General features: G+C 41.1%; 3 protein-coding genes across 14 annotated transcripts; 1 reads left to right on the top strand and 2 right to left on the bottom strand.

Moving 5' to 3' along the window:
- Positions 1-743: 743 nt before the first annotated feature.
- Positions 744-30,036, bottom strand: mical2a (microtubule associated monooxygenase, calponin and LIM domain containing 2a). Of its 8 annotated transcripts, none has more exons than XM_069529072.1 (24): positions 29,677-30,036; positions 22,273-22,642; positions 18,082-18,289; positions 17,578-17,694; positions 16,024-16,125; positions 14,432-14,587; positions 14,249-14,349; positions 13,753-14,010; positions 13,533-13,648; positions 13,282-13,408; positions 13,072-13,162; positions 12,127-12,274; positions 10,849-11,048; positions 10,474-10,577; positions 10,263-10,331; positions 10,040-10,174; positions 9,830-9,916; positions 8,577-8,855; positions 7,429-7,536; positions 5,803-5,983; positions 5,640-5,716; positions 5,453-5,549; positions 3,218-3,267; positions 744-854 (listed from the first exon to the last, which is right to left on the bottom strand). In XM_069529072.1, exons 2-23 carry the CDS (start codon positions 22,531-22,533, stop codon positions 3,236-3,238), a joined length of 3,054 nt encoding a protein of 1,017 aa, XP_069385173.1. In that variant the 5' UTR covers positions 22,534-22,642; positions 29,677-30,036; the 3' UTR covers positions 744-854; positions 3,218-3,235. The 8 variants fall into 8 exon arrangements, with proteins under 8 accessions (XP_069385173.1, XP_069385200.1, XP_069385178.1 ...); XM_069529077.1 differs by lacking the exon at positions 744-854 and adding an exon at positions 1,144-1,237; XM_020098848.2 differs by lacking the exons at positions 744-854; positions 3,218-3,267 and having other exon boundaries at positions 3,324-5,549.
- Positions 30,037-31,888: 1,852 nt separating this feature from the next.
- dkk3a (dickkopf WNT signaling pathway inhibitor 3a) lies at positions 31,889-37,030 on the top strand. The gene is made up of 7 exons (XM_020098717.2): positions 31,889-32,148; positions 32,821-32,943; positions 33,025-33,087; positions 34,041-34,133; positions 35,638-35,782; positions 36,143-36,299; positions 36,437-37,030. The coding sequence occupies exons 1-7, from the start codon at positions 31,975-31,977 to the stop codon at positions 36,522-36,524; spliced, it is 843 nt and encodes a 280-aa protein (XP_019954276.1). The 5' UTR covers positions 31,889-31,974; the 3' UTR covers positions 36,525-37,030.
- Positions 37,031-37,787: 757 nt separating this feature from the next.
- usp47 (ubiquitin specific peptidase 47) lies at positions 37,788-55,285 on the bottom strand. Of its 5 annotated transcripts, none has more exons than XM_069529027.1 (29): positions 54,943-55,189; positions 52,469-52,528; positions 51,204-51,398; positions 49,455-49,571; positions 49,207-49,360; positions 49,015-49,111; positions 48,782-48,927; positions 48,578-48,657; positions 47,773-47,922; positions 47,063-47,158; positions 46,821-46,973; positions 46,225-46,383; positions 45,065-45,196; positions 44,780-44,856; positions 44,450-44,505; positions 43,828-43,940; positions 43,613-43,714; positions 43,161-43,368; positions 42,893-43,008; positions 42,623-42,742; positions 41,644-42,457; positions 41,198-41,373; positions 41,026-41,106; positions 40,801-40,916; positions 40,485-40,603; positions 40,063-40,193; positions 39,875-39,922; positions 39,666-39,796; positions 37,788-39,291 (listed from the first exon to the last, which is right to left on the bottom strand). In XM_069529027.1, exons 1-29 carry the CDS (start codon positions 54,985-54,987, stop codon positions 39,117-39,119), a joined length of 4,167 nt encoding a protein of 1,388 aa, XP_069385128.1. In that variant the 5' UTR covers positions 54,988-55,189; the 3' UTR covers positions 37,788-39,116. The 5 variants fall into 5 exon arrangements, with proteins under 5 accessions (XP_069385128.1, XP_069385120.1, XP_069385134.1 ...); XM_069529019.1 differs by having other exon boundaries at positions 46,791-46,973; positions 54,943-55,127; XM_069529033.1 differs by lacking the exon at positions 52,469-52,528 and having other exon boundaries at positions 54,943-55,285.
- Positions 55,286-56,034: the final 749 nt, after the last annotated feature.

Here is a 56,034-nt window from a genome sequence, read left to right as displayed (position 1 = left end):
GCATCAGTTAATCTTATTTATAAAGCACATTTAAAACAACCAGACTTCATCTAAGTGCTGTACAACAGATACAAACAAAATGAAACACAAGAATGAAATACAATAAAATAACATGTAATAAAACAAACAAGATAATATAAAGATAAAACACCTGAGAGAACATGTGGGTCTTCCATAACCCCAACTCTGTTTGACCCCATCTCTTCTTTCATTCTTTCTTATAAACTGAAGCAGAGAATTCAACCATGAGTCTCGCGCTGTATTTCAGTTAGAGACGTCCAATCACAGAGCTTCAAAGTCTGTTGTGGGACAAGTTCAAATAAAGGATAAGGACATTTCTTGTCTAATATTTGTCCATTTGAATGAAGTTTCAGACATTCATTTAAAATACCACAGATTTCAGTCAGGACTGTGAATGCAGGGAACTGCTGCAGACAAAATAACACACAAATTCATGCATAAAGTAGCTGAGACACACTCCTGCTTTCCTCATGACGAAACTGGGACATTTACACAGCGCCATCTGCTGGAATAGATTGGTTTTCCCTCTCACTTTCACCACGAGCATCACTTTCATCTGTGTCTGCTCAGTGAAACTAACAGTTTATGCAACATTCCTGTCGCTTTGTAGAACAACAATTTGGGATGAGCCCTCATTGAGAGATACTTCATCCATGTCTGTGTATTTGTGATACAGGCCCCTCATCAGCTCAGCTTGAGGACCTGTCCTCATCTGTCTGACGTCCTGCTTCTCTGCACCAAAACATATTTACTGGCGTTGTTTCCAGGAACATAAACTGCTCATGCTCAGCAGCTGCTCCGACAACCGTCCGCTGGGTGATGATCCTCCAGCTCTGCAGACGACACAGGTTCAGATGAGACTTGCGATTTTAGATGCTTTAGCATATATATATATATATATATATATATATAAATCTATCTATCTAAAAGCTAGATTGCTAAATCATTTTTCAAATGAAGTAAAATTTGTATTCAATTGCTTGTGTTAACAAAAAACAATTTTGCTTTATCTTTTCTCATTTGTAGCCTTTGAAACTCAGTGTAACTCAATCAGATGATTCAAAGTCAAAGACAGTAACAACATACATTCATTGATTTAAACAACAACATGCATCTTAATTATAAACGTCCTGTGTGATCACATCATTAACATGACTCAGTATTAAAAGTTCTTTTCAGTCCAGAGTGGATGAAGTGATTCCTCTTGTGGCAGCTTCTGAGTGAAAAACAGACATCATTAAAGAAACCTGAGTGTTTCTGTAGACATATACTCTCTCTCCACTGCTCTCCATAGTTTATACATACAAACCTAGCATCGTCATTAATATTTAAATATCACTTATTCTTTGAGTTGTGAACGATCTTTGTGTTACGGACAATTATTTCAAATAAAATAACCTTTTGATGCAGAACAACATGAAGTATTGTTTATAGAGGTAGATTTAATTTCACAATAAAACAAATTCTGAAAATGAGAGGTCAAAATTAATCAAAATATCCATCATGTGTCCTTGTCCCCTGTTGGACAATATGAGGTTGGAGTGAATTCCTTGGTATACATGACTCTGTTCTAGATACAGTTGTTTGTAAAAAGTATAGACTGTATCCAGAACTGAAGCCAAAATATCCAGAACACCAACTCTGCCAACATGCGCCAAGGACGCCATGGGAGTGAGATCCTGCCGATACACAAGCTCGACCAATCAAGTGTCAGTCACAGCTGTCAATCATATTTCATCTAGTTTTTACAGCATTATTTTCCCACTAACGTAGAGGAGGCCGAGTTTATGAGCCACACTGCAGCCAGGCACCAGAAGGTCATCACAACATTTTGCCTTTATGTTGTCCATCTTTATACAGAGTCAGTGGTAAACATTATTTATTTATTTATAAGAAATACAGTAATACAATACTTTATATAAGAAGTATTATTGCATCAGTTGTAGAAGTCGATGTAAAAGTTATTCTGCAGAAATATTTGGTTTAGTTGAGTGAAAGTTCAGCACAGTCGGAATGTGAATTTTTGAAGTGTAATTAACCATCGGTATGTTCAGTCAGTACAGAATCGTCTGGTGATGTGGAATCAAGGACATTTTTGAAGTGAACCATGTAACATGATTTTTTTTTTTTTTAGGTAAGTGGAGGTTGAGGTGAAGTCTAAGTGCATTCCTGAACAATGTAGATGTACTTTTTCATTTTAACTTGGTGAAGAGGCGGCAGAGAAATGCCACTAATGTGTTTTATTAAGCAAGTCCTGTCATGAACTGAAAACATGAACTTGCAGAGGTCAGTGAGCACACAGGGGACGTGTCCCTTCTCAGTGCCGTACTGAACTTCTGCATATAAATGTTAAGTGATTCTTTCCATCTATTGTCAGAGGATCAGGGGAGTGGGACTGGATCCTGCACAGCTCCACTGGACGAGCGGAGGTTTTAAAGGCCTTAAAGAGCTCCTCAGTGTTGCGCTTTCATTTGAAAGTTTAGGTAAACGTATCATTGACAAACTTTTGACTTGTCCTGCAATAAATGTGTTGTCCGTTGTTTTCTTTTTCTCGATCGACTGAGAGAATTCGGAGACAGAGTCAAGATGTCTCATTTGTGGGAACCGGACGGAAGTAGTTGCTGTTGAAATTTAAGACTTTCATACAAGTTCATACAGGAAGTGCTGAGTAAAATTGTAATTTCAACATCCAAATATCTGAGATATCATCTACTGAGAGAGGTTTTGAATAAACCTTGAGAAGATTGTTTTGATAAATAAAATACTTGGAAGTTACAGAAACTGGCAAACACATATTTTTCTGGCCGATTTGGATTAAAGCTGAAGTTTTGAGAGAAATACTTTCACTTCAAGTAAAAAGCAGCTAAAATAAAACCTTATGTGAAGTCTTAACCAGTTTGTACTTTACTTTAAAAGTTCGACTGAACTTGTATTTATTTCCGTTTCATTATTATTATCGATTGTTCAAACTCTGAGATCTGGGCAACAATCAAGAGGATTCAATGAAGCTACACTAGTACTGGTTCATAAAAATGACTGAAGCTGTTAAATTTGTTTAGTTCAGCCAAACCTCAATGTCACAAAAAACAAATTATTGCGGGGGCTAGATGTTACGTCAGATACTTGGGGTCAGTTATTTATCGTCAGCCACATCACAATTATGACACACAACTCATGTGACCATGCAGGTGATCACCTTCAAACTGTCATTTGTCTAATCCTCCAGTTGTGTCACGGATACATAATCTAAAACACAGAGAGCACACAGAGAGCACACAGAGACGTAAATAAAAACAACAGAGTGCACAAAGTAAAAAAAAGTTTATAAAACAAAACTCTGACATTCACAATGAAGACATTTGTACGTTGGCACCATTGTACATGTTAATGTCTCGTGTTAAACAGAAGTGGAACTTTTATAAATCCAGGCCAGTCAGTGACGATGTTTACACGGACACCAATAATCTGACTATTGACCTTATTCTGAATAAGACATCAATGATTTTCAATTACAATGAGTTGTTGATTGAATATTCCTTTTGTATTCCTGTTTACAAGTTACACAGCAGAGAACCTGATTATGACTCATGTCATTACGTCCTACAATGCTGATGTCGCAAAAATACTGTGAAAACTCCAATAAGACAGAACATGTTTACGTAAGGTTGGAATACTACACGTCATAATTAAATCATTGCTCATTCCTGTTTAATGTTGTTTACATGGCAGAGCCTTATTCAGACTAATGTCTTAATCTGGTTACTAACAGAACACTGGTGTCCAGGTAAACATGTCTAGTGTGTATAAACACAGTTCTTTGGTATTTCAAACTGTGAAGTTTTCCACCTGTGCTGCACAAATCATGTAGGTATCTAATTTTTCCTGCAGTTTCAGTCAAATCTCCACGGAACACTAGGTAGCTGAGAACAAACCACAAGCAACATATTGCATATCCAACACGTCAGGGAGTAAACACAACAAATGCCTGAAGTTTCTGCAAACATCGAATGATTTTTTAAGTTAAACACACACTCTGCAACTCTATAGTGCTTCACAAGCATCATCACACACAAGAGAGTGTATATGAATAGGAAGCTACTGTGTGGCTTCCAGTCAGAGGTTTGCAGTTGATCTTCCAACAACTTGCTTTAAAAATGATGGCAAGAGTTGCAAGCACATTCAAACACATCACAGCAGGCTCGCCAGATTCTACTGTCTACAGTGAATCTGAGAGTAACTCATGAATCTGTTATTTAAAACATTGTCTCGTTACACAGGGGGGGGAGAGGAGGGGGTTCGTTTTGCCTTCATCCCTCATTTTCTCAGTCAACAGTAGATGGCAGCAAAGTAGAACCAAATACTCAGTCCCCAGTTTCAAATGTGCTTGTGAGGTTTTTTAGAGTCATCCATTAAAAAAAATCGACAAAAACAGTTAAAGTAAACAAAGTGGTAAAAGAAAAATCGTGTTCAAATATATCGTATTAAAAGAAAACATATGGCAGCAGCACATATGTGTAGTCAAAGGAAAACCTGACTGCGTTAACATGAGACCAGGCTTTTATCCACTGTGAGCGTTTCCTGCTCCGTCCACAAGGCAGTTCTCCAACATAAAGTGCATCGAGTCAGTCAGTCAGGCTTTAACTGAGTAAAGAAACTTTCACTGCAGGAGCCATTTTTTAAGGCAGTCTGTTAAAGGTTAAATTCTACAGCAATGACAATCAGACATTTCAGCAGTCTCAAGTCTTTAAGGCACGGACTGGGCCTGGTTCATTTGTATCATCTGCATTTTGATTACTAAGATAACTTATATAAAACCAGTGCACATCTAAACACTGCAAACATGTCTCTGCTCCCAGCTATGTGACGCACTGCACCAGCCTCCGGTAGTAAACTGCAAAAGGTTTTCTCTTCTTCGGCTGATGCCAAAGTACATCCAACACACTGGGAGTAAATTAAATAGTATCATCAGAACAGCCAAGTAAACATTAAAAAGGTGCTGGTGTCCGGCTATAAATGACGGTATGACGAGAACACTTCAGCTAATGTGCAGCTCAGCCTCAGATGTAATGGCGTTTGGTGCGATGTTCGGGGTTATGGATTAACAGCTGGGATCCGCTGGATGTCTAGATGAGCCTGGTGCCTACATGCTCTTGCAGCCACAGCAGTAGAGGCTGTAAAGAGCTTGGCCCGTAAGGCACAGCCTCTGTGTGCATCTGCAGCAGTACCTCTTGTAAAACAAACAGCAGGGGCAAGCTCATGCTCAGTAGCTCATAGAGGAATGTATAGTCCTGGGCGTTGTCCCTCAGATGGCCGGCGAGGTCCTGTGCTGTGCTATGCACACAGCGGGACAGATACCAGGGGGCGTTACACACCGTGCAAGTCACACTCAGGGGCCAGCTCAGCCGTTTCCTAATGAACGAGCTGAAGGTACCTGCTGCAGGTTGACTCCGCAGGTCTGTTGTGCTGCTGGACTGAGAGCTCTCTCCATCAGCCACACATCGCTCCTGAGCTCCAACTCCATTAGGATTCTAAGACAGAGAATGATGGGAAGGCAAGTTAGATTTTTATAATAAACGATAATATGATACATTTAAATCAGCAGAATAAATGTTACTCACAGAACGTAGAGAGGAACTCCTGCGTAGATTTGCTCTGGTGTTACGTTGATCAAAATGGAGTTTGCAGTACAGTCTCCCTGTAAGATCACAGCAAAGGTCAGGACTTCCTGCTGATCTTCATATTTTTAATCTATACGTGGCTCCATCACGTGCAGATACAAACCCTGCTCAGAGTCGAAGGCGTGCGCTCCCTGTCGCAGAGCTGAGCTGCAGGTCGAACAGCGAAAACACTCCCTGTGGAAGTACAGCCCCTCGGCACAGACCCGCTCCACCATGTAAACACGCCTCTCGCATGAGTGACACTTGTCACCCGACTGGGGGAACGTCCGTCGAACATTGCAACTCTGCAAACAGATAATGTTATATTTATAAAGTACACATCAGATCACTGAAACAACTGTTTCTGGCCTATTCTTGCCGCTTGTTTCACTTAAAGCCTTTGTTTGGAAGAAAGAGGATTGATCAGGTCCTTCTGTCTATTTTGCTTTTCTATCTTCTATTCATTGTTTTAATTGTATTTGCTTTTTTCTCAGATTTTCTCCTCAGAAAGCACTTTGAATTTATGTTAACATCATATCATTCTTCTATTATTGCAGTCTTGAACCTGAGAATGAAAGTGGTCTGGGGACATTACTGTTTGTTGGTGACTCTTGGAGGTGCCGTCATGCTCAGAGACACAGGTGGGTATGTGCATGCAGGGACAGCGGCAGTGTGAGAAGGAGCATATACAGATCATGATGTTCTTTGAGGTGAGGGTGAGCTGTATGACATTCTGTATCTGCCAGAATCTTCTGAAACAGTAACCATCATCCTTACTTTAAAGCCTCGGACTCATTTCTAACTCATCACCTGCATTCATCTGAGAGCAAAACCCGGTTAAAGAAAGTAAGTTAGGTAATTATAGAAAGGGGATAATCACCAGGTTCCTTGTTCTGAATAGATTCTCAGTTACTCTTCAGGAATGAAATTTGATCCAAACATGGATCATAATCATGTACCAGGATAATTATGCACTGGGAATTGTTCCTTTATATGAAACTGGTGTAAGTCCTGCTGTAACATCTGGCTGCTGAGTTGGAGCGGGCTGTTTTGATGGGTGGAACAGTGAAACCCATCAAGTGCCACCACAAGAACACACTCTTCAGCTCTGACGACTGCTGGTAATTAAAAACATGAGGGGCAGAAACATCAGTCAAGAGAATAGCTCTCATGTGAAGCACGATTTTTGTGCATAAATTACAATTAAGAGGATTTAAGACAACTGTGTGAATTTTGAGCTAAAATGCCCAAACCCCCATGCAGACATCAGGAGTACATGCAAACCACTTAGAAAGAACCCGGCAGCACCGCGATTCAAACTAAGAAGCCCTCTTGCTGTTAGGCGACCACTACATCTAGTATAATAAAATGATCGCATTTAGTCCTGGCTAATGACTACAAGTTGGCTCAAACATGAAAAACCATTTAGCTGATTGAAACAATCCTATAGCCGGAGAGTAATGTTGTAAAAATGTCGAACAATTTGACAAAACCCTGGATTATAATGACTGATGATTTTTGACGTTCATTGCCAACATCTTTTAAATTCTTTATTACAACAGCATGTTTGAAAGTTAAAAAGGCTACAAATTGAAAAATGGTTTAACAAAGGACAAACTAAATAGGAAAAAAAAATGGTTGCATGCGACACTTGTGACACACAGTGCTGTGAGGGCTGTGAGTGGCAGGTATAAAACACAAGGCGAGGCGGGGTGGGGGGGGGGTCACAGGTCAAGCTCGAGATAGTCACCTTGAGATCAGCAGAACTGTCTCCTGAGAACATCCCCCTAAGATGCACGGCTTTCTCCTTTATGCTCTTTGTGTGAAACTCTCTAGTCTGTTGTGTCTGAGCTTTTTTCTGCAGGACGACACGGAGCAGGGAGGAACAAAAGAAGAACCATCAGCCTCGCCCCCGCACCACAGTGAGACACATTCTCCCACCAGCTAATGTGGAGCTCTCTAATATCCACTTAATAAGCTCTCTGCAGTTAAATGATGAAAGGCCTTTCTGTTCTGCTTCCCCAATAAGAAGCAGGATTTGACAGGTAAGTGTGCATAGCTGGGAGCGGAACAATAATGTCAGTGTGTGGAGTGAAGGCTGCCTTATTACATTAATTTCACACCCCACTTGATGTGGTCACTCATACTAAAGGAGAAAAGAAAACTTAGACAGCCACAGAGTCGCGGCACAGAAACATCAACAACATCACGTCAGCCAGAAAATATCTGCGTGATTAAATCACATGGTGAAGTCTTGACTCTGATTCTCTACACATTGATAATACAGCAACTGAAAGGAATAGTTCACCTATTTAAGTCAAAGCATCACTATTGTCAGTACAGTATCTCGTGTGTAAAAGCAAAACTATGGAACGTTTATTGAGCAATAGCGCCCTCTGTACTCGAAAATACTGAGAAAGTGCATTTGAAAGGACACACACGACCATTTCTCAACAACAAACCTCAGTTCTACACTACATGACTTGATAAGGTGAGTGGTTTTGGCGTGCTGATCTGAGCCAGTGCAAACATGCAGGCTTTTGGCAAATCTGAACAATCAAAAGATCTTCTATGCAGATGTAATCTTGCGACTGCAGCCCTGGCCGACCGGCTCCACACGGACTCAGACTGGCCAATAATCCGACTGTGTGTGTGCCTCAGCTTGTGCCAGCTCTGTAGGCCTGCTCTTTCCATTTCTGTCCGGCTGGATAATTAGGGGCTGACTTCACCATCTGACTGCACATTACACAAGCCTAAATGTATAATCAGGCCATAATATATAATCAACATTCACTCAGGGGACTTTTTGGAGATCAGAACGTGCAATCATGACATTTTAGCAAGACGACAGAGAAAAAAACAAGAGAAAGCAGATATGACGGAGGACAAAGTGTTCACCTCAGAGACGTGTTCATCCACCTCCCTGAGGCGCTGGAGGACTCTTGACATGAAATGGATGGCTGAGTGGCAGGAGGAAGAAGAAGAAGAAGAAGAAGCAGGGGGGTCTGCGCTGTCTGGCTGAGGCTCGGGCTTTGTCTCAGCGTGTGTTTGATCAACGTGTCTGAGCTTCACTGTGGAAAATGGATGCTGAGGCTGGAGCTGGAGCTGAGGTTTGGGTAGAGTCTTTGGTGGCAGGCGGACTAACTGCTTTGCTGCTTTTCTGATACTAAATTCAAACTGAAAGGGATCATACACAGCAGTGCACACGTGAGCAGTGGTGGGTTTGATTCCTCATCAAGCCAACAAACCATGAAGAGCTAGAATTTGTTTGTAGTTGCTGAAGATCATTTAAAAGAACAATACAGGTGGTTTTATACGTTTTCGTCCATTAAAAGTAAATTACAAGTACTTTAATATGCTGCCAGCTATTTTCAAACAATAGGGCAAGTTTTTAGATTGATTTGTTAGCCTCCTGGCAGGCGTTAAGTCATGCCAGTGCAGCATGAATATCAACTTGAATAGGTGATCCATTACAGTGGATTCTCCGGCTGCTTTATGATTTGCCAAAGTTACGTAACCATCACATGGTAATGCAGTTGCGAGCAGGAACCATTTTTTGATATATTTTCTTCTTGGGGCAGTCAAGAACTGAACGGTCAGTGTGAAATCTGAGACCTGAACAGCCGACAGCCACATTTGAATGTAATTCATATCATCTTTATGCTTCCTGACACTTGTGTTCGCCTTTTGTTTGACTTGTGGGAATGACCTCACAAAATGCTTCGCTCATGAATACAATGCTTTGACTTCAGCAGTATGAGGAAGGGTTCTTGTCTGGTTTGTCAAGATTATTGAGGAAAGATTACGTAAGCGTATATTGTGTTAGTTTCCATTTGCCGGTCCTGGTTCATGCTATATAAAATAACCTCTGTGGGATTTAAGATGTGAGCTTTGCAATTAAAAAACTCACATTTGTGTCTGGTGATAACTGCAGCAGCACATAAAGAATGTAAAGCCACCAGTATGGTCTGTTAAATATCCAAACCTAGGTCAATTATATGTGAGCATGTATTTGAGGTATGTGAAGAAAACGTGTATTTTTTCAGTGGGAGTGTTTTCAAGTACTATCTTTATGATTGTTTGGACAGAATTAGCCTATAAAAACTCAGGTTTGTACAGTTTGGGTGTCTCAGATGTCGTCTCCTGTCTACCTGTATCTCAGGAGAAGGTTTGTCTGGGACCACAGGCCTGAGTTTTAGGCGCAGACTCTCAGTCGGGTCAAGAGTCTCACAATCAAACTATTGCAGAAAATGTTGGAAGAGAGTTAATAAAAGACACAGACAGAAAAAGCTGAAAAGATCGAAAACAGATGACAGAAGGGTTTTGTAGCAAAGGAAAGATTTCAAGATGTTGGTCTTTACCTGTGTTCTGCGGACAGCGTGGCTGGGTTTGTTTTCAAATTTGGCAAGCAACTGAGTAGAAATTGAGCGCACTTTATTTTCCTTAGGATCTCGCCCTTCTTGCACTGAAGAGCTGTTGCTGGACAGATTGGTTGCCTAAAGACGGACAGAAACAGATTTGAGTAAATATATCAAATCCAACATATCGGAAACTTTTCAAATTAAAAGTGTTTTATCAACAAACCTCCTCAAAATAACAGAACTTTCGCCTCCTTTTGTAAATAGGGTCTGTACCGTCTGACCTCTTTTCATCCTGAAAATAAAATGCAAGGAAAATAACGTAAGATGGAGTGTCCAAGGTCCAAGAGGAGGAGTTTCAAACCAATAAAACACTGAATTTATATAAAATAAATCACACTTGAACTGGAAACGGAAGGCAGGAAGTGTGGAGTTACCTTTGGAACCCGTTTCCTAGGAACTGCCATATTGAGGACATTATTTTTACTTCTGACTTCCTTAGATGGATATTCCTCATTGTTTTCATCTACTGCTCTGGACCCTGCAGTGTAACACATGATTCTGTTATAGAGTTTCCACATTTCCCACCACGCACAGCCATAAATGTCAGATAATATCAATGCATTATGCTCCTATGGACTAGGAGAGACATATGAATGGTGGGGAAAAAGGTGCTGCTACATATGTGAAGAGGACGGTGCCAATAAAAATATAGCCTTAAAATTTACAGCTGAATGTCAGAGGACGGTACCTTGTTGTCTGAGGTTAAAAACTGGGACATAAGATAATTTTAAAGTAGTCAAATCAAGTACCTGATGCAGGTAGAGGTGTTCCACGGAAGAGCTCGTAGAACTTGGACAGGTATGTGATCATCCGGGTTTTATCCAGCTCCTCACCAGCACTCAAGTCCTTCACAGACGTGAACGATTGGATCCCGAACTCCCGCTCACTTATGTCGAGAGCCAGCTGGAGGTTTGCAGTATGATCTTCTTCATTTAATGAATCAAAATCTCTGACGGAAGAAAAGGGAATGAAAAAAGACTGTTAGTGGGCCAGTCTATATAAGGTTTCATTGTGTATGATGATTTATCCTTATAGGCAGACATATACAGGGAACGTTAGCACAAAGGAATGACAAATAACTTTCTCCCTTAAATTGCAGGAGAAAATGGCAGCAAATTACCTCTAATGGGAGAAAAGAGCTTTTACGTATTTGCCTACACTGACAGTGTGCAGTCACATTCTGTAATAATGTAAAGAGGAGAGCAGTAACCTAGCAGCAGCACACACAACTTTGCTGCTACTCTACAGCTACAGAGGCTCACTCTTTTTCTTTTTTCTTTCATTTGTACGAACCTGCTCCCCTCTCCGCAGTCTGACAGGCATGCACATGGAGGAGGGAAAGCGGAAAATGCCAGTGGTTCTTGGAAACTCGGGACCACAAGAAATTGTAGTGGCATGTGGCGAGGTACGAAGGCAATAATTAAAGAGTGAGAGGATATAATTAGATTTGTAAATGCACTAATCTACAGATGCACTGAATAATTCCATGCTGTTCAGGGTAGTCTGACTCTAAACTGTGGAAACTGAGGTAAACTTTTTGCTCTTTAAGGAGGATTTTGTCCTGAAAGTGCATCATGAGTTGTTTTCATTCACAGATCCACATCAACACAATTTAGAATTTAATTCTATGCAAAACTAATACATTTTGGAGGCTAATGCTAATACTTAACATGTAGTATTTTATTCTGTTGTTTAAACTTATGGACAAAACTGATAAATACGTGTGAAGTGTCAATGTTTTAACTCTGAAAACATCTATCAAAACTCTAAAAAGGGTCAAGTGCTGTGTAAGTGTGAGAAGGAGGAGGTAGAGAAAGCAGAAAAAAAATAAAATACACATCAAAGTCTTGCTCTCATGCCTAGCATTTTTTACACACCCATAAGAAATGAATCTCCTCAGAGCCGGTCATTACAAAGAGGCTACAGAGCTCAATGAAAAACTGGTATCTCCATGTGAATGTATATATGTAGAGATCCAGAGATGTTGATCAGATACTGTTATCATCTAATGGGAGAAAGCTACGTACATCAGCTGAGGTTTGAACCTGTGGATGAGGGCGCAGAGGGCGAGGCCACTTTGCCAAGAAGACGTCAGGTCTGTGATCGTCACATTCCTGTAGCCCTCTGTTTGTTTTTGGCACCAGGTAAGAAGTCTTGCTGGTCTGATCTCCGACTCTACAAAAGAAACATTCACAGACATGTTTTTCCATAAAACAATCCTCAAATAACATATTGTGTCATGACAGAGACGGCAGGAGCCAGTGTTGAGGTATGTTGTACGTGTGTATTATATGTCTGTGCTGACTTTGGCGAATGAGTCAAGTTACTTCACTAAAACATACAGCTCAGTTCAACATTCCCACCAACCATCAAATCAGACTCACTGAGAAGAGCAAGATCTGTGTATCTGACGTTTCCTGCCAAAACCCCGTGTTTCCTCCTCTCAGTGAATACACATGTAAAAACAAACCTCAGATTGTAACTTATTCTCTAAATTAGTTTAATTCTGGTTACTACTTCTGTTCAAAGGTAAACTAAAGGTGAGATGTAGGCCACAGTGTTAATGTTAGGGAGAGGCAACCCTATCAACCAGTCAGATCTTTTCTGTGAATAATCTAGAAATGAGTCAGACACAGGAAATGTGGTCAAAGTCTATCACTGTGTTCCTGAGTTCAAAGATGGCCAGAGAAGTGTGTTGGTGAGACACCTTTATATGAAATCTTTGTGTTTTGCGAGGTCACAGTGAGAACCCTTGATCACCAAATTCTAACCAGTTCAATCTTAAATTAAAGTGGATGTTTGAGCAGAAATGTAAGGAATTTCCTCCAGGTGCTCCTGACATATCTTGTACAAGAGATTGAGATGGACGGAAAAACCCAAACCAAAATGTCTCTGGACACGTCACCAGGGCAGAGGCAAAACAACATGCACCCACACAAACACAGGCGTCTCTCAGTTCCTGTCAAACGTACCTCGCCTGGAGAGATTGACAGGCCGTCGTATGGTGGCAGCACGCTCCAGAGAGCAGGTATTCAGCTCTGTACTGATGTACAAGTGACGCACCTGAAGAAGGAATGAAAAGATAACAATCAAGAAGTTGCGTATATTATGTATTTGTTAAACATTAAGCTGAGGCCCATCAACAGATATCTGCTCCTGGCAGAGTGGGAACTCCCTCTCACCTGGTGAGGTCTGACACAGGAGGAGTTGAGGTTGGGGTATCGAGTTCCAGGGTCGATGGTGTATTGTTCAAAGTTTTTGGCAATGTTTTCTGGTGTCGTCTGAGGAAGTAGTCTGTAAATACTCTCTCTACAGAAAAGCAGAAAACCAGGCGTTATTTAAATAACGACATTTTTACATTGCATATGATATGAGCACTGCACATAGACACTGTGAGCATCTTAACACACAATACTAAGATGTGTTTGTGTACCTCTCTGCCAGCACCTCTAGGGCTGTCTGACCCTGAGCCCAGCTCTTTACCATCCACGCTGAGTCAAAGGCAGCCAGGAAGCCTCTGGCACAACCTGTCCCCATCGGCCAGAAGGGCTGCACAAGAACACATAACAAATACATGAATGTAATTATGTTACTTCAAAGTATTTAAAAGAAATTGTTGCCTAAAAATCCTGCCACCTCCCAAACGCTCTTACCTCTACGAGACTGTCGCCAACCAGCGCTACCAGCAGCTGGTGTCCGAATCGCTCCCTGACCAGAGCAGCGTTCTCTGAGGCATACATGCTTGTAAAGTCAAACATCGCCACGTCTGGCTGCCCGCAGTGGTTAATGGCAAAATCCAGCGTAGGAAGTTGGTAGTTGGTGCCAAAATCAGCAGCCTCTCGGGCGTAGCACAGAAGAGCTTCCTGGTTGACATTCTCACTGCTCAGCAGCATTTGGGTGTCTATGTAATCCTGTGGAACACAGACGTGATAGTTAGAGAGGGAAAGTTCTCACAGAGTAAGTCTGAGTTTAGCATTTCTGACAGATTAGTTTCTTAGAGTTTTTAGTGATGACGCACACATGTCACACAGAAGCCCTACTTGATATTAAAATGTGTGAAATCACACACATGATGAACACAGAAATGTTCACAATAATTTTGATTATTTCAGATATGGAAAATTGAATAATATATTATCTTGAGCTTACGTTAATGACAACTCCCTTGTCCAGCAGACTCTGTTTCTTGGCAGTCATGACAAAGTAATGTGTGTTGTCCCTGTAGTACACAATGTTCTCCAGATCGATACCTGCAAGAAAAGATGTGTTTTCAATATGGTTATAAACAAGGAGACATCCCATTGGTCTCAGATGCTTCTGATTGTTTCTTACCTGTCTCTTCTTTGAGGTCAAGAAAGAACTTCTGGTTGAAGATGAAGGCCACGCCGCTGATCTCCTCGACTTTGGCCTCTGCTGTGGTATTCCTGTTGATGAAGTTAGCTGTGATGGCGATTGCCAGTTTACCCCTGAACTCCTTCCTTTTGAAACCTGGGACAAAAAAAGACATGTGAAGAGAGAGAATGAAACAGACAAACACTAAAGAAGAAGGGATGTCTCTTTTCCCAAGCAAAACAGTCCTGTCGACTTGTCAAAGGAAATCTGGGCTTAAACCAAAATTACAAGGAAGTTATTAGTTAGGGTTAGAGGAGGCTCTCTAAGGTGAGCCTTCATACAGCCAAGAAAACAAAAGCCCTAGATTGTAAGACGGACCAGAATTAAATGCTGACATCAAAGTTAAATACAATTAGCTTAATTAACCACCAGAACTGCAAGTGTAGCAGTAAAAGACGGCTTGTAAAACTTTAATACCATTAAATCTGAAGCTTAATCCAAACAGAAAAAAATAAGAGGCTGAATAGCGCTTCTGATGTTCAGCTATTTTGAAACAGAAAAAAGAGACGCAGGAAATTAATTCAAAGATTCTCTAAATATTCCCTTTATGTCCTCAACAAAACTAATACTCTAAGATGACACCAAGTGAACAAAGCACTGAAGAGACTCACTAAAAAGTCAATCATGGGAAGACATTTCCCCCTTTTTTCATTTCATAGCTTTTTTACCAAAGGCTGCAACAGTCAACAAAGTGCAAATGTGATTGTATTTAACTCTGTGTTACTGCAGCTATGTCATAAAATTACACCGACTGCAGGGGGAAATCATTTCCCCTAGGCATCTTCATAATTCGAGAATGAGCTAGACGTCTTGTCCAGCCCCAAAAATGCCCTTTTTAGGAAAAAGCATCTGAAGTGAATTGGTTGTTAGATGACAGCATTTTTAGGGGAGTGACCGAAACAGTGAGACACAGAGATGGAGAGAGTCCAACATGCATGTTTCAGCTGCTGCACTGAGCTCCCAGCTCTGCTCTATTTATGTACACCACTCTTATTGGTTTCATGTGTTACCTTTCCCACTGGGAGAGATCAATGGCCTCAAACCAGTGTACATTTACAGAAAGTGAGTTGAATTTATAGCTGCACAACAGAGACAACGCAGCACAGGTTGAGGATCCAGTGACAGTCAAAGGATCTGACTTGCCTGACCACTTCAAAATGACTATGTTCCACATGATGCCTCAGATTTTAACAATAAAGCAAACAGATGAACTGGTTGTTTGAAATTTGGTGCAGATCCAAATACAAATCAGGATGTAGTAAATTTAAATGTGGTTTCATAAGTGGACTGTTGGGCCTTGGCGGAGAATTATGCAGCCTTTGAGTTAGACAATGTACTAGAAAATAAAACGATGGATGGATGGATGGTTACAAGCTTCTGTTATTCAAAAGCATGTCAAACATACTGACAACATGTCTTAACCCTGTGCAGTGTGAGGGTAACATTAGCCTCAGCCTTCTTCCTTTATTCTTTGGACAGTATATCCTTGAGGCCTCTCTACTGTTCATATCTTTTGTTTGCCGTCTTCTCACCTTCCAGAGTATTCCTGCGTCCGTCAGCCCCCACAATGACATCAAAGTCAAAGTTAGCCACAGGGTGATCAGCAGGTCGTATTGCAGCCCTCCATCCAATCCCTGAGAGAGAGGGGGACAGAGAGAGAGAGAGTGAGAGTCGAAATCCCTCACCCACCTACCCAACGTGGAATGTGTGGAATGTGGAATGTCAGCAGATAAAGGGTTGGTGTTTTGCTCAAGGACACTTCAACAGTCTCCATCATAACATCTCTCCATCCAGGACCACTCAGCCACCTGCCAGGTTCATGCAGGGCTAAATTTGTCCACGTAGAGATAATAAATGGGAAGAATGACTAAACACACTGTAGCACTGTTGCTGTTTTGGGTTGCTACGTTGCCATTTTTCAGTAAGACTGCTCTTACTGTGACGCAAGTGCAACCAGGACAAATATGGCTATTCAAGACATATTTTAAAAAAAACACCAGATAATACGTGTCTGTGATGCATGAAAACAAAATAGAGAAGCTGCTATTAACTTGACGGCTGCTTCATATCTGTATAAACCACTGTGACTGCCTGCAGAGCATCAATGTGTATTGTTGTCCAAATAAAACTGTATGATTTATTTAACATGAAACAACATTAGCCATTTTAAGTGTCTGGTGCTGAGGAGATGTGAGACCAGCACTGCAACACTGCCTGGCAGCTTGTTGTGTAATATCACCATGTGGAAAATGCATTCCATGATGTCAAGGGCTCGGGGGCTAAGTCCGTCACAGCAGAAAAGTGGTGCTAAGCCTACGTCTAAATTTAGATTAAGCACTCGTTGTTATCAGTGTATTGATATAACATAAGGAGAGAAGGCGCATGACAACGGCGTTCAAATCATTCTCTATCTTGAGGGTTTATAGCTCAATGTGGGTCTTGTGATCAGAGGGTCATCATGCAAGTTACAGAACCTTTTCAAACTAAATGGGAACATGATATTTAAAATAAAGTTTTCAAATGTCATCTAAGTTGATTTACTGCACCAGAAAAAAAGTCATCATGACTTTATACAAGAGAAAGAATGTTCATTCACTGATTATGTGAATGTAAATTATGATAAATGTAAATATCGACTGATAGGAATGGTTTATCTTGACATCATTTTTAGCCATACCACCCACACTGGTTATCTAACCTCCAGACCTCCTCTGATCTAAATTTGATAAAGACCAGCTCAGTGCCAATATTTATGTTGTGTTTATTTGTTGATGTCAAGGAAATGAAATGCTGCAGGGTGAGAAGTCTTTTGCTGCCTGACCGGCCTGGAGGCACAGCCAAGGCTGTCGGAGTAAGAAAGTAAATATAGCTCCTCAGCCACACACCCTCTTTTTAACAAACTGACAGATGCAGCCTGATGGTTATATCAAGCTTTAAACATTATTAAACTTCTCAGCTTTGTCCTACTAAACGTTCCAGTTGTACAGTTACCAAAGTCATAAAACAACTGTCAGTGTAGGTGAATATAAAAGAGCTGTTAATCTGTTGTTTGGACATGTAACTGAAGTGAACGTGTGGATGAAGACCTTCATTTTCCTGATCCTCTGGAGGCTCCAGCAGCTTGACGAACTCCACGTTGATGTGAAACTTCACTGCGACGAGGAGCGCAACTTTCAGGAGGATCAGCTGCAGCTGCTGAATGCCTGTTAGACACACACAGACACTAATGTTTAGATACATGTGTAAAACAGCTGCCAAACTTTGTGTTTAGTGTTATGTTGTCTTGACACCATCGAGAACAAACCCCAAGCTCAAAGGCTGTCTTCTGTCTTTGCTCTTTCTCATGCTATGTTCCCCAGATTAAAAAGAATCAATGATCAGATAAAATTAAAATTAACACCTGGGTGAATACAGTTTGCCTAATAACTGAATATATCATTATTTGTCATTATGTACTCTCACTTCTGGTGTGGATCCAGATTAGGGGGCGAATCCAGGAACATTTCTCATGGAAAAAACAATTGAAATTTATGGGGACTTGGCCGAGGTACGCACCCTTCTGTTTTGTGTCTGTAAAATCACATACTTACTGATGTGGTCAATGGCCCCGGCACAGAATTTGCCATAGAACTTTTTGGCTCCAAGGCCGCGCAGGTCTTGGATGGTGTAGGGCCAAAGGTGCAGCACGTTGTTCCTGGAGAATGAGTCTCTCTTCTCAATCACCACCACTTTAGCGCCCATCAAAGCGAGCTCGATGGCTGTCCGCAGGCCGCAGGGACCTCCCCCGATGATAAGGCACTACATAAAAGGGGATGACATGGTGACCTCAGAGAAAATGAGCTACACTGTGGTGACATCTTTGACGAAATAATAACAGAAGGCTGATTAGCTTGCAGAGGAATCTGAGATGATAGATGATTCACATACCACTTGTTTATTAACATAACAGGGAGAAATATATAATGAGCATAGATCATGAGGGGGAAGCAGCACTTTACTGCACCACTGGAGCATTTAGAGCCCGAGTGTCTCACTCAAGGACACTTCAGCGGCAGAGACTCTGACAATCAAGATCCCTTCGGTTTTGAGAAGACTTCTCCAGAGCACCTTTGCGTGAGTGAGGCTTGTTAGTAAAAGACGAGGAAGAGAGTTTACATGTACGAACAACTTCCACCAACCTGGACTGTTATTACAACCATATCAAAGGTGTGATTCATGCAGCGGCCAAAATGCATCACACAAAAATGCATGAAGTCATTGAGGTTACACTGCCTGTCTGAGAATGTGTGGCTCAAACATGAAGTCATCCTGGTGAATGATAGATGAAAGAAAAGAACTAATGTGTGTGTGCTGGCAAACTTTTCTCTTTTTTTCTCATCTAAGCAGATAAGAGACATTTTGGTGTGTGTGTGTTTGTGTGATCCAGGTATCACATTCCTAAATTTCCATCGAGATCAATAGTATCTATTTATTTATCTACTCATGTTGACCTAAATCTGTTTACACTGTCACATTTGGGGGACTTGGGTTCCATCTGGGGACAAAAATCCAGTTCAAGGTTTTAAGTTTAGGGTTAGGTCAAAGTTAAGGGTTAGGTTAAGGGTAAGTGTTAGGCAAGTACTAAGACTGGTCAAGGTTCGTCTCATGGAACTTAATGGAGGTCAATATAATGTCCTCTGAAGTCATAGAGACAGGACTGTGTGTGTGTGTGTGTGTGTGTGTGTGTGTGTGTGTGTGTGTGTGTGTGTGTGTGTGTGTGTGTGCGTGTGAACGTGCGTGTGCATGTTGATTCTTTTGACATCTACTCCCGGACCAAACCACTTCTGAAGGTCGCCCCCGCTGTGCTCAACAAGCTGGACAGTCTCTTGTCTCGATAGCTTCAGCAAATTAGTGCTGAAAACACTTTTCTTCCACTTTCCACAGTAGAACATTAACTTCTTCCCCTACCGTTTATTCAAAACGTTGTCGGAATCCCTACAGTATGCAGACAAGGGTTTCTGCCACATATTTGCACAGGAGGACACACTTCCTGCCATCCTTTGTATCCACCAATTGGAAAAACACCAAAGGGTGAAGTGGTTTCCCTCATGCCGGTTCTGTGAGACACAGACTGGCTGCTGTTTACAGAGCGCCCAGTGTCAGCAAAACAAAATCCCAAATCATACCCTAAAAAAGACGACTGTGCTCTAGTCATTCTATATTCTCGCTCTCTGAGACTGTGGTTAAGCTCCCCAGGGGCATCGGTGTCGTCATCGTATGTTGCCTGAGGTTGTCAGGATGTATCTAAAACTTCATGTGACTCTTTTCATCCGTCTATCAGCCGTTAGCACATTTGGCTTATTTGTTTTAGTACTGTCCATTTACTGGTGTATTTTTCCAGATATGAGGCTTTTCCTGAGGTCCCGTTCCACATTTGCTGAATCAGGACAGGCGCACTTCCTCTCAGCTTCCCAACTCTGACCTTGCTCTCATCCAAGCTCCACCTCACCCTTCTCACGTCTGCCCCCTGCTTTATTAATGAACCTTTTCAACTCAGTGGAGGAGCTCTTACTGTCCCTGCATTTTGAATTAAATGTTAGAAAACATAGACTGCACTACTCTATGAACTCTCAGGATATAGTAAATGGCCCAATCACCTATATTCATAAAGCACTTTTCTAGTTATGATGACCACTCAAATTGCTAAAAGCCACATTCACCTATTCACACACACATTCATTGCATCTATGTGCAGCACTGTCTCTATCACATATCATTCACACACAGCCTGCACAGCCATCAGGGGCAATTTAGGGGTTCATTGTCTTGCTCAAGGACACTTTGGCACACAGAATGGAGGAGTCTGGAATCAAGTCACCGACCCTCTGGTTAGTGGACAACCCGCTCTATCTCCCGCCCATGTGATGTCAACGTGTTGCTTGTTTTGAACAACTAAGATTCAAATACTGTATATTTACTTTTCTATCATATTTAACATAAAACAGCATCAAATTTGAGATGCACCAAAAAACCACAATAAATAAATGGTAATTATCGATTCTGAAACTTGTTGGTCTAATCAGAGTGTTTGTATACAACATACTAAATCTGGAGGTCTCATACAGGTGAGGTTTTCTTCCCTTGAAATGAGAGTCTAAATCTTAAATTATATTAATGCACTTCTTTTATTGAATTGAAATGTGTGTTAAAATCTCAGAATTGAGAGACAGAGCTCTGATGACGTGCTGCTGAGGATGATTCACAACATCATATCACAGATTTAAATAAAAATCCATTTGCAAATTTCAAGCTCAGTAAAAGTTTATGAGAAAAAAAAAAACACACTGTACTTCCGTGTCAGTGTCGCTGCAGCCAGATGTGCCAGACCATAAAACGTGGATGACATCACATCCTTTAAAGGCGGTTGCTACATCGGGAATATAAAGACAAGGTGCAGAGTGATATCACATCTGTCACTGTTAAAGAGAGTCGTCCGTCCTGGTTCTCCAGAGGATCGGATAAATTAGTCATCAAGTAGAAACAGATTGTCTGTGCTGCGAGTGACTAAAACAGGCTTCATACTGAATTCATACTGTGCATGTGTGAGCAAGTAAAAGAAACAGACAGTCCCATACATTCACTTGAATTTAGTGTTTCAATACTAAATGCAAACCACTGTTTATGAGTTCGGTGCACAGTGCCAGTTTTTTTTTTTTTTTTTTTACAAGGCAAACCATGCAGACTGTCAGAATTATGATATCTGACCTAAAATACTCGGCTCAGAAGTTTTGGAGTCACACCTCATTTAGAGTATTTACCTTACTTCTCATTTCTTATTTTGGTGTTGGCTTAAATCAGACGGAACGTGTAAAAGTGTGCTCCAGACTGAAGCATTTTAAACACACTTTAATAACAATCTGGGCCTGTCTCCAAGCTGCTAGGACGAGCCTATAAAGAGCCGAGCACACCCTCCATATAACTGGGGCCAAATAATCACAGTTGCTGAGGGATGCTGTTTCTCTGTGCAGTGAAACACTCGAGATGGGGGCGGCTGACTGCCCATTGTCTTTAATTCATATCAATCAATTTTCTGTCCCGTCTGTTTGGAGCTGCTGCAGTGACAGATTGAGTGTTAATGTAGTTGACAGGCAGGACGAGGTTAAAGTGATGACCCTGATATAGTCGGAACAAAACTGCTTTGTATTGTTCAGGAGGAACAAAGTTCAGATGACTTAAAAATGAAATAGGAACCACGTGAGGTAAAGTCACAACAGATACTTCCTTAATCATGACATCAGCCTTTCTGATGTATGAACAAAGCCTTAAGATATTTTGCATATTTATACATGTATATGTTAACAGACATGTTTAAGCAGTGAACACACAATTTGGAGAACATAGTTCTCATGTTTATCTTTTATTTTGTGAGTTGGTTATTGTGATTTTACTGTGGTTACAACAAAAACTCAAGTAAGAGAGTTGACATTTTAAGATAAAGTATGATGTAAAACTAATCAGGAGGTAGTGAAAAGGCTGATGTGTGTTGTTTGTTCAATTAGAAGAACTGCTGTTAACTGCTTTGAATGAGAACAAGCAGATGTTAAAACAGCTGCATGACCACACAAAAATAACAAGTCTTTGAAAAGGCTTTGTAAACGGAGTTGAATTACCTATTTATCATAATTTATCAAAACAATGTCTTCATACCAAAAGTGAATCATTTCCATGAGCTCTGGCCTTCGTACGACTGGATAACTCTTTGTTCTATACAGTAAAGCTGTAAAAAATAAGATTGAACTCACCTTGGTGCCCACACAGGCTTGGCCTCTCTGGTACTCTTTGTGTGACATCCTCTTGTCCAGCTTACTCCACAGTGCCTTGGCCTTCCAGGTGGTGACCTTTGCCTTCAGGCTGCTGTAGAAGGTGAGGTTGTCTGCAGGGTCGAGGTCCACCTGTCTGCAGAGGACGTTGAAGGCTTGAAGGGTTCCTTTACAGGTCGAGGCCTGAACAAAGTTCTCAAACTGCTTCCCCACATTGTCCCTCTCCTCCTCCGTCTCTCCCATCTTCCCTGCTGCAATGGATGCTTCGGTGTGCTGAGGGCTCCTGCTTACTTCAGCGCTCGCTGCCAGATGTGGCTACACCCTCAGCTTGGCCCGCGCCGTCATGCCCAGTCTGAGGAGGCAAGACACAAGAAATGTGATGTCATTTCATGGCAAAGAATTTTCCACATTCTATCATTAGAAAGATCAAATAGGTTCTGCTTCATTACATCACACAAACCAAAATAGTGCATCGCTTAGAACGTTAAAGTAATTTAATAAAGCTGACAACGCAGCAGTGTTTTATGTGCTCTTTGACTCCACTTTACATTACTGAATCCTCCAGAGGGCTTACAGCGCCACTCCTCACTAAGATTCACTGTCTGAGTAACGTGCACGCAGCACAGTAAGATTAGCCGCACACTGATGAGATAACGTTTCAAGGACAAACAAGGCTGTGAGAATAAAATGTGCATTTCTGTCACTGTCAGCATATTTACTACTTGTGCTTTATAGGAGCTGATTGTGGTTCTTAATAGAACTTTAGAACGGCTTCAGGATTCAGTGATGGCTTTATAAGAGTTTGTTACAAGACTTTCTGTTTTTTCTAAAGCTGTAGAATTCTTTGTTTGGAATTCAGTTGTATATTTTTGCACAGTCATGAACTCTAAGCAATATATTTTTATTAGGAAGCCAAAGTGTAAACCATAACGACTCCAGGGAATCATATGGACTGTATTTATACAAAACGTTTCTTTTATTTAAAAGCACTTCACAGGATCAGTCAAACTCACACACACATTTTTCTATCACACACCATTCATACACTGCCGGCACTTTGTGGGTTCTGGACACTTCAGCATGCAGACTGGAGGAGCCGAGGATTGAACCACCGACTTTCTGGTAAGTGGACAACCCGCTCTTCCTCCTGAGCCACAGCTTCCCACACATGCACTACACAGTATATTTGCAGCAGTCTGTCTATGGCAAACAAGCATGTATACACAGAAATATAAGTAACTATCTATATATATATATAAAGTTATAGTTTATACTTTGAGTCTTCAGGAACAAACAGTTAAACTTACTTGCTGACAATCCCACATGTTGCAGTTCTATAAACAGAAAGTCACAGTTTTACTACATATACCAACTTCATCATGGGAAAAAGTGGTTTCCCTTTTACTGCAAACCAATAAAACCACCATTTATTTCTCTTTCTCACCTTCAAACATGGAGCGGAAATCTCAACACGCATGAGTGGACAGGAAAGGTTTTTGTCTATAGTGGAATATTTACTCCAGCTAAGAACCAGACGATGTTTTCAGCAGTCAAACGAGAGGCCTTGAAACTGCTCTGCTCGCCCAGACAAACACAGATTGATTGGATGTGATTGGGTATGCATGTTAAATAGTCCAGCATTCTACTTAGGTATGCACATTCAGTATGCTTACATACATGCCTGCGTGTGAAGAAACTGAAATTAAAACTCAAGCTCGTGTCGGAGTAGAGCTGAACCAAAAGAAAACAACATAGTTCTGTCTTTCAAACATCAAACATTTTGAAAATCATGCCAGCAAAATCTGAGCCAGAACTCGACATCAAAGCAAAACGTGGATATTTTCTGCATTAAGCATGTGTGTGTGCTTATTTGGGTGGAGACCGTGGCTTCCGTGAGTTTTGGGAGAAGTCGGCCTTTGATATTTTAATGTCCCATGGAGCGGGATAGGCAGGGTGAGAGCAGAGGTCAGGCAGGACTCAAACAGTCCCCCACACTAATCCACTATTACTGTCACACCCCCGCACCAGGGCCTCAGGTGGCAACGTGACTCTGCTATGAAACCATTCATACAGAGCTTTGGCCAGGGACACTCACTACGTGCAGTGGACAACAAGTCGACGGGTCACAACATATTTGATTGTGATTTGAATGTGGTGAGATTTTGAATGTTGTTCCCACAGCAGCAGGCTAAAATTAGCATTTTAATTTACACAAAATCCTGTTTGGCTGCTCGTGTGCATCCTGTTTTGATGCTGACTCAGACAGGGAATATAACACCAGGCAGTCGATGATAACACAGTACACTCAGGTGACCCTCAGTCTGCTTCATACACCTTGTGAGCTCCAAAAACCCGACAAAAAATCTAAATGATACTAGGGACCTCTCAGGCCTTTCACAGCAAACATTCAGGATCAGACTCAGCTGACATTCCTTTGCCACGTGGCTCGAGCGGCTCTGAACTGCTCCATCAGCATGAGTCCAACACTGAGTTGGCCCTCTGGCTGGCTCCATCAGCCACCTAGTCACAGGACCACCTTCATGTTTTTGGGAGGAATGTGCTCTATGCTAAACACGCCTAAATGTCCATTTGTTAACTCCTTATTTTCAAAAAGGACCACCTGGAATCCTTTTTGAATAATTATGAATAATTGTCAATATCATTTTATTCTAAGCAATGGCCACTGTTAAACTCTCTAACCTCTAATGCTTTTGGTGGAAAGTTCAAGTTAAGACACAATTTTTCACATTTCAGTCCAAATGGTAAAAAAGACACAATCATTGGGACCATCTGTTGTGTGACTCTGCGAGGACTAAGGAATAGGTACCACGTACTGTCTTCCTTGCCAAGTCAACGCTCAACACTCCAGAGTCCCATGACTTCACCATCTCAGTCTGACAGAGTGGAAAGTCACTTGTGGGCAGACAGATTGAACCCACAGAGCGGCTGTAAAAATACAGCTAATGACAGACAAAGCGGAAAGAATACACACACGCACACGCACACACACACACACAAACTATCACAACCAAACCATATAATACTTGTGAGGATCAGAGTTTAACAGCGTGAAAGTCACCCGTCCGTTCAGAAAATGATCTGATAGAGTGAAAACCAGCTGCAGCTGATGGAGAAGACAAAAGCAGGGATTTGTTTCTTTATAAACAGAATCATTTATAGAGATATGCACGGTTAATTGGTTTCAACAATTCACTTTAATGTACCGAGACACACATATATGCCCAAAGAGAAAAGTGCCTGTCCTTACAAGCAAGAGATAGAGCAAGATATCAGTTTCCAGTATGAGAGGGGGAATGTGCGGAATGTGAAAAATCTACCTGTAACACCTGGACAGAAGAAAAAGGAAAAGAAAAAGAACAGAGCCCCCCCCCCCGCATACACAAACACACACACACACACACAGACAGACATGCTGAAACTAATAATTATCTTTAATCATCAATGAATCTGATGATTATTTTTGGTCTATAAAACATTGAAGACCTTCCTGATGTTTTAAAATTGGACCAACAGTCCAAAATCCACATGCCTATATTTTTTACATTCAGCTCAACTCTGACACTGACAAAACTGAAGTCAAACCTGTGACGTAACACACTTCATTTGTTTCTGCAGAGCACAAAGCTGCAGGCTATCAGAACACAATGGGAAGCTGACAACACAAGGGAAACATTGGGAGTGCTGGGAAATGCACATACTGCAGCGTAGCCAGCCAGCGACAGTAATTACAGACTGGACCCAAGAAAACCAGGAAGGAACCCTCTGTGGGCCTGATAAGGAGGGAGCAGGTCTCAGAAAACATTGCATTCATGTGGACTTCAGCCTACGGTCTCTGCCCTCCTCCAGGCCCCAGAAAGGTATTATCTCAACTCTCTGACATCTGGCTGTGTGTTTGGGCAGCGGCACCAAGATAAAAGAAGGTCTGCCAGGATCCAGGCAGAAAACATTAGACGTCCGTCAACATCAGAGGGGAAAACGGTACATTCACACAAACAGGAGCTGCTGTCTGCAGGCGCATCTGGCCCATGAGGTGTGTTCACCACATGACTCCTTTAGAAAAGGTATTTAGACACTCAGACACATCACTGAACAATGTCTGAAGAGCTACTGACACAAACATTTCACAATTATTCTGAGCCTATTGTGTTACAATAAAATAAGTAACTGAATTTGTGATCTTTGTCGTAAGTAAACAAACACAATGACTTACAGAGGCATCAGATAATGACAAACTAGTAAACATTTAACATATTAAATCAATTTATATGTAAACATCTATATGAAAACTAGGCACTCAGAGAGTACATACCTCCGCCAAGGTCTAGCCATCCCTTTAAATTCAATCAGGCCACACTGAATATACCGGATTTATTTCCAAAACATGTTTTGTGAGCCCATTGAGACCTTGTTGTGTTCACATGGCAAAAAATGTGTTTCACAGCAACCTTCACCTTAAGTCACCAAAATGTAATCACCTCATCCATGAGTCCAACTGAACATTTGAACCAAATTTTAAGAAATTCCCTTAAGGCGCTCCTGAGATATCGTGTTCACAAGAATCGGACGGACGGACGGACAACCTGATAACACAAAGCTTTCAGCTACACGCTGTAACAAAGCCAAACTAAGGTCAAAGATCAGAGGGCATCTTCAATTCATCCACATCACAGAGGCACAGTGAAGGTTTAGATGACAGTGTTACTGAGCAGCAGGAATAGCAGATTCTGTAAGCCAACAATCAGTAAAGCCAGACTCAGAATAGACAAGGGTCATATTGCAGAAGAAAAACAGCACATGATCTGAGAAGATTTCAACACAGCTACAGAACGTAAACAATCTTTGTAAACAAGACTGCCTCAGACAAACAAAAAGAAACGTACAAAGTTCAACTCAATAACAAACAGACGTTCTAGGTTCACCTACAACAAACTGCCTGGTAGCAACAAAGACTAACACTTCCCGCAAAACTAAATAAAAAAAATTACTTGATTTGTGTTTTGATGCACTGAGAAAGAGAGAGATGACTGATTTCAAAAGTGTTGCAGCAGAGTGCGTGAGCTCCGAGACGCCTCCCATCCCAACTCTTCCTGTCAAGTGCGTCTGGTTTCCTGTCCAGATCAAAGCTGCCTCTGTAAAAATCCACCTCTGTGATTTTAAAGCTCAACTAAGTTTAGAAACTATATCAGTGTGGCCTCGCCGCTGCCAGAGGGAACCTGTTAGTGATATCCTGGGGTTCATTCACTAAAGCCTCCCAGTGCCTCCATCAGTGGCCCTATCTTTAGCTGCTGTGTGTTTACATGTGATATGGTCCAATACTGTGATGTAGCAGGAGCTTTAAACAAAGCAGAAATGTTTTTGCAGTTCCTAAAAATATTGCGCCCTATTTTTAGCTGAGCCGAGCTGGCAGGGAATGATTCTTACTAATGACCCTGGTGGTAAATTGTGTGTGTGCGGTAAACTTTTTTTTTTTTTTAACGACATGCCCCACCCATCTCGAAAAGTTCGTATCTGTGCAGCCGCTGCCTGGGCACATGTGTCCGTTTTTATGCTGTGGAACCAGGAAGGAAACATACGGTAAAGAGGAAGGAGAAAGTTCACAACAACCCTTCCCTTCCCCTTCACTGCACAGCACCCACACACGTCTTTATTACCCTGATTTATTAACTGATCAGTGGATTCATTGATTTATCCATTAGAATTATGACTCTTTTTCAAGAGCTGTATTTCTGAAACTTACAAGTTCAGTATTGTTTCACATTATTTTTGTATTAATGGAAAAGTGATTTCTAACATCCCTGCTAGATTTGATCATACATATCTGATGCACATACAGCCGGATGTTTGTGTTCTCTCAACTCTACAGTAACTTCACTCGTTGAAAGGAGGCAAGCATGAATCAGAGTTAAACCTGTAATTATTGAGCATGTTCAGAACATAAGCCCTGCAGCTATTTGGCAAAAAACACAAGATTCTGTCTGATGAAATGTTTGCCAAATGACTACTTATCTTATTAAGCAATGCAATGTTTACTGTGCATTTCCATACACTTTATATCACGGCACACAAATGACTCAAAAAAGGGGAGGAATTGCCAGCAAAGGGAGAATAGTGTTGATTCGCGTTCAATGTTTGCGTACGGAGATTTTGTTTGTTTATATGTTAGCACGTCTTGCCAGTGGATAGAGAAGGGTATGCTGCATGTTCAACAGTTGTAAAATACACAGGAAATGATTACTCACACAGAAAGAGGAAAGAGACTGTTACTGTTTGTATGAATCTTTTGACCCTCCTTTAAAATGTTGCCGAATGTCTATGCATCATCTCCCAAGACACATACCAGACTGAGTGCTCATGTTGAAACAAGGAAAAGAAAGAAACAGATAAGCTAAACTGTAAAGACTCACATATCAGATCATAAAATATTTTCTTTATGACTACCTAAATTGCCCAAAATGTTTTGAGCCTGACGTGTTCCTGCTTCGCAAAGAATCCAGTGTTTGTCCAAGGTTCTGAGTATTTGATCATTAGAGGCACCATGCATTAACCTGTCGTCACACCAGAGCACATTACCGGCGGTTTCTGTCAGTCACAGAGCTTCAGACAGTGCAGCCTTTCAGCACCACACCTTTCTTTATCATGCAGTTGGGGTCTCTACAACCCAAAACACAGGTCAAGGTATTTGCCGTCGAGATGCTGCTGAGCAGGTGGGGTCAGTCTGGGAAAAAATCCTAGAAAGGCTAAAAGACCCGGTAGACTAAGGGTGAGATTTAAAGCAAAAAAACTAGGTAAGGGGTTACTGTAACATGGGTTTACCTGTTTCCACTCTTCTACACCTTTGAATGAAAAGCTGTCATTCAAGTTGTATCTGCTTTAAGGCATGTGTTGACAAGCAGCCACACAGGTTTATGATTTATGCTCTGCAGGAGTGATTTATGGTGCATACCTCAGCTTCACAAAAATGTAGGTTGTGCAAGTGGAGATAACTCTTTGTGTTTTCAGAGAAGAAAGATGAGCCAAGATGTCTGACCCCACTCTGACTCCAATCAAGGCTTTCTTCCACAGTAAACTAATGAGCACGTGTTAGAAAACTAGAAAACAACCTTTGCTTGTAAAGTCAAATCAGATCTGATTTTCTTCACTGGCAACTTCCAAAAAGTGAGACTTTATGTTGAATTCTTTCAGTAACTTCTGCTGCTTCATTGGTGCGTGTCTTCCTTCACTGAGCCTCATCGTTCAATATAGTGAAATCTGTTGATATTACAAACAGGTCAAAACGTCTGTCAGGTGCCTCAGCCTCACACAAGCCGCTGGATCAGGAAACACATAAGGAAACGTAAGAACAAGGTGCGAAACCAAATCTCTTACCTCATGTCTCCAGCCAAGCCCAGTATCTCCTTCCTTTCAGTGTCCTCCGTCAGTCCTGGTCCCGAGCAGCCGTGTGAAGCGTGTCGCTCCCCGGTCAGTGTGACAGGCAGCAGCAGCTCCTCGGTGCAGCTGCGGACAGCGCTGCTGGAGGAGGGCGGTGCTCCGGAGTCAGTCACATCCCCCGAGCTGCTACCGTGAGTCAGGAGGGTCCAGACCCGACGAGCTCTCAACTCAAGAGACAGAGTTCACCTCTTCACTAAAGAGCACATGTGGGACATTTCGGCATTGTTGTCATGGACTACTTCAAAGTCCACCCATGTCTGAGGGCAGAAATCAACAAGCTTGTGTTCCTCAGTTTGCATTAGACCACCGGGCTGGTGTCGAGTTAGAAAACACACAGAACACTTTAACAACGTGTCCGCAGAAGCTGCTGTCGAAGCAGCACGTGGACAAAACCACTGGACAGACGCTGCAGACGTGTGGGGGTCAGGATGTGTCTGCTACAAAAAGTGAATGGTGCCACCTTGTGTCCAGACTTATAAACTGCAGATACTGATCTGGTTTAAAGGTCCAGTGTGTAAGATTTAGGTGAAAGAAATTTAATGTAGAATAATCCTCATGAGGTTTTCACTAGTGTGTTTCATAAGAATTGTACAAATTGTTGTTTTCTTTACCCTAGAACAGGCCCTTTATATATTTAAATGCATTAACATCAAGGGGACCCTCTCTACAGAGGCCACCATGTGTTTTACATTAGTCCAGACTGGACAAACTAAACACCTTTTGAGTTTTTATGACAACTGAAAATACCACAGGTTCTCTTTTTTGTTTGGAAGGGGAGGGTGAGGTGAGCGGTATTCAGCTGCAACATGCAACTTCACCACTAGATGTCACTAAATTCTACACACTGTACCTTTAAGGCAATATTTGGTATCAGGCCCTATTGAGACGTGTCCAAACAACAAGAAATCATAATCCATAGCAGAAATTACCAGTTGCTTAATCAATCAATTGATTTACTAACAAATAGTTGATTGTCAATTGATTTTTAAGCAAACCATTTCCTGCTACCAGTGGTCAATTTACCAAATCAACCATTCTATTATTCTGACAGTAAACTCAGCAACTTATGTTACTTGCCTGTGTTCAGTTTTCACTATTTTCTGATATTTAGAAAGTAAACAAAACTGTAGCCTCACTGTATTCGTGTTATGGGAAAAAAATGAATTTGTCTGAAGTTGTCTGACTTTACTATTAAAGCAGTTTGATAAAGCACAACCTTTCCATGACCAAACTAAGAAATAACAGTTATAAAGTTTAAAAGATAGATGTTGACACAAGGGGGCAAATGTCCAACACGTTTTAATTATTCAGTACATTACATATAATACTGTGTAAATGTGGACCCAGGCAGGTTGTTGGCTTTGCCCAGAGAGTCTACATGTCTGATCAGTCTGACCTCTGACCTCTGGTTTTCACGTGGACCCTTTCTCTGCATTTAGGTTGTTCCGATGTAAACAGATCAGTTATTTAGGACCTTCTATTTTACTTTTACTTTAATTTAGTTTTTATTGTCATATTACTGCTTTTATGTGCAGTTTTCACGTGACACAGCTCTACATTTATTCATTTAATCTGACCATCTGTAATTTCTCTTTACTTTTCTTGTTTTGCTGTCAAAGCACTTTGTAAACTCTGTTTTTAAAAAGGTGTTAAATAAATAAAGTGTTTTATTATTCATTATTATTATTCTGTTCATCAGGCACTGAACAATTTAATGTGGTTAGCATAGTTAGCTAATTTTAATGGTGAACTTAAGTTAAAATAACCTGTTAATTTATCAATACTGTCACTTTCTAAATTTTCCAAATGAGCTATACTAGTCCAGTGGTGTGTTCTCACCTCATACACACGTGTAGAAATGATAGTTGTCTTTGTTCCCTGCTTGTCCTCCATTGAAAGTTTGTTTTACTAGTTAGCTCATGGCTAGTTAAGCATGAAGCTAACTAGCGTGAAGAGAGAGGATGCTGCTGTTGCTATGGTTTCACTCGCGCACTTACTCAGAGCGGTGGTTAAACTTGACCGGAACTATGTTTGAGGTATCCTGAGCACATGTGATTGAAACTTTATCAACACGTTGAAATGAACGGATACAACTTTATTTCAAATGTTTGGATCTGCACGTGTGAGGTGACGGAGACGCATCAGCCGCTGAGGTGGCGCTGACGCTGGTCCTCAGCATCACCGCCGCACCACACCCTCCTCACAGCGGCAGCAGCAGCAGCAGTGACCGGCGGCATGATGCGGATCTCCCTGCTGGTTCTGGCCCTCACCGCGGTCTGCGACGGCATCCTCCCCGAGATAGTGTACTCAGGAGTAGACCACATTCTGGAGGATCACTCGGCCCCAGGACAAACGGAGCAGGGCCGGGCGCTTGTGGAGGTGGAGCAGCTGCAGGATGCGACTCACCCAGTAGGCAGACATCCGCCTTTCAGTCCAGCCGTTTACATCACATTATCTCACTACGTATATATAGAGCAGGGAGATTATAGAAACATGTTATCGGTCTATATCGATCATTATCAGACGAGGAGCTTTTAGCTGCTGCAGTGAAGATTGTGCTTTAAACTCTTCTCAAAACATGTTTCAGATCTGAGGTAGAACACTAAAACCAATTTTGTGTCGTACCTCACTGTGCTTACACCATGCAGCATAAGATAGATAGATACTGAGATAGATAGATAGATAGATAGATAGATAGATAGATAGATGGAAAAGAGTATTGTGTTACAGCAGCATGTCAAGGGCATTGCCCATAAAGTGAAGTCAATGTAAAAAACATAAAATATACCAAAAACTGTACAAACTCCCTCAGTAAATTACACACACTAAAGTACTAGAATACACAGTTAAGTACTCAATATAATAGAACACAAAAAGAAGCACTATATCGATTTGTTGGACCTTTGTTATATTTGCTGTTGATTGAAATTATATTGCGAGAATTATTGATGTTGCTTTATTGCCCTGTCCCATATATATGTATATCTATGTATGTAACAGTGGCAACAGTGGAGATAATCTGAATGTGAGAGTGACTTCTTAATGCATCTCTTCACTTCATATCTTTCTATCCTTTTCCAGAGAGACAACAACAGTGTCAGCCTGAGCCCCGATCCCAGTAACCTTCCTCCAGATCATCACAGTGAATCCGCTTCTGATAAAGTGATTGATAATGAATCTGTCCACACATCATCAGTAGACCGGGTACGCTCATAAACAATAAGTGACTATAGTGCTTGTTCCCGTTTGTGAATAAAGCTTAACAAACGTCTCACCTTCACACAGGAGAGCCACAACATGACCAGCACAACCGTCCCATACAGTGACCTGGGAAACACTATTGATCATGTAAGTTTATGCATGAACTGTATTTACAGAGAAAGAGAAAATCCATCTTTAAACACAACCCTCGTTTTTACAGCTGACTGTAAAATATTTAACATGAAAACCTCGGCAGTGGTAGCAGATGTTAATGTTTATGTCTGGCAGCAGCACATCTGCTGACTTGGCATTATGAATGCAGGCATGACAATGTGCATTTCATGTCCTCAGTCATCTTTTGCCTGTGTGCGTGTGCATAAAATTAAAGCTGAAAATGCTGACATGCAGGTGCTTTGTGCATTGATTAAAATTATCACTGGGCAAAATTAAAACATTTTGTAAACTGAAATCCCCTCTCAGTTCTTATGTGTGTTGCTGATAACATAGACTAAGAAACAGGTTTTTACTGCAGTCGTACATCAGCCCAGTTTAAAAAGCAGCTTTCTGGTACCATCATTTAATGAACTTACAGTGTTAAGATAAAGATAAAACCTTTATCTGAACTGTCATGTCAAAATAATGAGAGTGACACAATCTAAAAAGACAGGAGAGGTGAATCATTATTTACACTTTAAGAGTCTGTCCCTGTTGCAAGAGGTAAAAATAGAACACCAGGTTTTCTGTGTGTCTTATAAGCTACAAAGAAACTTGGACGAACTAACAACTTTATCTTTTTACTGCTTTATTTTGCAATCTGGACAAAATGCTGCAATTCTGCCATATGTGCAGGACATAGAGTGCAAACTAGAATTGTGCAAAAATACTTCATGGGATACATACAGCATCATTTCTGGATAAAAGTATCAGACTATCAGGATATTGCTAGTGTTCTTAAAACTGTAAATATTGTGATTCTTAATTCGCTTGATGACCTGACTGCTGTGATTTCTGGTTCCCTAAGAATTATGGGACCGAAACCATGGCATTAGAAAAGGACCATGATGCACCCTGATGTCCTCCTTCCTCTCTCTTGTCTTTAGGGATGCATCACTGATGAGGACTGTGGGAAAGGAAAGTATTGCCTTAATGTCATGCACGGCTCCAAGTGTTTGCCTTGCAAAGCAATCGATGTGGTGAGTGAACCCGAGTTTACTTTTATAATGGCACCTCAGCTATTCTGATTGGTTTTCTCTAAAAGGCGCTCTTTCCCAGCTCTGTCACTCACACGCACACACACACACACACACGCACACTCAGAGTCACGTCAGCCGGCAGCAGCTGGAGTTTCACTTCAGCTGCATTGCAGTGTGTCTACAAGTGTAATTGGAGTGTGTTGTGGTGAACGCTGTGTCCTATGAGCTTCATCTGAAAGGAGAGCGCATGTCAAGGTTAAATCTCTCGAGCTTCCGTTCCCTCTTGTCTCACTCACTGTAAAAAACAAAGCAGTAGTAATGACAGTCTTTTCTGTAGAGACTCAGCTACTGGTTTTTACTTCAGTTTTTTATTTTATGATGTAGTTTTAATTCAACAAATTGGTCTCAGAGTATCAGAGTAAAGAGCAATGCAAAGGGTTGAGATATTGGCAGTCTGACAGAGAACAGAGAGCAGGGATAATAAATACACAGAGGACAGGATCTGCGTCTTATCAAAAGTGCTGCACAGGAAAACTCTGCATGGAAATAATCATTTCTCTCTTCCTGCATTCAGAGACCGGCTGACCCACGGACTCATTAATTTTTAACCAAAGAGAGCAGCAGACACTGAAATGTGTGTTTCAGCTGTAAACTCAAGCTGAACACATGGTGGTTTTTTAAGTTTTTTTAATATTACTTTTGGGGCATTTTGCCTTTATTTGGAGAGAAGGGGGGGGGGGGGGGTTAAAACGTGGACTGTATATAAAGATGGATGACACGTCTCCACTCCTTCCCACTATCCAGAAATGAAGACAAAATATGCTGGATACAAAGGCTGCCATCTTGCACATTTGGAGCAGGAGTCTGCACAGCAGCCCAGGCAGAGGAGTCCCTTTGATATACTGACATCCATGTGATATCATAAGAACAATCTGAAATGATAGAAACCATCTTTGAGAGTTATTTAACGTATAATTTGACTTTTTATTTTGGACCATTTATGACCTGTACTGCAGTGAACCGCCAGATGGGGATCAGGACTCTCTGGCTCCACTGTCAGGGAGCTCATATGTCGTCCAGCTTTATGTACAGTGTACGGGATGGACATGGTGCCGAGGCTACAGAGTGTTTCAAACCATCACGTTTGTGCAAGGCCAACGCTGACATAGAACTGTATATTAAAGTTTGACCACTCCTCACAGCCCACCCCCCACCTTCAATCTGAAAGAGAGCTCTTGATTGTCATTCTCCATGTTTATGTTTTTTATAACTTGAGGATGTCACTGACAGCGACTATCACTGTCACATCAGTTCCACCTCCCTCGCCCCTAAACCAGTTTTTAGCAGTTTTGTTAAAAAAAGTCTGCAGTGGGAGGATTTATGCTCAGAGCTGAGGTTGAAGTTACATTTTAATATCTTTAACAGTAATATTATATTTTTAAGTATTTTAAAGTTACTAAAAGAGTTCACTGAAATGTGGTGACACTTTCTTCTGTGCTTTCAGTCGTGCACTAAAGACGAGGAGTGCTGTGCTGATCAGCTGTGTGTGTGGGGTCAGTGCAGTCCAAATGCAACGAAAGGAGAAGCTGGCAGCACTTGTCAATACCAGACGGACTGCAGCCCAGACCTCTGCTGTGCTTTCCATAAAGGTACAGCACATCATATACATACTGCAGTATACAGTAAAGGTTCCAGAAAGCTACAGCACATCATATACATACTGCAGTATACAGTGACAGCCAGTGGTGTTTTTTGATTTTCCCTACATCTGTCTGTCCCATTGTTGTGAACACAATATCTCAAGAACACCTTCAGGGATTTTCTTCAAATTTGGTTCAAATGTTCACTTGGAGGATGAAATGATTAAAATGTGGTTTCTTGATGATATCTCTAGTCTGCCTTTAGGGAATTTCTTCCAGTTTTTACTCAAATATGAACTGATTACATTTTCTTGGTTTGGCAGAGGCCTACAACTGCAGGGCCGTAATTCTAGTTCTTTGTGTGTTCAGCCCTGCTCTTCCCTGTGTGCTTGGCCAAGCCCATTGAGCGTGAGCGATGCTTCAGTGCCTCCAACCACCTGGCGGAGCTGTTGTCCTGGGACAGTCAGGACAAGGGACCCAGGAAACACTGCCCCTGTGCAGGAGAGCTCCACTGCCAGCACCTGGGGTACGTACAATCAATGTAACAGAGCAGATCTAGTGTTTTTTTATTTTGCTCAGTGTCAAAATAAATCCAGAATATTAAGTCTGTGCAGTTCATGTTTTTCTCTTTAACCACAATGCTTTGCTCTTTTTTTTTAACAGGAGAGGGTCCATGTGTCTGACAGGAGAAGATTCCAGTGAAGAGGACATGGCAGACACACTGTACTCAGAGATAGACTATATCATCTAGACACAGCTTCATTTATTTCACATTGCCTTGGAAACAACTAGACTGAGGTCTCGACTTTAGAGCTTTGCACTTTCTGTTATCCAGCTCAATCCAAAGTCATCAAGTTATACAACACTGAAAGTAGAGAAAACTATTTATTTTATTTGCTGTAATTAAGACCTGAAGTTTTGAAAATGTAGATATAAAAGCCACTAACAAAGACAGGAAACTGTCTCGATACTTAACACTGGTTTATTCTATATACTGCAATTCTATATTTGATCGTAACTCTAATCCTCCTAATAAACACTGCACATTGATTACAACTATAAACACTGAGTGCATGGAGACCTTTCACCTCATTGTTTAAATTGAACATCACCTGCATGAAGCTTCAGTGGAACACGTGTATGAAAGGAATCTGTCAACATCTAGCTGCTGCCAGTGTAGACAGCAGTTTGTCTTTTTGTCATGAAAGAAATTTTCCCTCCTTTTACTTTTCGGCATAAATCTAATTCTGGCTGCTTGTTGATGTGTAGAGTTTCTTTTTTCCTGTGACACTTTCTCCTGTTATTTCTAAGGAATTCTTTTGGCAAACCTTGCTGCTTGATCCTCATCGAGCTGCTGTCATGTCATCACTGTCACGCCTGTGTTAGGCCTACAACAGCCAGTGGCCGGAGGCATTATGTTTTCAGGTAGTCAGTTCGTCCTTCCAATTCTCCTGAATGTGATATCTCAAGAACGCCTTGAGGAAATTACCTAGGATTTGGCACAAACGTTCACTTGGACTCAAAGATTAACTGATTTGATTTTTGTGGCTGGAGGTCAAAGGTCAGGGTCACTGTGACCTCTCAAAATACATGTGATCTGAATGCAATATCTCATGAACAACTTAAAGGATTCCTCTCAACTTTGGCACATATCACAGATTAGCTGATTCAATTTCAGAGGTCAAATGTCATGGATCTGGAAAACAAATGTATGTAAAGAGAAACTAGTTGGCGGAGGCTGGTCTACATCTGCCCTTTCAGCTCTTGTTTTACAATACAGTGTCCCCTCACAACACCCAAACATCTCTCCCTGTGTGTTATGTGCTCTTTGTCTTTCATGTACAGTAATTTGACTTGACATTTCAATATCTGGGGCGGAAGGTGCAAGTCACACCTGACGTGTGAGTGAATATACTTGTGCTGTGCTTGTTTGTTTTTTTTAAACACCTATTCTTGAAATTGTGATATTTATTTATCATACATTTGACATGAAGTTGGAGACAAAAACAGAAAATTGTTAAGAAAAAAAAACACTTTAATAACTCTAAAATCATTTTAAACTATTTTCACACAATTTAAATCTCAAAAGAAATAAACATCAAAAAAATGTCTTCAGATATTGGCATTTCTACAGTGAATAGCTGGTGACAGCATCAGCCGCCCAGACGAGCCGCGATGCTGAGCTTCAGTCCCAGGAGCAGTCCCGTGGGTGGACTGAGGGGTCCAGCGGGCTTCCTCCACCCTCTGGTGTCAGTCTATCAAGCCCAGAGAGCTCCCACCCCTCGGTACAACACCACACATACACACACACATGTAGATGACACGAGATGTACACCCAGTTCATATGGTGCAAAAAAAACCAAAACAAACAAATCCACTTTCTAAATTAAAGGTTAATACAGACAACAGATGTGTACCTGGTGCCTCATGAGACCTAATTGAATAATCAAGTCTGGAGCAAAAATAATAATTTACAACAAACAAAAACAAAACAAGGATTATCTTTACATGGTTGACTTGATTCATTGTACTTTGAGGTTAAGGATCAATAAGCCAATGTCTTATTTAATCTAGTGGAAGTGATGCAACAGTGGCAAAGTTCCTATAATGCACAATGAGCAGCAGTAAGAACCAAAGAAACGACACATGACTCTTGCATCATGGGAGATTCAGAAACAACCTCCAGTTTACAAAATTATTAATTGTTGCTTTTTTCTATTCATCAAATCTTGTGGATAAATGACACCTCAGCTGGTTGTAGAGTCACTGAGGTTGAGGTTTGACTCGACCAGAGGAAGTAAGAATGGGGAGGCTTGATAAGTAGTTCATGGTTGTGTGTCTTGATCAGTAAGGTGAACAATGGAGGAGAAGAATGATTTCTCTGCTGGAGCAAAAGGTGTGAGCAGTTGGACTTACAAGATGGTAACAGACTAATCGGAATCAACATTATGTCCGAAACAGGAAGACGTGGAGTGACGGTGGAGAGAGTGAAGGAGACAGATGAAGATGAAAACAGGGCAATCAAATTGGATGCGTGACTTCCAGCCCATGTTCACAGTTCTAACGTCTCCGCACCCATCCCTGCACCTGATTTTTCTGTACAGTATTTGATTCTTCTGTGTCGAATAGCTGATGTACTTCCCTTTAAACTTTACAGTACAATACACTATAGTGCACAATAAGGTTTCTGAGCCAGTCCGGGGGCTGCGGGTGGAGGCTGAGAGCACGTCTCGCAGCGCTGCTTGATGTTCACTACCAGGCCCGACGCTATGACTGACACCCAAAGCCTGGTTGCTATGCTACAGCAGCCAGATGTAAGTAACCAGGAGCGGTTCTCTGCGCCTCAGTCCTGCCCCGGGTCTTTGGCAGGGCCTCCATCTATGTAGATCTTGAGGGCTTTCTCCTTGCGTGGCGAGTAGCTGACACGGTGACCGGTCTTCAGCAGACGGCTGCTCTCCTTCTTCATCAGCTCGTTGCGCTCATCCTCCGACAGCTCCATAGGCTCCTCAGTGCTATCCCTACACGGACAAATATCACAGTGATGTTGATCTTAAGTCCCAAATATTAAATACAATTAAAAAAAACAGGTTTTAAGCTGGAATCCATCACAGTAGACAGTAGTTTCATGTCTTATCAATTGAATCCCTCCTATCACCAAACAGGTATGAACAACAATTATCATTCTGCTTATTAAACTGAATTATGTAAAACTCATTATATTTTTTTGGTTGACTTTCAAATAACTTTAACACTTGCATGTTTACATCTTTGAAAGGAAAATATTTAATTTAGTGTTAACTGAAAAGACAGACACTCAAACTTGTCTTGTGCAGAGTGTCTGTCTTTTCAGTTAACACTAAATAAGAGTCTTTTTTTTTTCTTTTTTTTTTACCTGTAGAAGACCACAGCTCCGTCATCACAGATGTACAGAGGCCACACATTAAGAGTTGAAACCTTAGGGTTCCAGTCCAAATCCTGATGAATCTCCAACACAGATATATCACATGGAAACGTTCCTCTACCCTGCACACAACAGACAGAACGATTAAGTAACTATAACATGACATCTAGGTGATGTTTGAGATTAATAATTTCACAAACCTTTGCAAAATCCAGGTTTTCAAGAGGAATCACACTCATTTCACTGAGCTGCAAAAAGAATAAAGAAATCAGTCACAGTGAATAGTGTTTCCTCTACACCAAGGTAAATGTAATTTAAAATAATGAACAAAAAGGCAAAGGCATTGAAATCAGGAGGGCAGTGTATGAACATCAAGTGAGAGACGTGCCTTCTCCTTCAGTTCTTCTACACTGCTGCTCTCCAGAATCACTTCCTGAAAAGGTCCCAGCTTCATCGTGGCCGGGCTCCATCTCCTGGTCAAAACAGCGAGCTGCGACATGGACTTCATCTTCTCTGGTTCTGATAAAAAGAAAAGGAGAGATGACAGGCCTGAAGCTGTAAGTGGAAGAGGTGCACTGTGGGTGTCTTTTAGACTCTCATATTTGGAGAGAGCTGGCATGTGTAGTTTCACAACATCAGTTTATAACATGAATTTCTACAATTAAAGCGTCTTTAGAAGCACTCAATATTTTCCAATGTATTTTCTCATCCATGGAACTCACTTTTGTTTTCCTCAAAGTGGAAAACAAAAGTTTTGATGAATTTTATTAAAAGTTTGTTTTAAATAATCATTGAAAGAGCAAATGTTACCATTAAGGACTTCCAGGAAAACTTCCCAGTTAGAGGAGATGCTGATGTCCTCCTCATAGACGTGGTAATCAAGAAACACTGTTCCTGGATTCTTCCACGTCTTTTTCCTGAGACGAACCCTGAAAAAACATAAATATCATATATTTATATTTCTTATAACCACACAAACTGTTATATCCACTTAACTAAGGATTTAGATTATTCTCCATGTAGTCTATCAGTAATACATTGATTGATACAAGCCACAACTACATTTAAAGGTGAATGTCACACATTCAAGATTTGTGATTCATTTGCTGTAATCTCAAACACTTACCTGTCAATAGTGAGGTCAAGCTTGCACTGCTCTTTCAACTGAGGGAGCAGCTCCTCTTTGGACTGTCTGACAGTCATTCCCTTGGCAAACACTGTGTCTACGAGGAACTTGCAGGGCTGGAAAACCAAGAAAACACAATCATGAATAATATACTTCTGACATATTCATGTAATTAAAACCAAAAACCTGTCAATCATTGTGACAGAAGATAAATTAGTTTCTCACCTCTGCTTCATTCACTAGTAGTTGATACACTTTAACTCTGTATTCACCCTTTTTCAGTGCTCTACCTAGTCGAATGGTTATCTAGGCAAAGAAAAAAAATGACATCTTAGTTAAATTATTAATTATTACACTTTCAAAATCAAATAAATCAAATCTGAATATTTAATCTGACCTTATTATCATCAGAGAAGGATGACAGCGTTTCGTTTAGCCGGACACTCTCAAACTCCTGGTTGTTGGCGTACACCCGGAACACCTTGAACTGCGTCGACGTCACTCCGACGTAGGGCTCCAGATTCTGTTTAAACGCTGCTAATGTTATTCTCTTGTCCACGTGAACTACTAAACCTGGAGAGGACCACAAGAAACAGCAATTACACATTGTCACCATTATTCACCACAGGGAAGACACTCTACCTCGTCTTTCCTCTGATCATTAGGGTCAAGTATGGTTTGTTTAAAATGTAGGAGGTTCAGCAAGAAAACTGAAAATAGAATATCTTTAAAACAGATTTTACTAAATTTCATTCCTTAAAGTGCATCATAAAAGGGGAAAGGGCCTGGTAAGGACTTGGCTATCGTGGTACATGTTTGACCAGGTGAGCTACGGATTCGTACATTTTTGTGCATCCCACGAGGAGTCATCCTGAGAACAAGGTTCTGCTCTGAAGTAAAGGTAATGAGCCTCCGCCTTGCTCTTCCCGTTGTCGTCATACTCGCTATCCGTCCCAGAGTCTTCTTCAGCAGTGTCCCACGTCTCTTTTTTGCCCTCATGAGCTTTGGAGCGCCGGCTACTTGTGATGCTGTGCGAGTCCAGGCCATTGGCCAATTGTAAGGGCCCGCTGTCTGCATTACACAGAGTGTCACTGCTGTGGCTGGAGCTGAGAATGTCGCTGTCCACTGAGCTGGTGCTGCGGTCATTGTTCACCTCAGAGTCTGAGCGCTCCTCACAGGGGTCAGAGGAGGCACCGCCGCTGCAGCCAGCTGTGGCCCTAATCCGGTTCTCCAACTCTCTGTTGTCTGCAGCGACGCACAGTGAGGAGTTTGAGTCAGCCTCTTGGGTCGGAGACTCGATATGTTCAAAGTCGCTGGCATCAGAGCTTTTCTGGCTGTCACTGTTGCTGGAGCCCTGCTGCTGCTGCTGCTGCTGCTGCTGCTGCTGCTGCTGCAGAGACAGATTCTTTAACTTTTCTGTGCTCTCCTCTAGTATAGCCTCGACAGACTTCCTGTTACCATTGGACCCATCGAAGGGCACATCAGAGTCATCTCCCACTTTTTGGCAAAGAGTTCTGTTGGCCAAGGTGCCAGGCGACTGCTCAGGCAGTAAGACCAGGAGTCGGATCGTGTTCCCGTGACGATCCAACAGTTTCCACAAGACTGAGTCAGTGAAAGCAACCTGATGATCCGTCGACTCCGAGCTCTCTATGAAAACCTGAATAAAAAAAAGAATTAAAACAGATGAAAATCAAAGTTAACAATGTCAAAAATGTAAAGTGTAACAATAAATTCCCTGCTTTTTTCCCCCCCAGAACTCTAAAAAACACAGTGACAAAACATGGAATCACGAAAGACAAAACTTGAAATAAATTTAGGAGACCTTGTTACTCCTGAAGAATCCCTCAGCTTTCAAGGTCTTGTTTGGAACATAGAGGAGACGGAGGTCGTTGTAGCAGCGCTCAAGGACCACACGCATGGTTTCTGCCGATAGCCCTGTAGCCTATAAAGAAACACACACACACACACACAAGGCTGCAAGGCTGTTCTCATACTCTGTTTACTTTAACACAAATATCGGTGTTGATTTTAAAAATAGCTGAGATAAAGAAAAAGAAAATACAGTGTAGAAAAGAATGTATGAGTTGGGAACCTGTGCAATAAGCTGTTTGAATTCAGTGATTGTCTGGTTCAAGTACGCCCGAACGCTGATTGGAGAGGCAATGGTCTCACTCTTCAGATCCACAACATGAACCTTCACCATCACCTCTGTAGAAAATCAGAAACACACCCACTTAGACATAAAGGCTACAGACATTACTTTGCTTGATCTTCTGACCCGCTGTACAATAATCTTTGTAACACCATGTAAAACAAGACAATTATCTCCATCAGTCAGACATTCAGTGAAACGTACTGACCTCCAGGTTTGTAAGGCTGGAACACTTGCTCAGGCCGGCGGGTCTCCAGCAGCAAGTCGAACATGTACGAGGACTTGACTCCTCCCAACAGGAGACCCATCAGTGTGTCCTCCTCCCCCTCATAAGAGCGCTCCAGGTACTCGTGGAACTCGTCATACTTGACCAAGCGACAACAGTCAAGAGCGACGACCCCCTCCAGCTCCATCAGCTGAGGTTCAGAATAAAATAATGTATAAAAGAGTATATATAGCAAGTAGCATCTTTATAAAAAAAGGATAAGGCAGCAACGAGGAATAGAGCAGCCTATATATTGTCTACTGAATATGACAAATATTTTCTCAAGCTCACCATGAATTTTACGAAGACTCCAACATTCATTAATCAATATATATGCTGTCGAAACACATTGACCAGATTGGCCATGTTGTTGGAAAACCAGAAAGCTGACAAACCTTGTAGGCCATCTCTGTTGCTTCTCTGAGTGTTTTGTCCTTGTGAACTTCCAGCTTGCTCTCCATCATCAGCTTAACAGGATGCATACAGAACAGCTTGATCTGAAGGTCAAGAGAATGAGATTGAGAAACGTTTTGTTTATTAAAAGAAAGAAAAATAACAGTGTATCAACTGATCAATGTTCAGAAGTGGGGATGGTCCATTAACCACATACCTTGCAGGTATTGCGCTCTATCTCCCTCTGTCTCTTTTCCTGCTCTTCAGACTCTTTCTCCTTCTGAACCAAACTCGTTATGTGCTCTGGGAAGTCTTCCACAGATAAATACTCTGTGAACAGAAGACAGCACACATTATACACATTACAGGAAAAAATCTACCAAGAAGCACTAAACCCAAGAAACGATTTATTCCTAAGAGTGATGCAATGCAATGCCTCTGACAAGCTAATAACACGCAAACCACGAAGACAAACGACCTTAAGGTATCAGAAGATGCTTGGTTCATTTTAAAGACCAATCATTGTAACTGGGATTTATTCACAAGCATCTCTTGGCTTAGAAAACCCAAAACAACCGCCGGCACCAGCATCACAATAATTTCTTAATTATTCAGAAAACATCAACTGTTTTTTTTAGCCTTTTTAAGAAATAAAAAAAAAACAGGGTGATTGACTACAAATAAAAAAAAGTTAGGTCCTGTCACACTGAACAGAGTTGCTGAAGTTGCTTTTAAGATGGAAGAAAAGCAGCACAATGAACCGAGGATCATGTCTGTGCTGGCATCTCAGTAATTTTGTAAAATTATCTGTGTCAGATTAATTTGAAACATTTCCTTACTTGCATTCCTTGAGGGATCTTTCAGTCTATAGATCAGCATATATGCATTTGTAGAGCTGTTGAATGGAAAAAAAATATTGTTAATGAACATAATGGAATAAATATTTGTAGATATATATGTATAGAGAAAGAGAAGACATTGTTTTGTCAGTCGTAAGAGTTGGAGCCTATTCCTTCAGCAGGAACATGAAAGTGCAATGAACAAAGAATAAACAAGAGCCCTCTTGTTTCCCAGTTTGAACACATATGTAAATGGTTCTAGTTTATTACTATTCTAATCTCTAAGGGCACAGTACTGTAGGAATGCAGTGAGTGTTGGAGACAACTGACCTTGCAAAGGCACTAGAATAATAGCCTCTGTTCCCTGACGACCCCCCATGTGTCTTTCTTATATCATCCTGGGTGATCTGCCCAACAGAAATGCACAGAAACATACTGACAATGATTCAACAGATACACCATGTTAATAATGAAGATGTTAAAATGACAAGGACACTGTTTGCTTGGTTTAGTTAGAGTAAAAACGAATGAAGTACTGATAGAGTCCGGTGGGTCTAACTGACATTGAGGTGCTGCAAGAGGACAAAAGCTGTTAGGGTCGAGGGTTAAGCTGACCTTGCTAACGTGCTGATCGTTGAAACTGTACCACTGGCCATCGCTGAAGGATTTGATGCAGGCATAGTAATGGCCACCAGCAGCACTTCCAGAATGGACCATGACGGAGAACAGCTCAAAGGTCAGCAAACTCTGAGAATAAGACAGGTTGAAATCCATTTGTTCAGATAAAATAAACAACCATGTTTTATTGTTTTATAGCAACAGCAAGATATAATCTCAAAACATGTTCTACTATGCTCATTAACTTAGCAACAAGTAAAAAACATAGACAGAGAAAAAAAAGACAGTTTGTAATGTAACAAAATTACTCTAACCCACAAAGTATTATCAAGCTCATCATCTAGAAAGTGCAATACACATAAAACAGACAACTTGTGTCACCAGCATCACTGTGTCTGCCAGCAGCTCAATAACATTAAAGACACAAACAGCATTGAGTGTCATGATGAGTCTTTAGAAAACCTCATCATTCAAACTGTTTCCCAAAATGTTGTTTTTTTCATCCTGTCTTAGTTTGTGTTGCTCAGATACATTTTCACAAAATTTAATTAGCAAAGATATTAACAACAATCAACATTATCGAGAATGATCAGCGATGGGTGAAGGAACCTGGTATTAAACAACATTTATAAAGTATTTTTAAGGACAGTAGTGTCAAAAAACTTGATTGATAAAATTTCTCTCACTAACTGTTTGCATACATACTATTGATGTAAGGGAATCAATTATTTTAACAACCCTAACCCAACCATCACAACATGCCTAACCCCAATCCAAATCTAATTTGGATTGGTAAACCAAGTGTTAAACCCTTAAACATCCCTCGGAAGATGTGTCAGAAAGTGAGAACTAGGCAAAATGTTCCCACTCTATACAGTCTAATAGTCAATAGATAGAAATACCAAAACACACGCATGTATGTTGTGTAAATGAGCAGCCTGAAGCCCAAACACAGAGTTACCTAAATAACATGAACATGGGTTGAAGGTTAAACGAAATCATTAACTAGATGATGTTATGGCTGTGCTCTGAAATGTTCAGAGTGACAGTGTTGTTCACAAATCCAGTTTCAGTTTACTCTGAATGGGGGCAGTTTTAATGATTTGGAAAAAAAAAAAAACACATGATACCCAACAGTGAGCGGTGAAGATGGTCACCTTTGGCTTCAGCACCCTCTCTGTGCTGCCGGTGCTGTCCAAGCAGATGCCCTCATCCACACAGTCATCAGTGGAAAAATCATTGCTCATCTGGTCGCTGTGGCAACTGCCTTCATTCTCCGCTCCACTGTCAGTGCAGCTCTCAGTCTGAGGCGACTTCTACGGGGGGGACAATTTCAAAAAACAACAATAGGTAATGGTTTAATAAACATCAGGCTTGACATAGTGGCAATTATAACTTATTTTGGAGCACAATGTGTCACGTAGTTCGACGTGGATTTGTTTCCCATTATGACACTTGAGAGGGAAGGAATATTTACACAGAGGGAGGTAATATGAATTTATAGATTTCTAGAGGCCCAGTAGTGGAATTGACATTTGATAAACCCCCTTATGGTTTATATAATAAAACACAAAAAGTTGAGCATGTGAAAAACTTATTTTTCCAACTATAGCTTATAGTCATGTCAAGTAGTTGATGGTGAACAGATTAACTGACAAAATGTTCAATATTGTTAACACCCATCGATTGAATGTCAATCTGGAATAGTGATAGAAGCAAGTACCACCACTGCTACTGCTGCTGCTGCGCTCACCTCGTCTTCCACATCAATGAATGGGCTCATGTCAAGTTCCTCTGGGAAAGTCATGCGGTCATTCAGCTTGATGCGATGCATAGTGGTGTAGTCGAAATCAAACCGTTTCAGCTGCAGCGTCAGCAGGTAGGGGAAGTGCAGAAATCTTAGACCCTGTGCACGGAAGCATTTATTAGATGATCAGACAGGTCAACAGTGGAACACTGTATTCTCTGAACATGATTCCCATGTAGTTTGCTCACCTTTCGGGCGTCGCATTTCTTTTTGCAACGTTCACAGAAGTACTGGTTGGGCCCATCCAGGGTTTCTGGTTGGATGAATGCCTGCAAAGCCTCCTCCTGTGGTAGAAAACAAATAAATTCAGTTACGTTTATAGAAAGTAGTTGTGAATATAAAATGGCCTTGAGCTGTATCAGAGTGAGGTGCAAGTACTGAATTCAACGCAGCTTTTAGACTGATGCAACAAATGTGTGTATATACCAGGTGCTTCTCCCTTTAGAGTCAGATGAGACATGTGTGCGTTATATATGATGTCATCGTTTTTCAAGACAGGTGACTGATGAAAAACATGGTGATTTGCTGAAATATTTACTGGAAAGGTTTAATGCATTATTAGAAAATGAAGGCTAAGCTTTGAGGAGGAAGAAGGGGGGGGCTCGAGTTTGCCGGATTTATTGTTTGTTTTTAACTTTTAGGGAAAAGACATCTATCTGCTTCAGAGGCTGAGAATTGTTTTCGTAAACATTGGCAATTCTGTCAGCTCAACCTCATGTTTTAGGTGGTTGTTTTTCAACAATGATTGGGTTCTACAGTGTGTTTTATTTGTTGCCTTGAGTCTTAATGGGTTAAGAAGTTGTGTAACCCAAAGAGTGAATGAATGTCAAGTGCAGTTAGAGTCTTTGGTGCCAGTGTGCTAAATGTTTAAAGGAATGAAATGGAGACAGAAACACACCACACTGCCATAGGCCTGGCTGACTCCGAAGGGTCTGATCACAAGAGGGATGTCCAGGTAAGTGTCAATCCTCCAGCTCTCATAGCCACACTCCAGACAACGGACATAATCCTTCAGCTTCCCCTGGTAGAGCTGGTTGATCAGGTCAGCCTGAGGACAGGGATGTATGACAGTCAGGCCTCCTCGGCCACATTTCACTTGTAACAATACAGCATTTGTTTGGGGTTGCAAACTTTCCAATTTTGAAGAAAAAGAAAGGCATTTTTTTCTGCAAAAGTTGTGTTTACTTCTTTTTACTTTTTTTTTTTACTAAAAAAAAAAATCTATAAAATATGTTATTTTCTCAGGGCTACTCAAACTTCTCATGCACAGAGTCAGCACAGTGACATGCTGACAATAACATGGTACAAATATTAACATCTGAGGGATATCTCCACATAACATCAGTTCACTTGATAGGTTTTACTTCAAATTCCCTGTTTTACTGTAAACAGCCAAAGAGTAAAAAAAAAAAACATTGTTCTATTATAATACTGGTGTTATTTTTAATGGATTCAATCTCATGTATTGCTTTGGTCCAGACCAGGAGGACATATGTACAGACAACATGGCTACATGCAGACAGGCCTGAGTGTTTGCAGTTTATAACTTGAGATAAGAAACCGCTAACTCTGGGGCTTATTTACTGGCCTGTTTCACTTTTCTCACAGTAGGTCTTTTGTTTTCATTGTGACGGTGTGAGACCTCGGATCAGCTGCTGATTTTTTGTTGTCTGAATTCTAAGAAAATATTTGTTTTCTCGTACCTGCTCTGTCTGCTTCCACTTTTGTTCCAGGGCATCAAACATGACCCTGCACAGCTCCTGGATGTCATGCTGCTGCCAAGCTAAAAAAACCAACACACAAAAAGTGTCATTTAGTGAACAGATGCATTTACATGTGGTCTCTCCCTTCACAAACACATAGACAAGCCAAATGAGTCTAGTCACAGGAGAGCAGAACAAGCTCACCCTCGCTGCTGTCCCAACCAAAGCTCCGGGTCACATCAGTGGTCTCAATCGCCCGTTTCTTACTTGTCTGCAGCAGGACAAATAGTCTTTGCAGCTGGTAGGGGATACTTGTGACTGGATCCTCCTCCGACTCCTCAAACTCCCAGCTGAAGTTGCACAGAACACAATTTTAAAACACAATACATTAATTTCACAAGTAAAACATCACAATGTTTATGAGCATGGTTCCTCACTTGTAGAGTGCATTTCTGAACTCTGGGGTCATGAACAGTGTTTGTAGAAGACTGTTCAAATAGCAGGTCATTGCTTGGTTAACCAAGCCCACGTAACCTGCAGCAGAGGCAAGTGACAAGAAGAAAAAGGTGAGCTGAGGTTGTATTAAAGAAGTGATGTCACATGTTCAACAGCTCAACACCAAAACTCACCCGTCTCAGATTTGTTGAGGATGGATGAGTAGGAGTAAGATGGACTGCTGTAGTCACCACTGCAGCCTGCAGTGGCGTCTCTTGGTAGGGGCCCAATAAACCGCTCCTGTGAGCTATCATCCAGTCCACTGCTGTCTGCTGCTCCTGACTCATCCTGCACACGTGAACATTCAGAGAAAATGAAATACCTTTCGTTTCCAAACCCTAAATCTGTAAAAGAGCTTATTTTTTTATCATGTACCACTCACCGATGCAATCTTGGGCTGCTCTCCTTCTTTGTCTGTAAGCTGGAGAAAATTCCTCTTACCACCAGGCTCAAACCCAGATTCTGAGAGGGACATCTCACTGTTGTGGTCTAGAGGTTTCTTGAAGGTAGAAGAGCAAAGAAAACATGAGCTTTACTTTTGTACTGGATACAGATCAGAAACAATTCCTTGAAAATGCACAAAGCAACAGCAGCAAATATTACAAACAAGTACAAAAATACAAACTGGACAAACTCACAAGGCTCCCACTGAATTCATTTTCAGCAAATTCCCTGTATTGGCGTGGTATATGAGGAAAGTAGCTTGAAGCCAACATGTGAGCAATGCAACAGAGTTGTCTTTCTCTCGAACAAGCTGAGGACAAGCCAGCAAAGTGCTGCAGTGGAAACATGCAGAGGCTTAATCCACTGACCTACTCAGTGAGATAACAACAGACACAGCACCTGGGCTTTGGCCTGGGTCAGCAGTGGGATTAGCCAGGGCTCATTTAAGAAAAGGGAATAGTATCTACATAAAGAGACAACCGAGAACATACTCAAGTCAACACTGACTGCACACATTAAGAATTAATTCCCTCTATGGATTTCATTGATAAATATCCGCACCACCATTCGGCCAGGCTTTAGTTTTCTTTGTAGCAGAGAATAATGGCATGGTGAAATTAATTTATGAACACTGAAAAAAGAGCCACTGGCCCTATCTCACTCTGAAACATATCTTTAACACAATCAGCTTCACTGAGGTCATGATATAGTGACACTACCATTCTAAGTAGAAGATGCAGGGGCTATTGTATGTGTCCTGACATTAACTTAGAATGCAGAGGAAGTCAATGGCAACAACAAAAACAAGCTCGGAACCATTATTATGATTCCCACTAGAGATCACCTGACACACTAACAAAACCAAAATGCCTTTGTTGATGGAAACAGGGGGCAGGGCAATCCAGACCTCTCAGCTCTAGTGCTAAATGCAGCAATGTTGGCTGGTACGACCTCCTCTACTGCCATCACATGTGATTTGGCTCTGGGCTGTCAGGAGCCACGCAGGAGGCACACTCCATAGTCGCAAGGATTTTAAAACAAAATATGACCCAGAGCCATACAATTCATTTCTTACTGAAAAAAAAAAATCCTTGTTTGGAGACAGCCCTAGTGTTTATAAGACCATTGTCCAGCTGCTAATCGTCTGAAAGACACTTAACTGCTCAATAGTGGTGATTATGCTCTGGAAGTTTATCACGACCAAGAACACCTGTACCATTACACACAGTCACTTCATACATTGTTAAATTAGAAAAGGCAATTACTGCAGATGTAATCACGTCTAAGCCGAGAACCTAAACATCTTTAATCCTACACAGACCTAAGCTATTATATAAATATAGAGCTTTTCCTGCCAGGCTAGTTTAATTCAACTATGTTTTTGTTTGAGCACTTAAGTAGGAGGAAAAAAAGACTTGAACTACAAACGCATTTTCAAAACAAGCTAAGCATCATCTATTGCATGCTAGCCTCCTCTACAACCTGTTAGGTGCCACATTAGAATCATGCTGAAACCCTGAAATGCAACATTTACCAAGACTTAACCTTTTATTTTAATGGTGTGATCAAAGACCTGCAGCCAATACCCAAGTTGAGATGAGATTATACTGAGATCTGTGTTTATTTATGAAGAGAACCATTGTCACATGTAACCACAATCACAAAGAGACTAAATTTATGTTCTTACCATGTCCAATGTATTTCCCCAAACAAGATCAAATGTGCCATTGACATATCCGGCTTTTTGGGCAACATCTTTATAAAAAGTGGAGAGAGCGGTGGAAGCCGGCAGGTTTAGGGTCAGCCTCTCATTGACTGTCTTTGCACAGGTTGTGTCCTGGATGATACACAACACTCTGGGCTCCTCAGCTGCATTTTGGATCTGAAAATCAAGAGTGCCAGAAAAGGGTTAGTATGAGTTATATTTGATATTTATACACATTTCTATAAAGATACAACTCTGTATAGTGTATGTGATAGTCTGGTCAGATTTGTAATCTTTTCCTTTTATACAATTGTTACCAAGCTTATACTTAGGAGTTCTTTTGTGAACCGTGTTTGTTTGTGTTGAAATAAAATACATAAAAAACATTTGAGGATCAAAAGCTTTTCTCCAAAAAGGTTCAAGAAACAACAAAAGTAATATTCATCAAAATAAGAAACAAATGTTTTTGGAGTATCTTCACAAAATAAACTACCCATCATAATTTTTTATTGAAAACGGTATGTATTCACTGGGTCAATAATCTTGTAACTAAAAACTAAGTTATCTTCAGCTAAAGCAATCCAATGATTAACTAACACCATCTAACATGTTATTTATTTGCAATTAATCTTTTTATTGTCTTGATAAATGGCCACAAAAATAAATTTTGTTGTCAAAATCAAAAAACACAAACAAAATGCCACACTATCCAAAATCTTTATTTTCAAACTATTCATACACAACAGGCCATGCACTTGCTAAATCATGCTTCATTTAACTGTAAAATAAAGTTTCAAGATGCAGTGAGTCACTAAACAGTCCCAGACGTTTGATTTGTGATTGGTCTGGTACGTTCTTAATCAAGTGAAAGCTAAGTATCAAAAACTGCCAGAAAAAGCCACCAAGCACTGATTTAGCATATTAAGACCGATTTTGTCTTGAATTTGCACTCTTTATTTTAATTTTATTTGATAAGCTATTGATTAATCTAAAAATCTTCTCATATTTCTTAATTTGTGAGACATTTATAGAATAGCTTTTGTTCAGTAAAAATTGATGCACAGACAAATTTTGTAGAATAACAGCTCTATATTCCAAGTGCTGTGTGTTATAAATTTAGAATGATACCCTGTGTTAAATGTAATTATTTATGCCATTACCTGCAAATACATTTGTCTTCTGATTATTCATTATTTAAATGCCCCTAAAATTAGTCACACTTCACACACACACATACACACATCTACCTGAGAAATCTTTTTCTTCATCTCATCAAAAATACTTTGTCTGCAACTCCAAAAAACACCCTAATAACATGTGGAGATAGTTGGGGAGGAACAACTTTAAAACAAGCAGAATAAGGAAAGAAAGAAAGAATCAAACACTGGTCAGATTAGGCTTCACAAAGCCAACGTGTAGGCCACACCTCCCACTGCCTGGTTGGTAGATCAACATAAACACAGGAATATATTCAAGTCATTCCAGTTGTTGCAACCTCTTTGTAAGGTTTGTGATCTTGGAAAAAAAGTGACTGACAGGTCGTATCAAGAAGCTGCAGCTGACAACACACAAGTGTATTATGAGATTAAAGGTTATTTTTACCGTGGATATAATTACATGGTGCTGACGTGAAGGCACAGGTTATTCACAGAACGGTATTTCTTTGCACTTGTAACTAATTGTAAAAATGATCATAGACACTATAATGTGGAATACAATGATTCCTTTTAATAAAATGTAACTATGACTGCACAAACATTGCATGTAATGAACACAAAACCTTATAAAGGGATGGAGATGCTGATAGTTAGCCAGTTCAAATTTAATAAAACTAACTTTAGATTACGCATTTGTCAACTTGATCTATGACTTTGGCAATTAGACAGACAATTAGAATCTCAAGCATCTTAGCATCTCAAATGTTTTATACTATCTGAGAAAGAAAATCATCCTCCTTTCTCCTTCTGGCTCCCCCACCCCCTAAACCTGCTTGCATGTACACAGCACCTGGAGTGAGGAGGAGGAGATGATTGAGATGACTGCTGCTAACTGAAATCATAACACTGTGTGTGTGTGTGTGTGTGTGTGTGTGTGTGTGTGTGTGTGTGTGTGTGTGTGTGTTTGTGAGAGGCATTGTTGTGTCCACAAGTATCAGTAAGATAGTGTTTCAAAATAAAAGTCCTCTGCTTTGTTTCTTGCTGGGGCCAAACACACATACTTCCTCTAAACATTTTTATATAACAAGCCAAAACAGTTTTGAGCCATTGTGGAGTAATCTGATCTAAAACAGGAACCTAACTCTGCTTTAACCTGTTCACACCAGAGAGATGTGATGTTTGTGCTGCCAACATCAAGTGTGAATAATAATGACACAAACTTATTTCCTTTTTAATTACAAATACTGTATTCCCATGCATGCTGCTTAACCAGATGAATTCGTGAGTAGTGTATCTGAAGCCTGCATCCTCCGATCGGATTTCCCCACCGGCCCTTTTTTATCACCGAATGACGTCCCATGTTTGACGTGTGACTCGGTAACTGACGTAGATGCAGACAAAGTGCTACAAAATAAAACCCGCAGCCATAATGATCAAATATTGTTGTGAACTTGTAGCAACGCTACGGCGACACACGAGTGGTGCACAAGTGACGTGAGAGCATGACTGACTGCCATGTCAGTAATAAAAAATAAAAAAAAAGCCCCGGAGACGTTTGTGTTGCAATTGCACTGTTAAACCGAGCAAACATAATTACCATCTGCAAACCGATACTTCCGGGGACAGTGGATGGAGACGACTTGTTTTCTGTTTTTGTGAAAACACGACTGCAAAATGTCAACACGGGTTCATAGATTATTATCTTAGGTAGCACACAGCAAACTGCGAGCTAACTACCGAGCCTGTAACGTCGCAGGATAAACAAGCTGAGGCTGAGTAACTTCTCATCGTAGCAACGGATGTTCAGATCTGCACGCTAACGCGACGATAAACCAAATAACTCAGATTGACGCCATCTGTGTCCAAAACGAGCAAAGCTAGCTAGCGTTAGCGTAGAAATGTGACGTGCTAACGTGCACTGTAACGCTACAAGTTCCATTCAAAACAATATGCAAAAGGAAGCGAGAGGGGGGAGGCGAGTGTGTACGTTTGTGAAACTGGGGGAAAACGTCGCTTACACGCTTGTCAGTCATGTCCACTGGTTTATTTACATTTGGTTCAGCAACTTCACAAACATGTCGACTAGCCGGAGTTGTTGCCATTGACCAGAGTTAAAGGGATAAAGACATCTGTTAGCCAAGTTAGCTCAGTAATGTTGACAAATGTCGTCTCTGTTCCGGGGAGTGACTTCATGTCAGCCGCAGAATTTCAAAAGGCTCAAGAGTTGCTTTGCTAACAGGCAGGTGAATTACAGGGCTGGATAACACGGGGATAATTATGATTAAAAGCTTTGGCCGCACACGTAAACTCACTTTGTCTAGAGACGTAGCGCAACTAGCCGCTAACTGATGTTGGCTGGAGCTAATGCTAAGTTAGCCATGTCACGATAGGCCGTCCAAGTCGTGTTTGGCTAACTGTTAGCAGCGGAGAGTTAGCCTCTGCGTCGACACGCCAAGATCACAAAGTCGCAAAGTGGTGCTGAAGTTTTGCGGGTTTTAAAGTGCGTGTTCTGCGGGAGTGACAGCCGAGGGAGAGGCGGACTCCCCCCGCGACAACAAGCTCACCTCTTTGGATACGAACTGGTTCTCCTCGCTGGGCACCATCTCCATTTGGGCGACAGTTTAGACGAGCATCTATCCGGACAGGGATGTCAGCGAAGAAACTTTGCGGGGCTACACGCAAACATGGCCCGCGTCCCGTCCGTCGTCGCTTTGGAGGCTCGGAGGACAAAATGAAACTTGCCAAAACTTGGAGGGTCAACCAGAAAAGTGGTCGTCGGGCTCACTGAGGCACAAAGTGTCCTGCTGCTGTACACGGAGAAAAATGGCCGGTGGTTTTACTCCGCGAGACTTCACGCACGGAGCCGTGGCGTCACATTCCATCCAGACAACCGTGCGTGATGTGTGCGGGCAGGATCACGTCGGTGGTGCCTGTTCGCTTCTGATTGTTTTTAATGGAGAGGATGAAAACACAGAGTGGTTCAGTTCATCAGAGAGAGTGGATGTTTCCCACCTCAGTCACATCACAGAGAGCACGATTGATGGGAGTCAACATAGTCTCATTACAGGTGGAGAACATGTCCTCGAACCGTTTTCTGATTTATAACTTCAGTTTAGGGTTTTTTTCAGTTGAAAATACTTTTTATAAATGCAAACCTTAAGGCTCATATCACTTATCAGAGTGGACATCAGTGTTGATTCAGCAGTGAGAGAAAATTAAAAAAATTAAAAAAACACTAACAGTAGAGCAAAAGTCAAATAAATAAATCAAATAAATAACTGAAGGGTGTTATTCAATGAGCATTAACAAGTGCGAACCGTCAGTCTTGCATTTAAGAGCTCCAGCATATATCTTTAGTTCATTTTTCCATCCATTGATATGGGGCTTGACTTTTAAATATTTACATAATAATAATATTGTATATATTTATAATTAATATAATACAATATAATAATAATAATAGTTTTTGTTGTTGAGTAGTGTCCCTGACTTAGTTCTACTTCTTCAAATCTTATGTAAAAGTGAGAGGCACCTGTCGTCATCTGCACCTCCGGGCCTATAATAATCCTCACATGCACAGATCCTTCCATAGGGAGGAAAGAAAACTCACATGCACTGTAGAAGATACATGTAAATACACACAACACACCCGCACA

This window comes from Paralichthys olivaceus, chromosome 1 (assembly GCF_024713975.1).
Source record: "Paralichthys olivaceus isolate ysfri-2021 chromosome 1, ASM2471397v2, whole genome shotgun sequence".
Taxonomy (NCBI): Eukaryota; Metazoa; Chordata; class Actinopteri; order Pleuronectiformes; family Paralichthyidae; genus Paralichthys; species Paralichthys olivaceus.
Note: the sequence above shows the minus strand (reverse complement) of the source record. Positions and strands in the feature narration are given on the sequence as shown.

Bases quoted from the DNA above. Each gene is read 5' to 3' on its own strand.
- mical2a (XM_020098848.2), bottom strand. From the start codon at position 22,533: ATGGGAGAGACGGAGGAGGAGAGGGACAATGTGGGGAAGCAGTTTGAG. The intron at 11,049-12,126 runs GTACGTAGCTTT...TTCTTCCGTCAG, and splicing joins AGGTTCAAACCTCAGCTGAT to AGATTTTGATTCATTAAATG. The intron at 5,550-5,639 runs GTGAGTAACATT...TCTCTGTCTTAG, and splicing joins GGAGTTCCTCTCTACGTTCT to AATCCTAATGGAGTTGGAGC.
- usp47 (XM_069529019.1), bottom strand. From the start codon at position 54,987: ATGGAGATGGTGCCCAGCGAGGAGAACCAGTTCGTATCCAAAGAG. The intron at 46,974-47,062 runs GTGAGCAAACTA...TTCCGTGCACAG, and splicing joins AGAAATGCGACGCCCGAAAG to GGTCTAAGATTTCTGCACTT. The intron at 39,797-39,874 runs GTTTGTGAAATT...TGTTGTGTGCAG, and splicing joins AAAACCTGGATTTTGCAAAG to GGTAGAGGAACGTTTCCATG.
- dkk3a (XM_020098717.2), top strand. From the start codon at position 31,975: ATGATGCGGATCTCCCTGCTGGTTCTGGCCCTCACCGCGGTCTGCGAC. The intron at 34,134-35,637 runs GTGAGTGAACCC...CTGTGCTTTCAG, and splicing joins CTTGCAAAGCAATCGATGTG to TCGTGCACTAAAGACGAGGA. The intron at 36,300-36,436 runs GTACGTACAATC...TTTTTTTAACAG, and splicing joins CTCCACTGCCAGCACCTGGG to GAGAGGGTCCATGTGTCTGA.